Source organism: Tauraco erythrolophus, chromosome Z (assembly GCF_009769465.1).
Source record: "Tauraco erythrolophus isolate bTauEry1 chromosome Z, bTauEry1.pri, whole genome shotgun sequence".
Classification (NCBI taxonomy): domain Eukaryota; kingdom Metazoa; phylum Chordata; class Aves; order Musophagiformes; family Musophagidae; genus Tauraco; species Tauraco erythrolophus.
In genome coordinates, this window is record NC_141496.1 from 51,556,350 (window position 1) to 51,626,644 (window position 70,295).

The window sequence follows — 70,295 nt, forward strand, 5'->3', positions numbered from 1 at the left end:
ACTCCTCTCCCCCTCCCTTTCTCTCCCATGGACAGTGAGTGACCATGGCCTCTCTCCATTTTGCAGTGCATCACACCCTTTGGCAGCGCCAGCACCAGCGAGGGAGGGCGGCTCCTCATCCTCAGCTCTTCCCAACCCTCTGTCGAGCACTAACATGGCGACTAACACAGAGTGGAGCTGCCCCATTTGCCATCACACTCGAGATCACGTTGCTAACGCGATGCCCTGTGGCCACCAGTTCTGCCTGGGCTGCATCCTGCGTTGGGCAAAGATAAAACCACAGTGCCCTCTGTGCAGAAGACAGATGGAGACTGTCAGGTTTCCTATGTCGGAAGAAGATGACTGTCCGGACTATGTCATCAGAGTCCCTGTAGAGTTGCCAGATGACAGAAACCAGGAAGGCACAGCTCTTGGTCACCCAGCTGAAAACAGCCCCCACCCCGCAGTGGCATCCTCTCCATCTTTTCCGCAGGAGATGTTGTCCCCAGCTGAGCAGAGGGCTGCAGGGACAGATGCCAGGGCTGTGGGTGGCCTCCTGCCTGAGGTCTGGGCAGAACTTTTCAAAAGTGAACGGCATCTCCTCAATCCCGTGCTGCCTTGGCTGCGCCAGGAGCTGGGGGCAATATATGGGGCACGGTGGTGGGAGGTGAATAGTACAGAGAGCATCATCCTGCAATTCCTGTGTGTCTGTGGTCCAGATGTGGAGGTCATGGGCGAGGTGCTGCAGGATGACCTCGAGGAATACGCAGTACCAGTGGTGCGTGGCGTCATCGACATCATTGCGCGCCAGTGCAGCAAGGAGGCCCGGAGGCTGCTGCGCTCCCGTGCTGATCGGGAGGATGACAGCTGTGCAGCCAGCTCCAGCTCCAGCAGCTCCAGCTGCAGCAGCTCCCAGCTGGGGACTCTCACCTCCAACTTGGCCTCCTCTAGAAGCCCTTCAAGTGCTGACGTTGGGGAGAACAGTGGCATGTTGGAGGCTGCCCTCCACAGGGGTCCTGGACGCCCCCCATCTGTGCGTGTCCCTGCAGAGCAGGAGCAGCTCCAGGAGGAGCCGGGGGAGGTGGTGGCAGGACTCTCTGCCCAGGACTGCAGCCACAGACCCTCCACTCCCGGCCAGGACAGGGACCGCTCACGCAGGAGGCCCCAGCGCCCCCCAAAGCGGAGTTCCCCCGGCCCCCGGGACTCTTCCCCACCCTGCAAGAGGCCACCCCACCAGCAGCACTAGCAGGGCTTCAACTTCCATTAATTGAAAAAAAAGAAATAAATTCTGATTTCCCTGACACGGTCTCCCGGTGCTGCTTTCTCTCCTTTCTCCTGCTGCCTTTCCATGCCCCCCACGCCCCATTGTCAACCAAGGGTCCCCAGAGCCCCAGGGTCATGTGGGCAGCAGCTCCGATGCAGGAAATCCTGCTGCAGCCACAGCCATGGAAGAGCTTCTGAAGAGCAGGAAGAAGTTACTAAAGGCTGTTGAAGAAGGAAGGAAGATGTCTTGTCTGAATTCCCCCAGAGGAAATCCCACTCTCTCTGCTAGCATGGAAATCCCACTCTCTCCTGCTAATTACATTCCAAGACCATCCGCTAAAACTGGAGCACTGAGGATGTCCTGGAAAGCAGTATTTCTTGTTTAAATCTGTGGAGCATCATCATTCTCTGGATGGCCTGTCAGTGCTCATCTTCTGTTTGAATACGGCAGCTGATCTTCCTGCCTCCTCTTTTCGGTTTTCATTGTCTACACATGAACAATAGGAACATATCTTAGCTCTGAATTTTGTTCTGAAATAGAAAAGACAAAATCAAATGTTATCAATACCAAGTTTGCAATATTTTGAAGGTCAAGAGAAGAAATGAAGTGTCAGCAAGTATTGCAGTGGAAGAAACGGTGAAGAGGAGGAGAGTGGATGTTGGAGAAGAGACAACCGTTTACAAGATTGCTTCCTTTTTGTGACTTTTTGTAAACTTAGTTTTTAGTTCTTTGACTTAGGTTTAGAACTGAAGCTGAGTGTGTTCACCATATGAGTAAAGTAAAGCATGGATTGGAAATATTCTGATCATTCTTCCAGGGCTCTGGTTCAGTTCATCAGCAGTGTATGACTCTGGATCCAAATCCATCTGGTGTTTTAGAACACGTCTCAAAGAGGGAAGGGTCTGCTGAAACACAAAGGAAATCCATCTGCTTAGTACACGTAGGATTGACGTTAGAATATTGGCACTCGATTCAGAAGGAAGAGCGTGGAAGTGCTGCGGTCACATGGCTGTTAGATAGATTGCATTTTCAGCTCTCATCCAAATTCCTTCTAGGCCTGCGATTTTGACAGTGGGCTGTGTGGGGAGGATGGTTGGAGTTGAGTCTGGGCATCTTTCCATGTACCAAGTGCGCCAGTAGAAGTCAAAGAAAGAAAGAGAGTGGACCGAGAGACACTCAGCCTGTCACTGCAGATAATTTTCCTAACTTAGTTAGTGGTCTAAGATTAAACTGCAGAGATCTTGGGCCATCTAAAGTTTGGAATTTTAGGTGAACCTGAGCTTAGTGCAAGAGAAACAACATCTGGGAGTAGATCTGTTCTTCTATGATCTTCTCTCTATGACAAAGTTGGTTTACTCTCTCTTAAAGAAGCTCACCTGCTGATTTTGTTGTTTGTGGTCCTTCCTATTGCTGATAGCCTTCCTAATGGGAATTCCTGGCTTACCTCTTGCCTCTGGCACTTTTCACTTTTATCCCTTCCCTGTTACTATTTCCTATGACTATGTCTTAGCAGGGCTGATGTCGAGGGGCCTGTATTGTCCAGTGGCTCTTATTTCCCACAGCACCTCTGTTCCTGTTTTTCAAGTCTCTCTCTGTGCCATAGCTGCAGTTATTCTTTCGCTCTCTGACACAGAGTCAAGTCTGCTCAATGAATTACAGCCTTGTGTTAGGCCTGTGAGTATCCTGAGGAGGGAGGGGTAGAAAGATATTGGTGACCACAGTGCTCGTAGTAGCAGGGAAAAACTAAAATCACAGAACACGGGAGTAGACCTTGCCTCTTAGCTCTTCAAGCAAGCGAGCAAACAAAAATCTCCTGTACGGTAGAGTTTGACATGGTCTAGCAGCTCTTGGGTTCCTTTTCCTTTCAGAATGCCTCCAAAGAAAATTAGTTCAGTCCAGCATCCCTTACCGTGGGCTGTAATCAAGTGAGATCCTGTAAGTAAGGCTTGCCTGGTTTGTCTCGTTCGAATTGGTCATATCAAATCAAAAGCTGCAAGGATTACACTGGTGTTAGTTTTCCCTTAAAAATGGCGTTTGGTATTTTCCAGCATGTGAGATCAGGAATTAGAACCACCGTAAAGTGGTAGATCACCAGTGCTTTTGGCTGACACTCTCTTTCCCACGTAACGAATTCCCACCTGTAGAGCTGGGCTAGGTAGCGCTTTCAGAGCAGGAGTGTGAGATTGGAGTGTTTTCCCAAAAGCGGGGTTCGTTTGCCGGGTGTGAATTAAGCCAATCCACACGCTGAGCCGAGATACCACTTTATTACAAAGCTGTGCAGGTTTGGGTGCCTGTCCCAAGACAGCACACCCTTTCCAAAATGCAATGAATGTTTCTACAGTAATTTAAAATATTTACATATTCATAGAATCATAGAATCATGGAATGGTTAGGGTTGGAAGGGACCTCAAAGATCATCTAGTTCCAACCCCCCTGCCATGGGCAGGGAAATCCTCCACTACACCAGGCTGCCCAAAGCCTCATCCAACCTGGCCTTGAACACCTCCAGGGATGGGGCATCCAGAACTTCTCTGGGCAACCTGTTCCTGTACCTCACCACCCTCAATGTAAAGAATTTCTTTCTTATATCTGACCTAAATCTGCCCTCTTTCAGTTTAAATCCGTTGCCCCTTGTCCTATCACTACACAGCCTTGTAAAAAGTCCCTCTCCAGCTTTCCTGTAGGCCCCCTTTAGGTACTGGAAAGCTGCTATAAGATCACCCCGGAGCCTTCTCTTCTCCAGGCAAGTGGACCAAATGGCAAAGGAAGGAAACATGGAGTCAGGAGGAAGAGGTCTCTCAAAGTTCTAGAGGAGCTACTAATCCTGCAGCTGTGAGCAGATGCAGTCCTGGCTACGTCAGAGGCTGTGCCTCATTCTGGCAGTTCGAGTGATTCTACCTTAACCAGAAAGTATGCCAGTCCCTTTAAGCACTGAGAGTAGACCGTTTCGGCCCAAGTTTTTCTTTGATTCCTCTATTTTTTTTCAGTCTTCTTCTGTGTTATTTTTTGCTGAGGTTGGGTCTTCTGGTAGACAGAAGCTACCTTGTTATTGCAATTCTCGGAGAAGTATTTTAAGTGTAATGTGCTCTCTTTGTTCTTGTTTCGCCAGCATAATCTTTTTGCCGCTACAGCATCTTTTTGGTGGAAAGAACTGACCTGCAACTCCTAATAGTTGTGGAAAGGTAAACCCGTAGCATGAATGTCGGGTTGTGTTGTTGCTTTTGTAATGCAGCTTTTGACATTGCTTGTCTCAGCTATTAAATGCTTTAAAGGGAATTCTACTTTGTTTGCATTTTCAAATTAACATGCTGAAGACATTGGGTTAGAATGTCTTTATCTCTACAACCCGGAGTTTTTGGAAAAAGAGCAGCAAGCTTTCAGATGTTGATCCTTGTGTGTGATAAATGTGGAATTTGATATTTGAAATTCATTCTGTGAGAGTCTAATAAACCCAGCTTCGACTTGGAACTGCGTGTTATTTTAATCAGTCTTACCCTGGCAGAAAACACTCTTTCCCTCCAAGAAGAAGCAGAGGTTTCTAGTAGTCAATGGTCTTCTGAACCATGCTTCAGAGCACTGAAGAGATCAAAATCTCCCACCTTGGAGGTGCTCGAACGCTGTCTGGACGTGGTCCTGGGCAGCTGGCTGTAGGCGGCCCTGCTCGGGCAGGAGGTTGGGCCCAATGACCTCCAGAGGTCCTTTCCAACCTCTACCAGGGTGTGAATCCGTGACTATTTCCCGAGGGAGTTTCCTTCCCTTTTTACACTGTCTGTATCTCAACACACAAGCGTTTTCCCTTCTGCGTGTAAAAACAAATGAAAGTTCCCTGTTTTCATCTGACCGTAAACTGTACCTGTAAGCCAGAGTGAGGTAGGCGGACACACGATCAGGAGCTGGGGCAGACGGGTGCGTGTGAACACAGGAGGGTGGGCTGAGAGATGACGATAGACCTGAGTTACTGGCAAGAATCAGGAGAGGAAATCTGGCCAAGAATGAGACAGGCAGAGGTAAGGTAGGACAGACACCAGGAGGACAAACGCTCGATGACTCGTTAGTGGGCCGTACGATGGCGTCAGCGGTGAGGTCGGCAGAAGATGCACCCAAAGACATAGCAACTTCTCAAGGTGGGAAACGCCACTACAGAATGAGGGGCACTATCTGCAAGACGGGCGTCCAGTTTGGAAAACCATTCGAGGCCATAAGGAAACCGGTTCACTTCAGTGTAAAACGTGTTCTCAAATGCATTTAAAATGCAAACGAATAAATTTGTAATCGCAACTGGGAGAGGCATCCTGCAACTCGGAGAGCTGCCTCCAACGGAGAACGATCCCCCGGGCGGCTCCCGGGAGCAATCCCGCCTCTCCCGCGGCGCGGCACGCGCGGGCAGCGGAGAGACCCGCCGCGCGGCGGCAGCTCTCGCGACCGGCGCCGCCGGGAGCGTCCCGCGCGCTGCACCGGCGCGGAGCGGCCGGTGGCCGAGGGCCGCCGCTCCGGGGCCGCCCGACCCGACCCGACCCGCCGCCCCGCGCCGCGCAGCGGCGGCTCTCGGCGCGCGGGGCCGCGGCCGCCCCTCGGCTGCCCGGAGCTGCCCGCGGGGCGCGGCGCGGCAGTGGGCGCGGAACGGCGTGGCCGCCCCGACAGCTCCAGAGGCGAGTTCCCGCGGGGCCGGCGCCCCCTGCGGAGGAGCCGAGCTCCGGTCTCCGCCCGCAGAAAGCCCGGGCCTCTGCGCGGGCCGCGAGGGATGCGGCAGCCCAGGGAGAGCTCCCACGCACGCGTGCAGCCGTCTTGGGTGGACACTGGAGCAGACAGCTTCCTAAAACCAGAAAAATCTTCTTGGGTAGCTTCCCTGGAAGAGTCTGGGACTGCTACCTGGGTTATCGACTTCTAAAGCAGAGATCAAATGGCACTGGAACATGCTTTGGAGGAGTCTTGGTCGGATCCTGGAGCAAACGCCTTCCTCTAAAAGAAAAAAAATCCTCTCGGGTACCTTCAATGGAGGATTCTGGAGCTGCTACCCGGGATTCCAAGATCCTAAAGAAGAGTAAAAATCTTGGAAAGCTTCCCTGGAGGAGTCTGGGGCTGCTACCTAGGATATAGGGTTTTTAAAGTGTAGATCAAATGGCACTGGGAAATGCTTTGGAGGAGTGTTGGTCGGACTTTGGAGCAGACAGCTTCCTTTAAAGCTGAAATATCCTCTCGGGTAGCTTCCCTGGAGGAGTCTGGGGCTGCTCCCCAGGATACCAAGAGTGTAAAGAAAGGGTCAAAAACTGTATTATCTGCCTGGGAGGAGTCTTGGGCGGATACTGGAGCAGACAGTTTCCCAAATCTGAAAAATCAGATCGGGGATCTTCCCTGGTGGAGTCTGGGGCCGCTATGCAGGATACCAAGAGTCTACAGAAGAGGTCAAAAACTCTGGGATCTGCTTGGGAGAAGTCTTGGGTGGATACTGGAGAAGACAGCTTCCTAAAACCAGGAAAATCTTCTTGGTAGCTTCCCTAGAGGAGTCTGGGGCTGCTACCTGGGATATCAGGATTTTAAAGTGGACAGCAAATAACACTGGGAAATGTTTTGTAGGAGTCTCGACTGGATCCTGGAGCAGACAGCTTCCTTTAAAGCTGAAAAATCTTCTCGGGTAGCTTCCCTGGAGGAGTCTTGGGCTGCTACCTGGGACATCAGGTTTTTATAGTTATAAGTAACACTGATAAATGTTTTCAAGGAGTTTTGGTCGGATCCTGCAGCAGACAGCTTCCCTTAAGGCTTAAAAACGCTATCGGGTAGCTTCCCTGGAGAAGTCTGTGGATACTACCCAGGATAACAAGACTATAAAAAGAGGTTAAAAACTCTGGGATCTGCCTGGGAGAAGTCTCAGGTAGATACTGGAGCAGATAGCTTCCTTTAAAGCTGAAAAATCCACTTGGGGAGCTTCCCTGGAGGAGTCTCGGGCTGCTACCTGGGTTATCAGGTTTTTAAGCAGAAATCAAATGACACTGGGAAATGCTTTGGAGGAGTCTTGGTCAAATCCTGGAGGAGATAGCTTCCCCTAAAGCTGAAAAATCATATCGGTTAGATTCCCTGCAGGAGTCTGGGGTTGCTACCCTGGATAACAAGACTCTAAAGAAGAGGTCAAATACTCTGGGATCTGCCTGGGAGGAGTCTCGGGTGGATACTGGAGAAGACAGCTTCCTAAAACCAGAAAAATCTTCTTGGATAGCTTCCCTAGAGGAGTCTGGGGCTGCTACCTAGGATAAAATGTTTTTAAAGCAGAGAACAAATAACACTTGGAAATGCTTTGGAGGAGTCTCGGTCGGTTCCAGGAGCAGACAGCTTCCCTTAAAGCTGAAAAATCCTCTCGGGTAGCTTCCCTGGAGGAGTCTGGGGCTGTGACCCAAACTAATAAAAGTCTAAAGAAGAGGTCAAAAACTCTGGGTTATGCCTGGGAGAAGTCTTGGGTGGATACTGGAGCAGACAGCTTCCTAAAACCAGAAAACTCTTCTTGGTAAGCTTCCTTGGAGGAGTCTGCGTCTGCTACCCAGAATGCAAAGACTCTACAGAAAAGGTTAAAAGCCCTGGGATCCGCCTGGGAAGAGTCTCCCCTGGAGGAGTCTGGGGCTGCTACCTGGGATATCAGGTTTTTAAAGCAGAGATCAAGTGACACTGGGAAATGCTTTGGAGGAGTGTCGGTCAGATCCTGGAGCAGACAACGTGCTCTAAAGCTGAAAAATCCTATCGTGTAGCTTCCCTGGAGGAGACTGGGGCTGCTACCCAGGCATAGCAAGACAAAAGAAGAGATGAAACACCCTGGGATCTGCCTGGGAGGAGTCTCGGGTGAATATTGGAGCAGACAGCTCCCTAAAACCAGAAATATCTTCTTGGTTAGCTTCCTGGTGGAGTCTGGTGCTGCTACCTAGGATATGAGGTTTTTAAAGCAGAGATCAAATGACACTGGGAAATGCTTTGGAGGAGTCTCGGTCGGACTTTGTAGCAGACAGCTTCCTTTAAAGCTGAAATATCCTCTCGGGTAGCTTCCCTGGAGGAGTCTTGGGCTGCCATCTGGGATATCAGGTTTTTGAAGTTAACATCAATTAACACTGATCAATGTTTTTGAGGAGTTTTGGTCGGATCCTGCAGCAGACAGCTTCCCCTAAGGCTGAAAAATGCTATCGGGTAGCTTCCCTGGAGGAGTCTGGGACTGCGATGCTGGATACTAAGAGTCTAAAGAAGAGGTGAAAAACTCTGGCATCTGCCTGGGAGGAGTCTCAGATGGATACTGGAGCAGACAGCTTCCTAAAACCGGAAAAATCTTCTTGGTAGCTTCCCTGAAGGAGTTTGGGGCTGCTACCTAGGATATAAGGTTTTTAAAGCAGAGATCAAATGGCACTGGAAAATGCTTTGGAGGAGTGTTGGTCAGATCCTGATTCTGAAAGCTTCCTCTAAAGCTGAAAAATCCTCTCGGGTAGCTTCCCTGGAGGAGTCTGGGGCTGCTACCTGGGATATCAAGTTTTTAAAGCAGAGATTAAGTGACACTGGGAAATGATTTGGAGGAGTGTCGGTCAGATCCTAGAGCAGACAGCTTCCTTTAAATCTGTAAAAATCCTCTCGGGTAGCTTCCCTGGAGGAGTCTGAGGCTCTTACCCAGGATACCAAGACTCTAAAGAAGAGGTCAAAAACTCTGGGATCTGCCTGGGTGGAATCTCGAGTGGATAGTGGAGAAGACAGCTTCTTGCAACTAGAAAAATCTTCATGGGTACCATCCCTGGAGGAGTCTGGGGCTGCTACCTGGAACATCAGGTTTTTAAATCAGAGAACAAATGACACTGAGAAATCCTTTGGAGGAGTGTCGGTCAGATCCTGGAGCAGATGGCTTCATTTAAAGCTGAAAAATCCTCTCGGGGAGCTTCCCTGGAGAAGTCCGGGACTGCTACCTGGGTATCAGGTTTTTAAAGCAGAGATCAAGTGAAACTGAGAAATGCTTTGGAGGAATCTCGATTGAATCCTGGTGCAGACATATTCCTATAAATCTGAAAAATCCTCTTGGGTAGCTTCCCTGGAGGAGTCTTGGGCTGCTCCCTGGGATATCAGGTTTTTAAAGTGGACATGAAATAACACTTGGAAATGTTTTGGAGGAGTCTCTGTCGGATCCTGGAGCAGACAGCTTCCCTTAAGGATTAAAAATCCTATCTGGTAGTGTTGCTGCCGTCTCGGGGACGGAGAGAAGAACGACACAGAATTCAGGTGCAGGAGAAAGAGCCAACGCCAACAGCAGGAGCAGCAGCAGCAGTATCAGCAGCGGCAGCAGCAGCATCAGCAGCATCAGCCGTTTATTAATTACAAATCCATATATATATATAATATGGTTCACAAGGATGGTCAAGGCAATTGGTCGCTTGACCATAGAATCATAGAATCGTTAGGGCTGGAAGGGACCTTCAAAGGTCATCTAGTCCAACCCCCCTGCAAGGAACAGGGATATCTCCAACTAGATCAGGTTGCTCAGGGCCTCATCCAACCGGGCCTTGAACGTCTCCAGGGATGGAGCATCCACCACCTCTCTGGGCAACCTGTTCCAGTGTTCTACAACTCTCATGGTAAAAAATTTTTTCCTAATATCCAACCTGAATCTACCTCCCTCTATTTTAAAACCATTACTCCTTGTCCTATCACAACTGGCCCTCCTGAACAGCCTCTCCCCATCTTTCTTGTAGGCCCCCTTGAGGTACTGGAAGACCGCTATAAGGTCACCCCGGAGCCTCCTCTTCTCCAGGCTGAACAGCCCCAACTCTTTCAGCCTGTCCTCATAGGAAAGGTGCTCCAGCCCTCTTATCATCTTCGTGGCCCTCCTCTGGACCCTCTCCAACTGGTCCATGTCCTTCTTATGTTGGGGACTCCAGAACTGGACGCAATACTCCAAGTGAGGTCTCACGAGGGCAGAGTAGAGGGGGAGAATCACCTCCCTCGACCTGCTGGCCACGCTCCTCTTGATGCAGCCCAGGACGCGGTTGGCCTTCTGGGCCGCTAGAGCACATTGCCGGCTCATATTGAGCTTCTCGTCCACCAGCACTCCCAAGTCCTTCTCCTCAGGGCTGCTCACGATCCATTCTCCACCCACTCTGTGCCTGGTGTTGTAGCATTTAGCCAATCACTCTGACCATCCACCTCCCAGAGTGATTGGCTAAATGCTACAACACCCATTTCAAAACAACTTTCCCAGTGTGCCATAAACAAGACTGCATAACAAGCTACAGGTGCAAGATAAAGTCTTAGTTTACAAAAACCTCAAACTGTTTCTCAGCTAGCCTGCATGGGAAAAAGAACTTTCACAGGATGCTGCAGTAGCTGGAAAATTTCTGCTTCTAGCCTTTTTGTATCCACAATTCCCCTTTTTGTTTAAGACTAATTTAAAGTAGGCAGAGAGATTCTCCAGCAATGCCATAAGAGATACACATATAGCAAACCCAGTTATACGTCCAGTCATTAATTCTAAATAGCCTTAAGGGCTCTACATTCTGACTCCATAACATAAGAAACTTTTAAGTTCAGTCTCTGCTTGTAGAAGGACCGGGCTGATGGTCGATGTCTTGGTCATCATCAGGAGGATCATCAATCGAATGATCTGCATTCTGGCCGTCATTTGAAGGTTGCCTTGGAGGTTGCCTGTTCTGCTTCTGGTGCCGCAGGTCAGGGCGAACGCATCTTGCAGGTAGCCATCGTACCCCAGTATCTGTGGAAACGCAAGCATACCCACGACCCCAAGCAATAAGCTCACACGGGCCTTCCCACGTCTTAGTGAGTAGGTCCCGTACCCAGACTTTCGCTCGAGGCAGGTGCGTCTCGCCTGAAGACTGCAACGAAAGAACATGATTCAGAATAACAGGATTATTTGAATTTGGTGGCACTGTAAGATGATTAATTGTATATAATGCTTTTTCTAGTCGACTCTGTGGGGATCTCCATGCATTCCCCCTTTTTGTTTATCTAAAACACGCTTCAAAGTGCCATGAGCGCGTTCAACAATGGCTTGGCCAGTAGGAGAATGCGGAATACCCAAAGTATGATTTACACCCCATAGGTGTAAAAACTGCCGTGCCTTCTGTGAGACATAGGCCGGGCCATTATCGGTTTTCACAGAAAAAGGCACGCCCAAGACTGCGAAGGCGAGTTTCCAATGGGCAATGACATCGCGACCTTTCTCCCCAGTATGAGCAGACGCCCACATAGCTGAGGAGAAAGTGTCAATAGACACGTGCACATACTTAAACCTGCCAAATTCAGGAACATGCGTTACATCCGTCTGCCAAAGCTGCAGGGCCTTTAGGCCCCTGGGGTTTACCCCCGATGGCAGAGGTGCCGCAAGTCCGTGGCAGTCAGCGCAAGCGCTGACAATGTCCCGAGCCTCAGTGGGCGTTAAGTGGAACTGTTTCTGCAGGGTATGTGCACTTTGATGGAAGAAACTATGCGATGCTTTGGCTTGTGCAATTTTGTCAGGCTGAGGCGCTACCCACGCAGGGTTAGCTAGCATGTCAGCCCTGGCATTGCCTTCTGTTATAAAGCCTGGCAAGTTGGTGTGACTATGGATATGCAAAATGTAATACGGATGAACTCGAGCTTGAATTGCACACCACAAAGTTTTCAATAGTGAAAACAGAGCCGCATTATTCACTTCCTTCAAAAGTGAACAATCTAAGCGTTGGGTTATGTCTGCTACGTAAGCAGAATCAGTGACCAAATTCAAAGGTACCTGAGAGAACCGCTGAAAAGCCATGGCAACAGCCCTCAGTTCAACCAACTGGGCTGAGCCTGACTCGTGGCCTTCCAGCACCTGCCACTCAGATTCCTCCTTCCAGGTAACAATAGCTTTCCCGTTTTTCCCGGACCCGTCGGTGAAGACGGTGGGTCCTTGCACTGGCACCCGACTATTTTTTGGCCGCAAGGTAAAGCTTGTCGATTTTGCCAATTGCAGTAATTTATGGCTGGGCAGATGATAAGCAATCTGTCCCGAAAAGTTTTGCAGTGCACTTTGCAGAGGAGCACTGTTAGTAAGGCTCCACTCAAAGTGTTCCTGCTGTACTGGAAGAACAATTGTTCCAGGATCTGCTGCCATTAATTGCAAACACCTTTGGCAGCATTTGATTATCAGACAAACGATCAATTCAAACAATGTGGATGCTGTCTTTTTTGGCTGATGTGGTAAAAAGACCCATTCCAGAATATGCAAAGGATCGGGCCACTGTTTATTCCACTGGCCAATGATACCTGTAGGATGAAAATCTGGAGTGGTAATGAAAACAGTGATATCAATGGAGGGATCCACTCGATAAACCTGACGAGCAGAAACAGCCTGTTGAACCTCCTCCAGCGCTCGTCGCGCTTCAGGAGTCAATTTCTGAGCTGAATTCAACTCGGGATCCCCCTTTAAAATATTAAAAAGCGGGGAAAGTTGTGCTGTGGTTAGCCCTAGATAGGGACGTAACCAATTGATGATACCCAGCAATTTCTGAGCATCATTCAGGGTTTTAATAGAACCCGAGAATTGCACCTCTTGGTGTTGTATAGTTTGATCCAGAATTTTGACTCCTAAATATTTCCAAGGAGGATGCTTTTGAACTTTCTCCGGAGCCACCTGCAATCCATAAGAATGCAGAGCAGCGAGCAGCCGAGGCTGTATCCTCAGCAGCTCGTCCTGGGTGGATGCTGCCACCAGGATATCATCCATGTAATGGTAGCAGTATGCCTCAGGAAACTGCTCGCGGACTCCGGACAAAGCTTGAGCGACATACCATTGGCAGATAGTCGGGCTGTTCTTCATGCCCTGAGGTAGAACCTTCCATTGATACCTCTTCGCAGGTTCCGCATTGTTAACTGCAGGCACAGTAAAAGCAAATTTTGGCTTGTCATCAGGATGTAAAGGAATAGTGAAAAGCAATCCTTCAAATCAATGATCAGGATTTCCCACCCTGCTGGAATCATGGTGGGTGAGGGCATACCAGGCTGCAATGCCCCCATACTTTCCATCACTGCATTGATTTTCCGGAGATCCTGCAACAATCTCCATTTTCCTGATTTTTTCTTAATTACAAAAACAGGAGTGTTCCAGGGACTAGTGGAAGGCTCAAGGTGTCCCTGTTGTAATTGCTCCTGAACTAACTGATGAAGGGCGACTAGTTTCTCTTTTGGTAGGGGCCACTGGGGTTGCCAGATGGATTTGCTTACTAGCCACCGCAAAGGCAGCGTAGGATACTCTGCGCCCTTCAGCACAGTGGCCCCCATCAAAAATTTGTCCCAATCCGTACCCCCCAAGCCGCCAATACATCCCGCCCCCAGAGGTTAAGCGGAGCTGCAGTGACATAGGGCCAAATTGTAGCTGTTTGCCCCTCTGCATTTTTCACCACCACAGGTTGTTCGCTTAAATAGCTCTGTGTGATTCCCCCCAACCCTGCAATGGCTGACCCCACAGGGGCTAAAGGCCACGTAGGAGGCCACGCAGAGAAGGAGATGATTGTCACATCAGCGCCCGTGTCGATCAAACCTCGGAGCTGAATCTTGGACGGCTGGGCATTTGGCAGGATTAGGGTACATGTCATCTGCGGCTTTTGGCTGGAGATGTCTGCGGTCCAGAAGACCTGCGGAAGTCCCGTAGATCCAAAGCCGCCATCTCCATGACTTCGTTGTTCTGTCCTGGGCACACACGACTTGAAAGGCACAAGTTGAGCAATTTGAGTCTTTTCAGGAATAGTGACAGGGGGAGTGGGTGTGGAAACCATAGCACAAATCTGGCCTGTAAAGTTAGCATCAATAACTCCTGGGTGTACAAAGATCCCTTAAGAGGTGACACTAGATCTTCCCACCAGCAATGCACTCAGTCCCTGTCCTAGGGGCCCGAATGCATTCAAGGGAACCTTATAAACGTGACAGGATTCTAAGATGACTGTTGCTGCGGTGTGCACATCCACTCCGATTGATCCCTGGGTGCCAGCTCTAAGCTGGCTGAGTAGGCCTGTGTCGGTGCCATGCCCTGGAGAAGTATTTGTGTCTGAGCGCACATCCCCTTTGCGCTCCTGGTCGAGTTTCCCGAGCGTGTCAAGGGTCGACCATTGGCATGGTACATAGATTGACAGTATCTCGCAAAATGACCTGGCCTATCGCATCTCTCGCAGTGAGCAGCTTCCCTGTTCTCCTTCTTCTTCTTCTTTTGTCTAATCTGTTTCTGCTTGCTCTCAACCTTAGGTTGCCTTTTTAGTCCACGATCAGAATTTAATTGAATAGGCTGCAGAACTGCAGCCAGAGACTTAGGATTATCAGATCCCATTTTGGAACAGGCTTCAACCATGTCTGTTAGCGTGGGTTCCCCTGGCAAAGCATCTATGATCTTTCTACACTCATCATTGGCATTATCTCTTGCTAGTTGTCTGCACAACAGCTGCCGCAAGGTCTCATCTTCGACCTGCTTCTCGAGGGCGGCAGCAATCTTTTCCACGAAAGATAAAAAATGCTCTTTCTGCCCCTGAGTTATTTTCACATATCGTGTTTTAGGAGCAGCCATGTCCATGCCTTTTAATAGGGCTCCCATACCAATCTTCTGAGCCTGCTCAAGGACCTGAGGATGCCAGGTGGCTTGAAGATCAGGATCAGAAAAGGCATTAGCTCCCATAAGAGCATCTGCTGGAACTCCATGTCTAGGATCAGCTGGAGGTAGTTGCATATTCCCAGCCGCAGCTTTCTCAGCCATCTTTCTCCAATTGGCCTCAAAAACTGAATATTGTACAGGTTGAAATAATACCTGACCTAAATTGCCTAATATCAAATGGAGGCAGCAGGTCAGTATTCAGCACTCTAATAATCTGCATGACTTCAGGAGACCCTAGCCCATATTGTGCCACTTTGGATTGCAAATCTTGGACCACTCTCCAAGCGATAACATCATGTGTGTCAGACTGACCTGAGTTAGGAAGAGCTTTCTGTACAAGAAAGGCTTGGATGATACCCTCTGTGGGTTCACTACCACCTTGATCTACCTGCACAGCACTTTGAGGCACTATAATAACTCGCTCAGGTCCCTTTTCATCTTTAGGCATCCCAACTTTCTCTATTAAATCCCAGTCCCCAACCTCCAGAGCCCGCCTCTTGACCGATTCCCAAAACCGCTTTGAATTTTTTGGACGCACAGTCACACTACATTCGGGAAGCGCCCGTGGACGATTGTAGGTCAGCTGTGTTACTGGTTGCCGATGTCTGACCACCGCCACGGTTTCCCGCAGTGTAGTAAGCAAGTCCGCAATAACACTGCTTGCATCGTCGGGCCGCACGGATGAGGAAGGCTGGCAGGGCACAGGAGCCGGGCCAGCGGGCGGTGTAGCGGCGGAGGCTGTGGACGGTTGCGGAGCTACGCACGGCAATGCAGCCTGGGGGGCTGCGGCTTGCGGCGGCATCACTGTCCGTGCAGGCGCCGCCGCCGAGACTGCCGGCGCCGCACTCGGCGCCGCGTCCGGGGCCGCCGTCGGGGGGGGTGCTGGCGCCGCGCTCGGCGCCACTTCCGGGGCCGCCGTCGCGGTCGGGGGGGCTGCCGTCGGAGGGGGTGCCGGCGCCGCCCTCGGCGCCTGTCGCACCGCCTCCGTCAGCACCACTAGTTGCTGTAGTATTTCCCGCAAAAGCGTCGTACGCTGGTGTGCCGAGAGATCCGCCACCGGCCTCTGCGCTGTTTGCGCCGGGAAATGCGCGGATGCTGGCGCGGGACACAAAGGCGCCGGAGCCGACGCCGCCGTGATACCTCCTGCCCCTCCCGGTTGCGGTAGAACCCCGGCTGCCGTGCCTGGCTGCGGCAATGGCAGAGCCGTAGGAAGGACAGATCCCGCGGCAGTAACTGAAGCAGCCGGCTGCAGGGGCGGCCGTAGCGCGGAGGAGGGGGGGGGGGGCCGCTGGGGCGGAGGGTGGGGGACTCTCCAACGCTTTGCTTTGACCGGTTAGTTTTGCTAACTCTTCCACTGGTGAGGGGTACTCAGGCGGAACATAATCCCGCGGGGAGGGGTAGGACCTCCGCGCAGTCCCCGCGAGTCTCTCAGTGCCCGAGGGCAGCGGAGACGCGGCAGGTACGCTGCCTGTGCTGTACGGGGTCAGTGTTCCCTCAGATAACTCATCGTCCCCTTCAGAGCCTTCACCCGCAGATTCGTCAGAGCCCGGTAATTCTTTTCCTTCTCTTCCTGCTGTCCACTTCCGCATTATACCGTATAGGGACCACCACGTACATAGCAGGTCAAGTACGCTCTTATCTCCAAGCATGATCTCATGAAATAACTTATCCCCTAACAGTTCCCAAGCTTCTGGGTTAAGGACAGTGTTCGAATCAGCTACAAACTCACGTTCTGCTGCCCAGTTTAGCAATTCACAGAGAGCTTCATCACTTATGTCAGCTCCTGCGATCGTTATTACATTTTTGAAGGCAGAAAATATTGTGCTTTCTTTCACGGAGCTTTACCCCATCTTCTCAGTCTAGAGTTTTGTCCCCGGAGCCTCGGCGGAAGCACGTACCTTCTAAATTCTGTTGCAGTTGTATCACGTCGGGGTCACCAAATGTCGCAGCCGTCTCGGGGACGGAGAGAAGAACGACACAGAATTCAGGTGCAGGAGAAAGAGCCAACGCCAACAGCAGGAGCAGCAGCAGCAGTATCAGCAGCGGCAGCAGCAGCATCAGCAGCATCAGCCGTTTATTAATTACAAATCTATATATATATATAATATGGTTCACAAGGATGGTCAAGGCAATTGGTCGCTTGACCATCCACCTCCCAGAGTGATTGGCTAAATGCTACAACACCCATTTCAAAACAACTTTCCCAGTGTGCCATAAACAAGACTGCATAACAAGCTACAGGTGCAAGATAAAGTCTTAGTTTACAAAAACCTCAAACTGTTTCTCAGCTAGCCTGCATGGGAAAAAGAACTTTCACAGGACGCTGCAGTAGCTGGAAAATTTCTGCTTCTAGCCTTTTTGTATCCACATGGTAGCATCCCTGTAGGAGTCTGGGGTTGCTACCCAGGATACCAAAAGTGTAAAGAAGAGGTCAAAAACTCTGGGATCTGCCTGGGAGGAGTCTCGGGTGGATACTGGAGAAGACAGCTTCCTAAAACCAGAAAAAACTTTTTGGGTAGCTCCCTGGAAGAGTCTGGAACTGCTCTCTCAGATATCAGGTTTTAAATAAGAGAACAAATGGCACTTAGAGGTATTTTGGAGGAGTCACGGTGGGATCGTGGAGCAGACATCTTCCCCTAAAGCTGAAAAATCCTCTCGAGTAGCTTCCTTGGAAGAGTCTGGGGATGCTACCCAGGTTACCAAAACTCTATAGAAGAGGTCAAAATCTCTGGGATCTGCCTGGGAGGAGTCTCGGGTGGATACTAGATCAGAGAGTTTCCTGAAACCAGAAAAATCTTCTTGTGGAGCTTCCCTGGTGGAGTCTGCAGCTGCTACCTAGGATATAAGGTTTTTAAAGCAGAGATCAAATGGCACTGGGAAATGCTTTGGAGGAGTCTTGGTTGGATCCTGGAGCAGACATCTTCCTTTAAAGCTGAAAAATCCTCTCGGGTAGCTTCCCTGGAGGAGTCTGTGGCCGCTACCTGGGATATCAAGTTTTTAAAGCAGAGATCAGGCGACACTGGGAAATGCTTAGGAGGAGTCTCAGTTGCATCCTCAAGCAGACAGCTTCCCCTAAAACTGAAAAATCGTATCAGGTAGATTCCCTGGAGGAGTCTGGGTCCGCTACCCAGGATACCAAAAGTTTAAAGAAGAGGTCAAAAACTCTGGGATCTGCCTGGGAGGTGTCTCAGGTGGATACTGGAGCAGACAGCTTCCTAAACCCAGAAAAACCTTCTTGGGTAGCTTGCCTAGAGAAGTCTGGGGCTGCTAACTGGATATCCGGTTTTAAAAGGGGAGATCAAATGGCACTGGAAAATGCTTTGGAGGAGTCTCAGTCGGATCTGGGAGCAGACAGCTTCCTCTAAAGCTGAAAAATCCTCTCGGGTAGCTTCCCTGGAGGAGTCCAGGACTGCTACCTGGGATATCAGGTTTTTAAAGCAGAGATCAAGTAACACTGGGAAATGCTTTGCATGAGTCTCAGTTGCATCCTGGAGCAGACAGCTTCCTAAAACTAGAAAAATCTTCTTGGGTACCTTCCCCGGAAGAGTCTGTGGCTGCTACCCAGGGTACGAAGACTGTAAAGAATTTAGAGTTTAAAAACTGTGGCATATGCCTGAGAAGAGTCTCAGGTGAATACTGGAGCAGACAGTTTCCCCAAAGCCAAAAATTCCTTTCAGATACCTTCCCTGGAGGAGTGTGGGTTTACTACCCGGGATACCAGGACTCTAAAGAAGAGGTTAAAAATCTGAGATCTGCCTGGTAGGATTCTCAGATGGATACTGGAGCAGACAGCTTTTTAAAACCAGAAAAATCTGTTTGCGCTTTCACCGCTGTTCACATGCAGCTTCACCCACCTTTGCCTTTTGGTTGATCATGCTGCTCTTATCCTTATTTAAAATTGTTCTTGGTTGACAGTACTCCAAAAGACGTACGTGCTATTGCTCTGTCATGTCAGTACACTTATGCTCAGGTTCAAGGCAAGCTAATAGTAATTTTGTCCTGATGAGCACATTTCTAATTTGTAGGTGGTACAGGCCTCTGCTTTGGCTACAATGCTGACTCGCCAGCCAGTAGGGCAGTAGCTTGCAGCTGAGGGATTCCTTCCAAATCCAGAGAAGGACATTTGAAGTGCTTTCCTGGGTTACTGAAAGAGGCAAAGCACTTGGGTGATCAGCTGTATGGTCTGCAGGAGCAAGAATGACTCTAGAGGCCTCCTTGTTAGGGTTTTGTGACTCCATCTGGATGACTGTCGTAGGGGAAAATGAAAAATATTAGTTTACTGAATTTAACAAAGGTAGTGGTGCGCTTTTAGTTGGACACAATTAATCCATTTCAATGAATCAAACATTCGCAAGTGCATTTGAAATTGGCATTTCAGCATTGCATTTTGAAACAGAACGTTCCTTCCTCCATAGAATCATAGAATCATAGAATGGTTAGGGTTGGAAGGGACCTCAAAGATCATCTAGTAATGATGGGCAGGGAAACCCTCCACTACACCAGGTTGCCCAAAGCCTCATCCAACCTGGCCTTGAACACTTCCAGGGATGGGGCATCTACAACTTCTCTGGGCAACCTGTTCCAGTGCCTCACCACCCTCTGAGTGAAAAATGTCTTCCTTATATCTAATCTAAATCTCTCTTCTTTCAATTTAAAGCCATTGCCCCTTGTCCTATCACTACACACCCTTGTAGTGTAGTGAAAAGAAAACTCACCCAGAGAGGACTGAGATCTGAGAGAAACGGCCACACTGACACCAGGTCAGTGCAGAGGGAACGGGACGAGGTGTGCTGGAGCTGAGTTTCCCCTGCAACTGGTGGCAAGACGGCAAGCGGCCCCCTTGCAGCCAAAGGCGGTCCCGGTGGAGCAGAGACCCACTCGCAGCCCGTGGAGAACCCACGTCGAAGAAGACATGCCTGAGCCTGAGGACGGTATGCATCTAGAGTCCGTGGAATGATCCCCATCGGTGGGGAGGTGTTTTGTTTAAAGGAGATGCCTGAGCCTGAGGACAGTTGTGAAGCATGAGCACAGGTAGAGATGCATTTACGCATTTAAAGTCTGTATAGAGACGCATTTAGAGTCTGTATGACGACCCACGCCAGAGCGAGTGGCAATAGCTCCCTAAGAATCTGATACTGTGGTAAAGCCCACACCAGAGCAATCCGATGGGGAAGGATTGCATCCTGCAGGTAGGACTCACGCTGGAGAAGTTTGTGGATTTTCCTCGTGAGCAGGGGATCCACTGGAGCACGGGAAAATGGTGTAAGAACTCCTTCTCCTTAAAGAGAGGAGCGGCAGTAACAACATGGAATGAACGGACCTGCACTCCCCCATCCCTCTCCCCCTGCGCTGCTGGGGGGAGGAGGTAGAGCCGTGAAGAAAAGGGGGATGGGGAGGTGTTGTTTTTAAGATCCGGCCTTGTTTTCTCTTTATTCTCTCAAGTAACGGGTTTTGTTTCCCTTTGTCTTTTTTTTAAGCAACTGTTAATAAATTGTTTTGTTTTAAGAAAGCCGAGTCTGTTTTGCCTGGGACCATGGTTGGTGGGTGCTCCCTCTGTTCTTGTCTCGACCCTCAGTCCTTTTATTATAAAACCACTACAAGGTCCTTGAAGGCTAACCAACTGTCTTGGACCCCTTTACCTTCCAGTACTCTGTCCCATGGGATTTCTCCTATCAATTGTTTGAAAAGATCAAAGTTGGCCCTACTGAAGTCCAGGCTTCTGGTTCTGCTAGGTATTCTCTTCCTGCCACATGAGATCCTGAACTCCACCATTTCATCGTCACTACAACCAAGGCTACCCTCGACCTTCAGTGCTTCAACCAGACCCTCCTTATTAGTGAGAATAAGATCCAGCAGCGCTCCTCTCCTAGTAGGCTCATCCACCATTTGCATCAGGAAGTTATCATCAATGCACTGAAGGAACCTCCTGGACTGTGGGTGGCTGGCTGAGTAGGCATTCCAGCGGATATCAGGATAGTTGAAGTCCCCCATGACAACCAGAGTCTGCATTTGCGAGACCGCTGTCAGCTGCCTGTCAAAGGCCTCATCAACCTCCTCATCCTGATCCCGTGGTCTGTAATAGAAACCAATAACAGTATCACACATGCCAGATTGTCCTTTAATTCGCACCCACAAGCTCTCAACTTACTCCTGATCCGCCCCTGGACAGAACTCAATGCACCCTAGTTGCTCCCTCACGTAAAGAGCAACTCCACTACCTCGCCTTGCTGGCCTGTCTTTCCTGAAGATGACATAGCCATCCATGACCACACTCCAGTCATGCAAACTGTCCCACCAAGTCTCAGTAATTGCTACAAGACCATAACCCCCTGATCGAACACAGATTTCTAACTCCTCCTGTTTGTTCCCCACACTGCGTGCATTGGTGTGCAGGCATTTCAGAGAGCCAGCTGAGCACGCCGATGTCCCCCTAGGGGGGTGGGAGGCCTTATTCCCTGAGCCTAGTTATATCCCCCTCCCCCTTCAACTGAGTTTAAAGCCCTCTCGATGGACCCTGCCAGCTCATGAGCCAGAGTCCTTCTCCCCCTTTGAGACAGCTGAAATCCATCAGTTGCCATCAGACCTGATTCTGTGAAAACCTCCCCATGATCAAAGAAACCAAATTTCTGTAGGTGGCACCAGCCTCTGAGCCATCTGTTAATCAGGTGTGTTTTCCTGTTCCTTTCTGTGTTCTTTCTTTCCACTAAAGGGATTGAAGAAAACACTACCTGCGCTTCTGACCCTTCAACCAATCGCCCCAACGCCCTGAAGTCCCTTTTGATGGCTTTTGGACCTCTCTCTGTTACCTCCTCAGTTCCGACCTGCATGACCAGTAGTGGATAATATTCAGAGGGCTGTACCAGACCAGGGAGTTTCCTAGTGACGTCCCTGACCTGGGCCCCAGGGAGGCAGCAGACTTCCCTGTGGTTTGGGTGCGGTCAACATATTGGCCCCTCTGTTCCCTTCAGAAGGGAATCACCTAGATTCCCTTCCTAGATTCCCTTCTGTCCTGGTTTTAGCTGGGACGGAGTTAGCTCTTCTTTTTAACAGCTAGAAGAGCTCCATGTTTTGGTTGTACTCAGAGGCTCGCTCTGAGAAGAATGTTGATAGCGCAGTGATGTTTGTAGTTGGCACTGAGGTCTCAAGGACTTTTCAGCTTGCTGTGTTCTTGCCAGTGTGCAGGAGCGCAACAGGATAAGGGAGGAGCATAGCCGGGATGGGGAGTCCACCACTGTCCTTATGATTTGTACTTGGACTTAGGATCAAGGGCCAAACTGGCCAATTAGTATTTCATGTCATGCAGCGTCATGCCCAGTAGAAAAGTGAGGGTCAGCCGGAAAGAAGGGCTTTTTGCCCTTCTGGGACTCTCACTTTCGGACTCTCAGAGTGCTTTCTCTCTCTCTCGCTGTCTATTTCGGGCCTCCCGTTCATCCGGGATTGCGGTATCGGGAATTATCTGTTTCAGGATTGCAGCTTTGGGAAGAGACGGGCCTCGGTCAAGGGGTGGTGAGCAATTACACTGTACATCACTCGTTTGAATATATTTATCCTTGTACATATCTGTATATATAGATATTGGTAGTGGCAGTAGTAAATTGTTCTTGTCTCAACCCACGGGTCTCTTTTCTTTTTCCTCTTTCATTCTCTCCCTCATCCCTGGGGGTGGGGGAGGGTGAGTGAGCGACTGTGTAGGGTTTGGTTACCGGAGCGGTCTAACGCACGACACCTTCCTAGATTCCCTTCTTAGAAATCTCAAGATCAAAGTCGGAGCGAGCCCCCAGACATCCGGCCGACAGCTAAAGCCTCTCGGAATCTGCCCTTCGCACCAAAACAGCTCCTTTCTAGAATGTGTTCCTGTTGCTGTTTCCAATAAAAGTCCTCTGCAACAGCTGAGTAAAACAAATAGTATTTATTTGTATTAGGAATTATGCTTTTAAAACACAGTCTATAAAAGTCACTTCATAATCATAACACTTGATAATTTTCTATTTCAATTTAGATTTTTCTTGTCAATTGAAGTACTCGCTTCATCTCTTTCGCATCTCTACGTATCGTTCTCCTTGTCCATTCACTGCTGTGTCTTCTTGGCTCTGTTGTCACGAGAGATGTACAGAACGTTTAGTGCACGATCTATTAGAGTAAAACGATCTGCTCTTTCAGAAGGATTTTGAGAAGGAACCTCCCAGGGCGAGACACAAGATAGGGGTTCTAATCTCTGCTTTCAAGACCGCTGTAAAACGTATTAACAGTCCTGAGGGTATCTCGTGACTGTTTTGCAGCCAGAGCCCTTTTGTGAAGTTGGACCTCAGCTGGTCGTCATTCTGCTATTGCCGACGCCTCACCCGCGGTCCAGCAGAGAGACAAAGAGATCACACTGCTGTCGTCTCTGCTGGGCTGGGCCCAGTGCTACGAGCCAAAACCCGCTTCTTGTAGCCCCTCACTTGAAAGGCAGGTGCGTCTTTTGCTTTCGTATCAGTAATACTGTGACTAATTAGAAATCACAGGCTCGTTATACGGCCAAAATTACGTGTCTGCAAAGGAACAAAACGATTAACGGCTCTTTCGGAGTACTCGGCATCGCGTAGAATCCTGCGGGTTTTGGCAGGGGAAGTTTTAAGAGCACTTTTACATTTTCGAGGTGGGGAGAGACATGCCGCTTTTACTGAAGAGACTGAATTGTAAAAAGTTCTACCAAACAGTTACCTGAGTGGCTGTTTTCCACGTAGGGAACGTTTTTGCATGTGGGTTTCTTTCCCTCGAAGTCGGTGCATGGTAAGATCCTGAAGTGTGTTTGTCTAAAGAAAAAACATGTACACTGTTTCTCAATTTCAGCGACGATTTCAGGACAGACTCTCTTACTCTGATGTGAAAGTTCTTATGACAAAAGTGCAGATCACATTTTTTAAATGCTCTATCCTTTTTCAAGTTGGAAATTTGAGAAGATGTATTCCTCATGTTAGGAAGGTTCTCGCTGTAATCTCTATACCAATCTGTCCACCTTTAATCAAAGCAAACGTTCACAGCAAGAAGAAGAAACCCACCACTATTCTTCCCCGAGACGAAGTGTTAATGTTAGGATTCATTTCACTGAACCTTACTCATCTGAAAGCAGGGGTTACGCTGTGTGAAGGAGGTTCCTTTTATTGGAAATGGAGGCAGGGAGGCACCTCAGGATGGAGATTCAAACTGGCTTAAGAGAGATGAGTGAAACTGGCAAGAGGAAATGGCTTTCTCAATTTAGGACTATTTAACTTATTTACCAGTAAAATTCTCAATAAAGTGACAGATGAAAAAACACAATGATGCAGATTAGCTGCGTAACAGAAAGTAGAAAGGGAACAAAATTTGCAATAAATCAAATAATCATAGATCCATCATAATCAAAACTCCAGTGAAAACCCAGTTGTGTAAAAATACCCTGCAAAGCAAGGGCATTCTTTCGTCCCCTGCTAGGAGGAAAAAAATTGAACGGGAAAGTTTCTTTGAGAGGAAGCGGAAATTCTACCGCAAAAGTATTTCTGCTTCTAGTGCTATGAATAGTTAAGAGGAAGAGGAGAAATTAAAGGTGGACTATTCTGAGGTTTACTAAATATTTCCACAGAATAAATGTCATAAAAGATACTGTAAATAGTGGGGGTCAGTATATTTGTGCACTACAGCACATCGTTGCGTTCATCCCTCTTTGTTTGGCACAGAAAAGAATTCCTGCTAGGAAGGTGGCTGAGTTCTTGTTGATGAATGTTCTGTCTGCCTAATTATAAAGCTTCCTAAAGCTTTATGTTTCTGACTATGGATCCTGCCGCAATCTCCTGGTGAAAAGGCTGCTGAATCAAAATTACTCTTGCCCATATTTAGGCATAAATAACTTAATAGTCACCTGCAGGGACAAAATGGAAGGCAGTGCAATACAGACAGGCGAATTGGAGTCCTTTTAAGAATCCTGTGTAAGCAGGAACCCACCTGTAGGTCCGTTGAACATTGGCTCTTGTTTGACAGGGGCGGAACGGTAGACCACATATGCTGATCTTCGTGATTCTGAAGGGTTGAAATTAGTCTTTCTTCCAGTTTCATCATCTTTACCTTGACTCTTTTGTTTGTAACTGGATTTTACTTTGGGTTTGTAAGTGTGAATTCCTAAAGAAAAAAAACCACCAGCTTAAACACCACTGTTGTGCTATTACTCAAAAATCCACATATTACAGGACTGGAGGCTGGAAGACAGGACTAAAAACTTGTTCTTTCTGCATAGTCCATTCCAAATATGATTGTCCGTATTTGACACTAAAAAAGAAATTACCTCGCTGATTGTAAGTCATGTAACTGTTTAGTAAATAAGAATGAGTAAGCCAACTGTTTTCTCAAAATGCCTTTTGAGAAAATACCTACAGTCAAAACTCCAGTGATATCCTGGCTGTGGAAAAGTGTTACACAAAGCAAGGGTGTTCTTTCGTCCCCTGCTGGGAGGAAAATGTTGAGCAAGAATGAGCTCTTGAGAGGAAACTGAAATCCTACTGCAAAAGCGCTTCTACTGCTACTGGCTGACAATAGTTAGAGTGAATTCGTAAGTTCAAGGTGGAATATTCCGAGGTTTGTTAAATATTTCCACAGAAAGAATGACAGAAAAGCTGCTGTAAGTAGTGAGGATCAGTATATCTGTGCACAGCAGTGCGTCCTTGCGTTCATTCCTCTTTGTGGGGCAGAGAAAGGAACTCCTGCTAGGAAGGTGGCTGTGTTCTTGTTGATGAATGTTCTATCTGCCTAATTATAAAGCTTCCTAAAGCTTTACGTTTCTGACTGTGGATCCTGCTGCAATCTCCTGGTGAAAATGATGCTGGATCAAAATTACTCTTGCCCATATTTAGGCATAAATAACTTAATAGTCACCTGCAGGGACAAAATGGAAAGCAGTGCAATACAGACAGGTGAATGGAGTCCTTTTAAGAATCCTGTGTAAGCAGGAACCCACCCGTAGGTCCGTTGAACATTGGCTCTTGTTTGACAGTGGTGGAACGGTAGACCACATATGCTGATCTTCGTGGTTCTGAAGGGCTGAAATTAGTCTTTCTTCCAGTTTCTCTCACGTAAGGAATAGAAGAAGCAGTTTCGTCATCCATCCTTTCACCTCTTTGTTGGTAACTTGGTTTTATTTTGGGGTTTGAAGTGTGACTTCCTGAAAGTGAAAAAAAACCAAACCAAAATGTTGTACCATTACGTACAAATTTGGGGTGTTGCAGTAGATTGGGGGCTATACACCAAGATTAAACAAATGTTCCTTCTGGATAGCCCAATGAAAATCTATTCAGTTATTTTATTTTCCAGAAGATGTTCAGCAATGAGATGCCAACTTTAAAGTCTATTACCTCCATTTGCAAAGGATCTACTATCTGTTCTGGGAATCCTCTCTGTTGGTTCTCTCTTTCCTGAACCTTCTCCTTCTCTTTTTGTATTATTCAGTGGTGTAGGAGTTGTACTCGCATCACCTGGAAAGGCAACAGGAAGACTGTTTCAGCTGCTTGTGCGTAAGCACGGTGAATGGCACTGCTGTTCCCTTCCTCCCCCCTCTAGGAGACAGGGATTGGTTTAGTGCCATTTCCTTTCACCTCTCATTTTTTCTTGTTTCTCTTTTGTTAGTTATGTGGATCCTGTCTAGCGTGACAGATGTACAACTCTCATGCTCTCTCAGAAAATACCGTCATACACAAGATGAAGACGACTGTGGCTCCAGAGGAAAGAACCAGCTCCAAATTACCTGCTCCTTCTTGAGCTTCTCACTTTTCATGAATGATATTTAGGAAATAACAGGAAGTACCTAGGTGGTGCTAAATCCTCTAGTAGCTTAATGAATAAAAGTGAATAAGCCCAAACTGTTTCCTCCAAATACCTTTGCCTGTTACGGTATTAGGTGAATTTCTTGGCTCCTCAGAAAGCCGTCTCTTTTCCTTTACTTGTTTACAGCCATGGATCTTTGCCACCTGCGTGTGCTTTGTTTCTGAGGGATTAAGAGAGCACATAATTTACTTTGAAAAAGCATGTAACATTTTCTTCTGCAACAATGCTGTGGCGTTTTGAAAACCCAGTCTCCCCCTTCACATCCAGGTCTTCTTGGGTGAAACGTGGTTTTACGTGTTAATTGCTCTTTCAGTATCATTCCCTGAAAGGAAACCAAAAGTGGCTGTATTTCCTCTGGCAGAGGAACTTTTGAAAGCACACTCAGTTTACAGGGTAGTTTAAAGCCAAAACCTCTCCTTTTTTTCTTTTTTCTCCAAAACCGCAAAGGAATAACCAGGTGACAATTCACCTCCAGTAGCCTGATGGATACATTTTCTATGCTACCGAATAGATTCTAGAATGCCTCTGGGAAAAGGAGGAAGCCTATCCATCGAGGTACTTAGGTGCAGGTGTTTTCATGTGCTGGATGGGACTAGATGTTAAGTACACCTGATCAAGTGTTAACGCTCTTTCCTTGGCCATGTTTTTACTGGTTCTGTTCAGGCCCAAGCTCTGTGAGACAGCACCTACCTTCAGATCTGTTTTACTGGGTGGAAAGTGCACAGCGTGTCTCACCATCAGGCACGTGGGCGTGAAAGATTTTGGTAACTCAGGGACTGATGCTGCTCACATTGAACCTAACAGGATGCAAACTGGCTAAAAGAAGCAGAACTGGACCGTAACATACAACAATGCTGGGGTCTTGCTGTGAAAGAAATCACGCTGTTAATGGGAAATGGCACTTCAGGTTGCTTTTATGCAAAATATAGAACGTCCGCCGCGCTTGCAGAGGAACAGAAATAATCTCATTGGAAAATTAGGAAACAGATCATAAGGCAGTACCTTTCCCAGGGGAACAGTCCGACGCATTTGGTTCTTTTTCCCGAGGCAGGGCCTCGCTTCTTTTCTCTTCAACAGAGGTGTTCCTCTGTGCCACAGAACAGTCAGCTCCTATAGGAAAGGAGTCACAAAGTTATCTATACTCAGGAGCACCCTGAGAAATGTGAACAATGCAGAGAGTCTGCTCTTGTAATTACATTTTTACGGAAATAAAGACATAATTACATTTTTACATACGTGTGTACCTAATTACAGTTGGAACGGAAATGAATACGAAAATGCCAAGCATACAGTAAAACCAAACAGCTGGTTCCTTAAAGCTCACAACAAATTTGATCAACACCTCATTTAAAAAGCTTGAAATACTTGTGGGCTTAACTGTAGAATTGTGTCTCAGTGGTAACTGTTACCACCAGTAAAGGCCACCTAAAGGAAAGATCTGTTTTGTCCATAAATGCCATAGTAAAAGAAGTAGCACATAAGATGCAGTCAGACTGTGCAGTGCCGTTCTGGAGCTAGAAGACGCGTGCCAGTTTGCCCAAAGCTAGAGCAAGCATCCCTAGCCTGGTCCTGCATTATTTTGCATTGCCGGACTACGGGGGGGAAAGCATACTACAGCAATGATGATTATTTTTACCATCAATAAGTATTGATGAAGAAGAAGGGCTGAATAGCTGTAAGTAAATTCAAGGGCAGCGGGGCATTCTCTAACCTTACTGACAGGATTCGGTACTGGACTCCATGGGGCAAAACACCGTGTCTTCATTAAGATCACCTGTGTTCGTGCAGAGGGACCAGCTCCCATTATACGAGATGCAGGACTGCAGCTTTCTTACAGTCCTGTCCGACAGCCAAAAACTACAAAGCCCGTTCAATGCAACATAGGGGTGGTCTCAGAAAGAGGACAGTTTTGGAAAGCATTTTAGCTTGGACGCGTTTCTACACTTGCTTTTTTGTCACTCCAGAGAACCATTGCTTTTCCAAAATTAAGCAGGGAAACAATCAGTTGGAATCAGCGTAGAGGAGACTTTCTTTTCTCAGTAAAATGTGAAAACATGCAGACTCCTAAGCCGTGGTTTTGAGCACTGAGGCAAGAGCCTTATTCTAGAGAATAAGTATCAAATACAAAATGGTGAAGCTAAATGCGTGCGTATTCAGTTATTCTGTTTATGCTCTTTGGAATGCGCGGTACTTCATTGTCAGTAGGTGAAAAAGGAGGAGAGGAGAGGAGAGGAGAGGAGAGGAGGGGAAGGGAAGGGAGGGGAGGGGAGGGGAGAGGAGAGGGGAGGGGAGGGGAGGGGAGGAGGGGAGAGGGGAGAGGGGAGAGGGGAGGGGAGGGCACAGGGGAGGGGAGGGGAGGGGAGGGGGAGGGGAGGGGAGGGGAGGGGAGGGGAGGGGGAGAGAGGAGAGGAGAGGAGAGGAGAGGCAATTTATGTCGTAGTTTCTCTCTGTAACAGTGATTCACCACGTGATGTGTAGCAATGAGAAACCAATGCTCAAGTATGTTACCTGCATTTTCAAAGGATCTACCATCTGTTCTGGGAATACTCTCTGCTGGTTGTCTCCTTCCTGAACCTTCTCCTTCTCTTTTTGTAGGAATTGTATTCCCATCACCTGGAAAGGCAGCAGAAAGACTGTTGTAGCCTCTTGTCGGTAAGCACAGTGTGTGACGTGCATATATGGGGGGAAAATGAATGAAGTCTTTTTCTGCTCTTGGAAACATTCTCTCTTTTATCGTCACTAGATGAAAAAAGAGGAGAGGAGAGGCAACCTACGTAATAGTTTCTCTCTGTATCAGTGATTCACCACGTGATGTGTAGCAATGAGAAACCAATGCTCAAGTATGTTACCTGCATTTTCAAAGGATCTACCATCGGTTCTGGGAATACTCGCTGTTGGTTGTCTCCTTCCTGAACCTTCTGCTTCTCTTTTTGTAGGGATTGTCTTCTGATCACCTGGGAAGGCAACAGAAAGACTGTTTTAGTCGCTTGTCGGTAAGCACAGTGTGCTATTTTACCTACGTAACAGTTTCTCTCTCTAACAGTGATTTTGATAGTGGCAAACATGGTCCAAGAAGATGACAAGTACTTGCCTTTCTGCATGTCTCGCACAGTACCTTCCAAGGTTAACGGCTTCTTTTCCTGAAGTGAAGCCACAGGTCTTGTTGATTGGCATTCAGGAGGGTGCTGAATCCTGTAATACTCTCCTAAATATAGTCCCAGAAGGAAAAAAAAAAGAAACCCAAAGCTGACTATAGAGGCAGCATTGCTGTTTAGGAAAGAGTGACTGAATTCATATTTACCAGATTTGTAGCATATTTCCTTTATCGCTCTTTCCTCTTCCAGATCTTCAGGAGTCTCGTACACACAGTTAGAAACAGCTGGAGGAAATATTTTTCAAAGCTGACAAGGCATGTATACAAAGACCTTAAGCAATTCTTAAGAGTCAAATACCATAATGAATTTCATTTTGGTCACAGGTGGTTTTTTTTCTGACTGCAGCCTCTGTTTCTGCACGGAAGAATGATTCCTTAATACTAGATATTTCCAAGTGCAATGGAATTGCAGTTACAACACCTGTGAAGAAGCTACTGTTTGTTGATTTGAAATGGTTCCAAATAGTCAAAAAGTCTTCAGTACTCATTTTCAAAATAATCAAAATATACAGCTAGGCATTTCCCAGGCGCTGGAAAATGCTGCCTCACTCAAATCTGGTGACTACCACTTCTCATATTTTGAAGATTAGCTGGAAACTATTTCAAAAACCTGTCAACAAGCCTTCTCTAAAAACAGCATGGTTATTACAGTCAGTGGGTTGTGAAGTACATTGCAAGAGTGGAAAATGCCCACTCTGCTTCCTTGTAAAAGAAAGAAAGAAAATGTTTACAGTTCTCCTCATCTTCATTGTCCTCCTCGTCCTCTTCGCTGTTGAGATTTATAACCACTGGTGGATGAATTGGTAGTATGATATTCTTTCGTTTTCCATGTGAGTTTAGATGCTGGGATGGATATAAGCTCCCTCCTTGCACTCCCTGTTGTAATGGGGCATCTGCAGAAAAGAAGCTTACGTTTAGTTTACTGGGAGGGAAGTAGATTGTCAAATGCAGCTTCAGACCAGCAGGTATAGTTTTGAAGTCGTTGTCCTGTTGAAGGAATCGTTAAATAGAGACATTGTGTCTTTTGGGCAAAATCTTCTGTGGAGGTTGGCAAAAGAGCACCTCCCAGCTACGGAACGTATGAAAAAACACAGGTACGGGCTCCTCGGAATGGACAGATGAGGCACTGCTGAATAAAGCCTTTTGAACAGAGGAACATTTGGATCATTCTACGCCATCTAAAAAAGGCTGGATAGCTCTTCCAGCTGGTAGGTAGAATAGTTTGAGTCAGTAACCTTCTTTCTTCCAATCCCTTTTAAGGCATTGACAACATAGGGAAACATGTGGTTAGTCAATACCTGGGCTGAAGTGAGTACATGAGGTTACAACCCCACCAGGGAAAGTATTTTCAGCATGATGGATAACAGGCAGGCCCCATGGCATCCCTTGTGAAGAATTTAGCAGTGTTAAGCACAGGACTACCCATTTTTAGTTCGTAGACTTTTGTTTTCTATCACAGCTTTCTGAATCTGAACTCTCTTTCCTAAGTACAAAACATAGATGTTGAGAAAGAACAGGAAGTTCAGGAATATAATTTACACTTAATTAGGAGAAAATCAGAACAGATGTTCTTTTCCTTAGGAATGTCTATCTGCCCCTGATGTTTGCATCAAAACTATGTCAGTACTGGGACAGCATTTTCTGTGAGCCAGGAAATGCAACTGACTGAAAAGAAAAACAGGGAAAACTGGTGGGTCTGTTTGCATTGTTCGAGCTGAGCACTTTGCAACTAGAGATGCAATCAGGATTCTCTGCGTCCTCTTAAAAATACTGCAGTTGGGTATGTTTCCCAGTTTAAAAGCAGTAAGATGAAACATGGTCATTTTCTTTGATTCCAGTTGTTGTTGCAGGGAGGACGTTTTCGTGAGTTTACTTACTCTAACAAACAAATTGTTAAGAAAATATTTTTACTCACTGTTACTAGGTGGCAAAAAAAGTCCATTGATCGTGCGTGGCTTGCTGTGATGGTACATGCAGGCGATCTTCAAGCAGCCAGAGGGTCGGCTTTCCCAGAAACAGGGGATCTTGGTGTACTTTCGCTGCAGGAGGAAACAGTTTTCAGGTATTGTAAAGGGAACCCAAAAAGGACTAAATGGATTAGTACGCAGTACGCTCCCGCGAACATATGGCTAAGATTCTGCAGGACCACGCTCTGCTGTTTTAGAACATTTCAAGTGATCTTGAAAGTTCTCTTAAGCTCAGTGGAGCTTTCATGATGGGAAGCTGTTCCGAGGTGAGAATAGGAGTAAAGCAGTCTACTTCCTGTCCTGCAAACTTTTCACAATGTGCTGGGAAGACAGAAAATCTAGGAGACACTTAATTGTCACGAGGCTGAGTTTCCTTGCCTGCATGGTGGGCTAATCAGGTCGATCTCCGAGGAAATCTGCTGTGCAGGTGCAAATCTTACACTTGCTCTCTCTTACTGTTGAAGGACGTGGGTCTATGGGGGAATAAGGAGTAAGATAGAAAACCCACAAAGACTCCCAACAAACACTGCAGACCTAAGAGTTTGGGAATCGATGGTTGGAGGCCACTCTCCTTACACTGCTCACAGCATCTCGCAGCTCTTTTTAGAGATGAAAAATAAAAGCCTAACGGGAAAAAAGAATACCTACGTGGATTTATTGAATTATTGCTGCTTTTCTCATAGATAAAGTCACACTGCTGCTCTCCTCCTATTGATCAGTGTGTCGCCAGCTAAACTGTCTGCACACTATTGCAGAGAGAGCACTTGCACAACGACAGTCACTTTTGTTAGTCATACTTCAAATTATTTTTCAGTATCGCTGTCTTAATGCAGGTCACAGATTTGAGCATCATCTCCGATTTTGCGATTCACTTATCCTTATGAGCTGAGGTATCTTCCTCAAGCACACAACAAACTCATCATTCCAGAGAGGCAAGCTCTCAGGACCGTTACCCTGAACAAACCAAGTCAGGTTTATATCCTGGATATGAGCTACATCCCAGCTGAGAGCTGCAAATGCCAGGTTGCAGGTCGTTTCTTAAGGAGTTTCCGTGCAACATTTTAAAGGAAAGCAAAGGCAGGCTTGAAGACATTGGACTACTTGAAGGTCATTTTCACCCAGTTCCAGACATTAACAGCCGGGTCTCGGAGCAGCATCTCCAAAACGTGCCACTGTTGGACTGTAGCCAGTACAACTGGGCAGTGCCCTGAGACATGCTGGTGTCTGCAGCCAGAGCCAACCTCCCAGGCATTAACGCCTAAATCCCCGAGGCTGGAAGCGGTGCTTCTAGCAATGGCGAAGAGCACTACACCCGCCCCTGGATTTTTACGAGGTGGAAGAGAAATATTTCACTGAAGGGATAAACCCCTTTTGCAGGACTTTGTTTCAAAGAAGTGATTTTGCAGAAATTCAGGTAGTTGCCGTAAGCAGAAATGCTAAACATGGCCTATTTTTTCAGAATCAATATAATGTTGATTCGATAAGAAAGGTGAGCGATGAGTGATCTCTAGGTGCCATTTTAATTGCTGTGGTCCTTGAGTATCTGAGCCCAGTTCACGGGAGAAATTGTCCGTAGCCTAGGTGATCATTAGATCTTCTCACCACTTCTGAAGATCAGATGTTTGACCTACAGAAGCGGCCATGACCCAGCCAGAGTCACCGACCAACTACTGCCTTTACATAATAATCCTCCCTTTCAACAGGGGTATATGGAGGAAATCAAGGATACAAACCACTCTCAAATCTACAGCATTTACCTGTGCATAGGGGGAACAAGAATGGAGATGGTGGTGGTTCCCCACTGCTGCCATGTTTGCCTCCTCTGCTGCTCCTCTGCTCTCCGAATGCTGGCAAAACATACATGAAACCATTAGAGCTGTCAACATTCAGACAAATTGTAATCTTATCCTGAACGTGGTAGTTTTCTTTCGAAATCTGCACCTTAAGAAACCTAGCTCTGCTGCTTTTTTGCAAGACAGCTCCAACTTACGCCTGAACGCAGGAGGTGCTCCCTTCCCCAGCCTTCTTCAACTGACAAGTGCGGTTGCCAGGCGGTATAGAATGTTACAGTTGCCAGGCTTCCAGGGGCTCCTGGTTCCATGAGCATCATGGCGCCTCGTGACCTGTCCAGTTTAACATCCTCAATTTTATCTCCAGTGCTTCGGAGTAAAGTACAGAAAATCGGACCGTTTCAAAGAGTCTCGCATGCCGGTGTTTCTTCAACGTGAGAGGGAGCAAACCCATTTGGCGGGGCTGAAATAGCACCCAACTTCTTGCTGTACGAACTGTGGTCTTGCAAACAAGTCTTTGACACCACAAAGACCAACCTGATTCTTTGACTACTTTTAACTAAAATCCCTGTGCCCAATGTTCGTTCTTCTTACTGCACCCCTTTCTTTGGATGGGGAACCTTGCTGCTTCCCGTTCATACGCTGTTAGCTGCTCACTGCTGACATTGTTGGGGTTAATTGCTTGTTCTTGCTGCCCTGGTGTCCACTGCCTCATCTAAGAACAGTGTACACTCATGTCCCTAATTAACACTCCTGTTCTCATTCAGGTCGTAGGCTGCCTGGGAACAAAAAATATCTATGGGAGGAAATGAAGTTTCTGTCCTGGAAAACGTATCCTCTTACCCCCAGGACATGGGGACAAATTTACAACACAGAGGGACACAGGTCGCTTGGAGATGAACACTTCAGAGCGCCGTTAGGTGCAAACCTGGGACCTTAGGAGTGAAACAGAAAAGGAAGCGTGGAAAAGAAAAACAGCCACGATCTCTTTTAAAAGAGAAAGATGCCGCTGCTTAAAGAGTATTAAGGATCCAGATGAAGCCAAAGAGAAGGGAGGTAGATCTATGGCAGAATTCAAGAAGGAGGAGCGGTGGTTCATAGCACCACCAGCAGAGCGTGTGTCTGGTGGTTCTTTGGACAAAAAACCAACAAACCACTCTGGAAGCACTGATCACCAGAGCGCACCTGTACTGTACACCACTGGTCTGCACATGGGAAGGGTGATGGGAAAAGGGTGAGATGAAAAGCAGGTGCCAGTGACTCCCCAGGCACAAACGGTACGAGGTAGCCAGAGGAAAGAGCATGCAGAGTGCCCAGAGCTGTCCAGACAGGGGCTCTTGTTAGCTGCAGAGCTGTGCCTAACTGAGGCGCAGAAGGAGGTACGGTCAGGAAGAATTAATTCTGTGTTAGGTTGGCATGGCAAGGGTTTTGTAGCAGGGGGGCTACAGGGAGACCTGCTGCTGGCCAAGCCCAGCTCGTCAGCGACGCTGGTAGCACCTCTGCGACAATATATTTCAGAGGGGGAAAATACTGCTGGGCAGTAGCAGCAGGGAGAGAGGAGTGAGAACATGTGGTAGAAACAACTCTCCATATCCCATCGCGCACTATGGGCGCGCGGTGGCACAGGCGTAGCTGGGGCTGGGCGCTGAGCGGGCAGCCGGGGCGGTGCGGCGGCCGTGCGCGGTGCAGCGGGAGGTGCCGTGTCTGTTCGTGACCGGGGTGAAGGAGGAGCCATCGGCCAAGTGGGAGCGCCAGGTGCCCACTGTAGTCCCCGCGGCGGTACTGGGGCCGGGCCCAGGAGGAGTTGCTGGGCCACGGTCAGTGGCGCCGCACGGCGGGGCAGAGCTCAGGGCAGGCGGCAGCAGCACCGACCGCGTGGGACCCGCCCGGCCGGCCCGGCCACGGGGAGAGCAGCACCCAAGTGCTCGAGGTTTGGCTGCAGCTCGTGAGCCGGGGGCGCGGTGGAGGTTTCGCTGGGGCTGCCCGGGTACATGCGGGACGGGTCGGTCGTTGGGTGCCGTTTCAGCTCCGTCCCACTCTTTTCCTGCCAGGGGCATCCCGGTGTTCAGCCGGATGTCGTTTTCTTTTTCTAAGCGTAGGGAACAGTCATGGCAAGGGGTGAGGTCGCTCCAACATGACAGCACTGGAGCTCGTGTCAAACTATCCTGCATCCTCCCGTGAGCCTTGTAGGGGAAAATGCGCTTGTCTATCTTTTTTCTTTTTTTTTCCTTTTTTTTTTTCACTCAATGGATTATCAGGCTGGGACAGAAGAATTGGTTTGAGGCTGTAGGACGTGGAATAGTTTCCAAGGGGAAAGTAATGGAGCCCAATGAAAGTAATTTCATCCCGAGATGTAAAAGGCAGTGTCGGGAGAGATTGGGGTGGCATTCACCTGTCTAGCTGTAGATCTCCAGCTTCTGCCTCCCAATTTTAGTAGCAGCAACTACTGCTGTCTGTCGGCTGCATATTGAACACGAATCCATCTGGGTGACTTTCTCCTGTTGGCGTTTGACTTGTGGTCAGAAGATCTGAAATGATTGCCAAACTGTCAGTAACTCAGTTGTTCAGCTCTTAGTACCAACACCATCTCGGTAGTGGTCATCTAAGAGCACCTCCCAACTTTGTTGTTCCATTCCTTCATATAGAAAAAGCCAACAGAGGATTAGATCTGGAAGTGGCATATTTTTTTTTTTTGTTTTTCAGAGTGCAAGCAAGGATACTGCAGGGATTATGACTGGTAGGGAATGGTTTTCCACTACCCTGAAAATTTTCATGTAATCTTCCTAAAATCTTAATATGTGCTGTATGTTGTGGTTACAGATCTGAGGACTTAAATATCAAACAGCCACATCATGTAACAAAAGCATGTGGAAGGTTCTCATTTTATGAATTCCAAATTGTATTTTGTGACTTTTGCAAGAGAAGGACTTGCGTTGTGTTTTGCTTGCAGAAAGAGACAGTGACCAGCTTCCAAGTCCAAGTTGAGTGGGGAGAGAGGAGGCAGGGGTGCTGATTATACAGGAAAATGTGTGAATGCACACACAACTGATGACATGTTTGCAGGGAAACTGTTACAGAAGTCCTTCTCGAAATTTGGACTAGTTGTGGCTGGATAATTGTTTCAGAGCCCCGGATCACTCATTTCTTTGCCTTTTTTTAAGTGGAAGAGTGTTTAGTTGTGTGATGGGTTGATGTAAAGAGGTTCTGGTGGCAGGAGAGGGGATTTGCTCCATGTGGCTTTCCCTGGTTTTGGAACTGGGTCACACCCGATTCTGGCCACCAGATTGGACTCCCATCCCCCTTGGGGTTGAGCCAATCGGCGCCTCTGCGAATTGCCCTATTTAAGTTGGGACGAAGGAACCGGAAAAGGTGCTTTGCCCAGGAGTGAGGAGAAAAGGGCGGAGGGCACTGCCTCCGCTTTCAGGCTCCCAGCTGGGCGGCTGCCCGCACTGGGCTGGCGCCACCCACTGAGGATGGCCGCGTCAGAGCCGGCTGGGGAACTCGGGGAGCGTCCCGCTCCCGGGGTGCCCGCTGGGCAAAGTTCACCCAGAGAGGACTGAGATCTGAGAGAAACGGCCACACCGACACCAGGTCAGTGCAGATGGAACGGGATGAGGTGTTCTGGAGCTGAGTTTCCCCTGCAACTGGTGGCGAGATGACAGGCAGCCCCCCTGCAGCCAGGACAGACTCAGTGGAGCAGAGACGCACTCGCAGCCTGTGGAGAAGCCCACGTCAGAGAATAGATGCCTGAACCTAAGGACAGTCGTGAAGCATGGGACACACAACAAAGGTAGAGACACATCTAAAGTCCATGGGATGACCCACGCAGAAGCAAGTGGCAACAGCTCCCTAAGAATACGAGACTGTGGTAAAGCCTGCACTGGGGCAATCCGATGGGGAAGGATTCTGTGGAGAAGAATTCTCACTCTGGAGAAGTCTGTGGGTTTTCCTTGTGAGTAGGGGATCCACTGGAGCAAGGGAAAAAGGGTGTAAGGACTCCTCCTGCTTTGAGAAAAGGAGGGACTGTAACAACATGGGATGAACTGACCTGTACCCCCTCATTCTCTGTCCCCTTCGCCGCTGGGGGAGAAGGCAGAGCCGGGAAGAAAAGGAAAAGGGGGAGAGGTGTTGTTTTTAAGATCTGGCTTTGTTTCTTTTTATCCCCTCAAGTAACTGTTTTTGTTTGTCTTTATCCTTTTAAGTAATTGTTAATAAAATTAATTGCTTTATTCCGAAGCCGAGTCTGTTTTGCCCAGGACCGTGGTTGGTGGGTGCTCCTTCTCTGTTCTTGTCTCGACCCTCAGTCCTTTTTTTATAATTTTTCTCCTCTCCACTTCACTGGGGAAGGAGTGAGAGAGCAGCTGTGTGGAGTTTAGTTGCCAGATCGGCCTAAACCATGACAGGTTGGCAGCGCTGATGCTGAGTGTTTAACAGCAGGATGCTTTTGACATCTTGCGTTCCACTGGTCTCTGTGTTGCACTAACGTGGTGCAGTTGACTTTCAGCTCTGATCCGCAAGCTCGGAGCAGCTAGTCACGATGAAGTTCCGCTGCCGTCGTAAGACGGAAAGGCACATCTCAAAATTTTCTAGTGTTGGACTGGAACCCTTCTAGTCTTTATGCGTGGTACAGTGGAAGGCAAAGTCATCTCCAAATACTAATGCAGAACGGAAAAGAGGGAGAGAGTTTGCCAACAGATTGCCTTTGTTCTTTTGTCTTAGAGCATTTTCCAAAGTGTCACATCTTGAAGAAACCATGGTGTATTTTGGTAGTACCAGCGATCAGCGATATAAGGTGTAATACGGGCCTTGCAGAGGCCAGCTGTGAGGAGCAAGCATCCCTGGGGGAACAAGGCAGTAACGAAGCCATGAGGAGGGTTCGGGGCTTGGACCTAGATGATCTTTAAGGTCCCTTCCAGCCCAAACCATTCTATGATTTTATGATTTTATGATTTTATGATTTTATGATTTTATGTACGAGCAAGGCTGGATTGAAAATGCAACAAACAGGCTGAAAAAAGGTGTAAACAATTCATGTAGCTTAGAACTTACTTTGAAGTACTGTTAGTTTCAACCAGTGGGGGAATCTGTCGTGCAGCGAGTATGTGAACACAGCACTGCAGCCTTTAGGGCCTCGCTGCATGAAATGTTGAACAGCCTCAGTTTCTTTTGCTCGCTCTTTGGGGCCCTAATGAGAGAGACAAGCAGGCAGAAGGGAATTAAGTACTAAAACAGGGGCTGTATCTGTGATCTAGGAAACACTGGTGTATTTTGATTACTTTTGTGGATCTTGGTGCCTTTGAATCTGTAAAAGGGGAATGTTACGTAAGGAGTCGATCACACAAAGCACTGATCCCTTGCTGTTCCTCTGATCTCATTGGAGAGTAGTTAACACCTACAAGAACTGTTAGTATCTCGTTGAGCCATGTATTTAATGTACAATGATGAGGTGTTGCTCAGGACCTGTGACTTGTCGGGTTGAGCAAGTGATGACTGCAGAGAAGACCGCTTGTAATTTCTCTACAGCAAGCTGCAGCGAAAAGGGAAGAGAGAATGTAATGAGGCTGCAGTTCCACGACAATCCTGAATCCACCAAGCATGGCCCTCATGGCCAGGGCCTTCTCCTCCTGCGTTTCTTTGTCTTTCCCTTGAGCTGGGCCTGACCCTGAACCCGACCCTCTGCTGCCAATATTGGCATGTTAAGATGCTAGAAAACGATTTTCTCTTGGCTTTGGCTTGTTGGCTTGGCATTCCAGGGTGGGAAGGTGGGTTAGATTGCACTGGAAGGTGCCAGTTCTTTATGATCCCTGTCGGAAAGGCACTTGGTTTCTATAAAGCACCTCTGAAGATGCTGGTTGTTTGAGGTCCCACTAAAAAGTAAAGGACAGTGTAGATCATCATATGACCCTTCAGATGCTGGGAACCCCAAGTTATGCAGCATGTAACAGACCTCCGAGCACGGCCCAGCACACCCCGCAGGTCTTGTCCATGGAAAAGTGACCCCATTTGGGTCGTTTGAGCTCTTAGAGGATTTTCCTAAAGAAGCCAACTCTCTTCCTCATTTCTACTGTCAAACAAAAAGGATGTTCCCCTGAGAACTGCTTCCTGCTGCAGTGTTAGGTAAAGGTGTCCTGGTTTTAGCTGGGACAGAGTTAGCTCTTCATTTTAGCAGCTAGAAGAGCTCCGTGTTTTGGTTGTACTCAGAAGCTTGCTCTGAGAAGAATGTTGATAGCAAGCTGATGTTTGTAGATGGCACTGAGGTCTCAAGGAATTTTCAGCTGCCGTGTTCTTGCCAGTGTGCAGGAGCACAACAGGATAAGGGAGGAGCATAGCCGGGACAAGGGGTCCATGACTCTCCTTACAATTTGTGCTTGAATTTAAGATCGAGGGCCAAACTGGCCAACAAGTATTCCATGTCATGCAGCGTCATGCCCAGTATAAAAGTGAGGGTCAGACGGAAAGAAGGGCTTTTTGCCCTTCTGGGACTCTCACTTTCGGACTCTCAGAGTGCTTTCTCTCTCTCTCGCTGTCTATTTCGGGCCTTCCATTCATCCGGCATTGGGGTATTGGGATTTATCTGTTTCAGGATTGCAGCTTTGGAACGAGATGGGCCTCGATCAAGGGGAGGTGAGCAATTACACCGTACATCACTTGTTTGCATATATTTATCCTTGTACATATCTGTATATATATATATTGGTAGCAGCAGTAGTAAATTGTTCTTGTCTCAACCCACGGGTCTCTTTTCTTTTTCTTCTTTCATTCTCTCCCTCATCCCTGGGGGTGGGGGAGGGTGAGTGAGTGACTGTGTAGGGTTTGGTTACTGGAGCGGCCTAACCCATGACTAAAGGCGAGGCCAGGCAGGAAGCCTTCTATAACAGGACACAATATCCCTCTGAATTAAGATGTTAAATTGCCTCAGGCAGACAGCATACAAAATCTTGCCGCAAGTCTGAAGGGCTCTCCTCCAAAAGCAATTATCTTCTAAGAATGACCAAAGGTAAGTCAAAGCAAAAATGGAAAAATGCCTGAGACTAAGATACAGCATCATGTATATGTAACAGTTTAGTCTGAGGTTTCTTTCTTCAGAAAGCAGTGTTAAAATATCCCTCTTGCCAGTCCTCCTCTCACTCTTTACCCAGTCTTTTACTCTTGACCATACAATGTGTGGAAAAGCCTATTTTGGTGAACTCTGAGAGTTTTGTTGTGAAGTGCGTTTAGTTCTCAACACAGTTCTGCTGCCCTGCTAAAATGGCAAAATCTCAAGATCAAAGTCGGAGCGAGCCCCCAGACATCCGGCCAACAGCTAAAGCCTCTCGGAATCTGCCCTTCGCACCAAAACAGCTCCTTTCTAGAATGTGTTCCTGTCGCTGTTTCCAATAAAAGTCCTCTGCAACGGCTGAGTAAAACAAATAGTATTTATTCGTATTAGGAATTATGCTTTTAAAACACAGTCTATAAAAGTCATTTCATAATCATATCACTTGATAATTTTCTATTTCAATTTAGATTTTCTTGTCAATTGAAGTACTCGCTTCATCTCTTTCGCATCTCTACGTATCGTTCTCCTTGTCCATTCACTGCTGTGTCTTCTTGGCTCTGTTGTCAAGAGAGATGTACAGAACGTTTAGTGCACGATCTATTAGAGTAAAACGATCTGCTCTTTCGGAAGGATTTTGAGAAGGAACCTCCCAGGGCGAGACACAAGGTAGAGGTTCTAATCTCTGCTTTCAAGACTGCTGTAAAACATATTAACAGTCCTGAGGGTGTCTCGTGACCGTTTTGCAGCTGGAGCCCTTCTGTGAAGTTGGACCTCAGCTGGTAATACAGTCTCCTATTTTATCCTTGCTTCTGACAGCACTAAATACAAGTCAGTAGGAAGGGTTTGTGCTAGACAATTGATTTTGCATCTGAGTGTGCTGCCTGACGACTAAGCATTTTGTGTAAAAGCTGGTTAAAAATCATCATTATTATGAAAACTCTGGTTTTCTGTTCATTCCAACTTAATTCCATGAACTCAAATCGGTAATTCCACAAGATTCCTAAATTTTCCTAGTTTACTCACCACACGTAAGTCTTACCGTAGTTTTCCGTTTGGGTCCAAAATCTCCTGTTTGTCTCAAGCTGGTTCTTTTCTTTGGAGCATTTCCCACCATATGGCTCTGGTACAGCTGAAAAGAAAGGCAGTGCAAATGGTCACAGTCGTTCTTATGACAAAAGTGCAGATCACTTTTTTTAAATGCTCTATCCTTTTTCAAGCTGGAAATTTGATATGATGTATTCCTCACGTTAGGAAGGTTCTCGCTGTAATCTCTATACCAATCTGTCCACCTTTAATCAAAGGAAACATTCCCAGCAAGAAGAAAACACCCACCACTATTCTTCCCCGAGACGAAGTGTTAATGTTAGGATTCATTTCACTGAACCTTACTCATCTGAAAGCAGGGGTTACGCTGTGTGAAGGAGGTTCCTTTTATTGGAAATGGAGGCAGGGAGGCACCTCAGGATGGAGATTCAAACTGGCTTAAGAGAGATGAGTGAAACTGGCAAGAGGAAATGGCTTTCTCAATTTAGGACTATTTAACTTATTTACCAGTAAAATTCTCAATAAAGTGACAGATGAAAAAACACAATGATGCAGATTAGCTGTGTAACAGAAAGTAGAAAGGGAACAAAATTTGCAATAAATCAAATAATCATAGATCCATCATAATCAAAACTCCAGTGAAAACCCAGTTGTGTAAAAATATCCTGCAAAGCAAGGGCATTCTTTTGTCCCCTGCTAGGAGGAAAAAAATTGAACGAGGAAGTTTCTTTGAGAGGAAGCGGAAATTCTACCGCAAAAGTATTTCTGCTTCTAGTGCTATGAGTAGTTGAGGAAGAGGAGAAATTAAAGGTGGACTATTCTGAGGTTTATTAAATATTTCCACAGAATAAATGTCATAAAAGATGCTGTAAATAGTGGGGGTCAGTATATTTGTGCACTACAGCACATCGTTGCGTTCATCCCCTTTGCGTTCAGCAGCAGTTTCCTCATCCTTACTTGGACCCTTTTGTTGGTAAGTTTGTTTTAAGTAAGTTGGTAGGTTTGTTGTAAGTTTGAGGTGTGAATTCCTAAAAGTGAAAAAAAAAAAAACCAGCTTAAACAACACCGTTGTGCTATTACCCAAAAATTGCCATATTAGGAGACTGGAGGCTGGAAGACAGGACTAAAAACTTGTTCTTTCTGTGTAGTCTATTCCAAATATGGTTTGTCCATATTTTACACTAGAATAGAAATTACCTAGGTGGTAGTAAGTCATGGAACTGTCTAGTAAATAAAAATGAATAAGCCAACTCTTCTCTCCAAATACCTTTGCCTGTTATGGTATTAGGTGAATTTCTTGGCTCTTCAGAAATCCGTTTCTTTTCCTTTACTTCTTTACAGCCATGGTTCTTTACCAGCTCCGTGTTGTTTGTTTCTAAGGGATTAAAAGAACACATATTTACGTTTTAAAAGCATGCAAAAGATTAAAATTAATAATAATAGTATTTCTACAGCCTATGTATTGAGTGCTATACTTTTGGTATAGGTATTTTGGGGCAGTGGTTTGGCTTCCCTTTCTTTCCAGAGGGTTATTACTGCATATCCTGCTTTTCTTTCTCCACAATACATAAAACTGCTACTGTCTGTGTATAGTTCTACGTCCACCTTTTTCAATGGTGTATGTATCTTTTAAATCGTGTCTGCTGGCATAAACTTGTTCAATTGTGGCCAGGCAGTGATGTTGTAATTGTTCTTGTTCAGCTATAGGCAATAAAGTGGCTGGATTTAGAGTGGATATTTCACCCAAAGTCACATCTTCTTCATCTGTTAGGATGGCTTGGTATTTTGCCAACTGGTTTGGAGAAATCCAGTGGTGTCCTTTATCATTTAGGATGGCCATCAGTGCCTGAGGGACTAATACAGTTATAGGTTGTCCCAAAGTGAGCTTTCGGTTTTCTTGGATTAGCAAAGCTGTAGCAGCCAAGCCTGCAAGCATTCTGGCCATTGCTTGTCCACTTCATCTGTTTGTTTAGAAAAACATGCTACTGGTCTTTTCCCAATCTCTGGATCAAAATTCCCAAGGCCATGTTCATGCCCACAGAGTTAGAAAGGTTTTATCATATCAGGTAGCCCTAAGGCTGAGGCATCTGTTAAGCATTTCTTTATAATTTCAAAGCTTTTTTGGCATTCATGAGTCCATTCCAGTAGTTCCCCTGCCCCTCAGTCATGACTGCTTCGTATAGGGGTTTGGCCCTCAGTCCAAAATTTGGCATCCAGATGCGACAGAATCCTGCTGTACCTAAAAATCCTCTTCACTGTTTATTTTATAATTTTGGTTCAGCAATCCTACAAATATCTTCCTTTCTTTCTATTCCAAATTCTCTTGTCCTTTAGATGTTTTAAAACCCCAATATTGAACTGCTTCCTTTGGTATCTGGGCCTTTTTCCAAGAGACTCTGTATGCTCTTAAGCCCAAGTAATTCAATAAGCTAACTGTTGCCTGCAAACAGTCTTTCTCAGAGTTAGCTCCTATTAGTATGTCATCAACATTTTGCATTATGATCACTGTGCCATTGCTCCAGTTCTTTTGCCAATGTTACCAAAGAAAGTGGGGCTCTTCTTGAGTCCTTGAGGAAATTTTGTCCAACACAACTCTACTTCTCTTCCTGTCGAAGAGTTTTCCCATTCAGAAGAGAAGATTGTTTGGCTGTGTTGGTCTATTGAAATACTGAAGAAAGCACCTTTAAAGTCCAAACCAGTAAAGTAAGCATTTGTTTCAGGCACTGAGACTAACAGGGTGTGAGTATTTGGTACAGCAGGGTGCATGTGCACAGTTAGTTCGTTTGTTGCTCTTAAATCTTGTACTAATCTATATTCTTGAGAGTGAGGCTTCCTTATGGCAAAGTAGGTGTGTTAAATTCAGCTTGACATTCTCCGAGCAATCCATACTGTGTAAAAGTATTTATCAAGGGTTCCAATCCTTTACGTGCTTCCAGTCTAATCGGACATTGATTTACTTTTACAGGGCTGGCTCCTGATTTAAATTCTGTCCTGATCAGAGTCACGTTCTTTGCTTTCCCTGGCTTCTTCGAGACCCATACCAAAGGAATTATCGCATGCAGTACTGCATCTGGGATGTAGTTCTTAGATCCTTCTGCAGTTTTATCTGTTAGTAAACAGATTTGGGCCTTCCATGCAGTCTCTGGAGGGATGTGCAGCTGTACAGAATTCTCAGAGAAAATATTTGAGCATTCGATTTACAAATCAGATCTTGCTGGAACAGTGGGAGGGGACACTCTGGCATATATAGAAATTCATGAGTTAATTTAGTATTCCCACTCGTGCACTCCATAGGTTGCAAAAATGGCCATAAGGCTTTTCTCCTCATTGCTCCAGCAATTGGTACAGAAGTTTTGCTCAATGGTCCTTTGCAGCTTGTTACTACAGAACAGATTGCTCCACTATCTATTGAAAAATCTATTGTTTCATTCCACAGGTTTACTGGAACAGGGGAATCTGCTGGGGAAGCTCTGATAATTTCCCCTGGTCCCTACACTCTGTCTCAGAATCTTCCAAGACCATCCTATTACTGCTTTCACTTTCTTTTCCTCCATCTCTTCCAGGGCACTCCTTCTTCCCCATGTCCTTCTTGTCTACAAGAGGGCACGCTGGTTAAGTCCCAAAGGGAGGACCCCTTCTTTGTCCCATTCCTCTTCCTTTTCCTCTCTCTCTCTTCCTCTGAGGACTCCCCTGTCCACCACAGCTGCTGCCAAAAGAGAAGCCTGTCATTTTGGCGTGTTCCTTCTTTTCCTCTGTTACCCAACAATAAAGGGGTTAAAGTTTTGTGTAACAGTTTCGTGAAGGGTTCAGTGGGCAGTAGGTGATTTACACGTACCTAAAAAAACTAACAAGACGTCCATCCTTGAAGCTGTCAGCAGTGATTAAAACAGACACTCTTTATCAAGAACTGTCTGCCCTTGGAGGGAACATCCCAGAAACAGCAGAAACTGCAGAAACTTTGTTATCATGTTTTTCTAAACTGTGAACATGCAGTGACTGGGGGGAAAAGGGAATTCCGGCAGGGGGAGATCGCAACCACCGACTCATGGACCCTAATTACACCCCAGACCCAAAAGAAAGGGGCGGAGGAGGAAAACTGAGCATGTGAAGTAATTCACATGAAAAGCAAGAGAAAATTAACCAATTGTTTAAGAATATGTAAATATGTTATGAATTATGCATGATTGTAGTATATAACTAATTTTCTGTCGAGAAGCCGGTGCGCACGCTAGGAGGAGAAATCCCACGTGCACCCAGCGCTGCAATAAAGAATACCTGCTTTCTAAAACTCTAAAATGAGTCTTGGAAAGTTCAGTTTCCTTTTCAGGTATCAGATTTGGCGACCCAGATGCGAGTCTCTGTTCAGCTGCAGGACCCGCTGAGAACAGGACTCCCTCAGGTGCCCCTGGGGATTTCCCCAGAGGGACTCCTCACCTCAATCGGATCATTGTGGGAACAGACAAGGACCATCTTCCATCTTAGAAAAGGCATTCTTTCTGATTCTTTTGGGTTGGGGACCGGTCCATTAAGGTAGCTCTCTGTAAGCCGTACGCAAGATAGCGTATACCGGGCAGCTAGTGCCTTAAAGGTATACTTTGGTTACAGTTGTGGGTTCCAGTCCCACCAAAGGTGCCTTAAAAACACTTAAGTGACTACAATTGTGGGTTCCAGTCCCACTGGAAACCATCTGGAAGCTGAAATATTAATGATTGAATTCTATGTGTTTGTTTGTGTGATTTTAAGAGTTGTATTAATTGTTTGTATGGTTGGGGTTTTTTTTCGTGGTTGTAGTTGTAAAACTTGTTTTTGTTCTCTGTATGTGTGTGACTGAGACGTACTTTTAGTACGAAGTGAGTGCGGAGTCTTGATCTGTGGTTCTGTCCTCCCGCGAGGGAAACAGCTGGAGATAGATGAAGCGATAGAAAATAAGAGTGAACATGTTATTTTAATGATAATTGGTTATATATAGGAGGTGTAATTTTAATACTAGTTGTTTGTTTGGTAACAACAGGATTGGGATAATAATAATCCAGCAAATAATGGATAACAAACAGAGCGGGGATATTTTAAAAAATAGTCCGTTAGGATGTGTCTTAGCACATTGGAAAGATATTGGGGGTCCCCCGGGAGGAAATGTAAATAAGAAAACTTTTGTTAAATACTGTAACCAGTGGTGGCCATTATATAAATTGGAAGAGGGGGAAAAATGGCCAAATAATGGAAGTTTGAATTATAATACTCTATTGCAATTGATGCTGTTTCTCAGAAGAAATGAAAAATGGGATGAGGTGTTATATGCTGATATGTTTTTCACTTTAAGAGATCATCCTGAGTGGCAAAAGGAATGCAGTATAAATTTAGCCCCTAAAGACCCCTTTGTTTGGGCACTAGAGAAAGATAAAAAGAAGGAACAAGGAAAGCTGAAACGATGTTGTTCAGCATGTAGTATTGGAGAAAGGTGTTTGAAAACAAAAGATCGGGAAGGTGAGGAAAGGATTGAAGATTATATATCACCACCTCCTGCATTACCCATGGGGTTTCCTGATGGGAACAATGGGAACAGTAACTCAGGAGGGGGAGCAGTGGGGGGATCACCATCAACATCACGCCCTGCATCAACACTAACATCATCCCCTGCATCAACACCACCAACATCACGTCCTGCATCAGCGCCACCACCAACACCTCCTGCAGCAGTGGGGGAATCAACTCCGATTACTGCCCGAACGCGTAGTAAAACAGGACCAATTCTCCAGGCACCACTTAGAGAAGCTATGGAGCCAGCAGCACCGATGACAATTAAAGTCCCTTTTTATATAGGAGATTTGGACACCTGGAGGGAAGAGGTTAAAAATTATAGAGATGATCCATTAGGAATTACCAAAAGATTTGAATTCATAGTTAAAAATCAAAACCCAGACTGGAAAGATACAGATATACTGTTAGATGCAATGACTGAAACTGAGAAACTGTTAATTCTAAAAACAGCCCGAACTCAAGTGCAGGCTGAAATTACAGCTGGAACGCTGGCAGGGGGAGTCAATCAGTATGTTCCCCTGATTGACCCACACTGGGATCCGAATGATAATACAGACCATGGCACATTAAAGCAATATCAAAATTGGATAAAATTTGGATTAGAAAACACGATCCCAAAGGCTGTAAATTGGTCAGCACTTTATGCTGTAAAGCAAGGGCAAACCGAAACCCCCACGGAATTCTTAGACAGGTTATGATTGGCAATGTGTAAATATACTAATTTAGACCCCTCATCTGAAATAGGGCAGCAACAATTGGTATCGTTGTTTTTGGGCCAGTCATCAGACGATATTAGAAGAAAACTCCAAAAATTAAAGAGCCTGAAGTGCGGAATTTAGAAAAATTAATTGAAGAAGCATGGAGGGTGTACAGGAACAGAGAAAGCAATGAAAGGAGAAAATTAAGTAGAGCGTTAGCCACAGCAACAATCTCAGCATTACAACAACAAAGTGCAGGACCTGGAGGCAGAGGCAGAGGTAGAGGCAGAGGAGGGCCTCCCTGGGGATCTTGAGGGAGTTTCCAAACAACATTACAATCAAATCAGTGTGCGGAACAAGGCACGCATGGAACGGGCTCCAATCTTTTTCATAACTTTCCTTGAGCAGCTGAGCTCCTGTGCTGCCACCCTGCTTCCTGGCAATTCAGAGGTGAACTAGCTTATCCTATGGATAAGAAGTGAGTTTACATTAGAACCTAAAATTGTAATCACTGTTAAGTTGTGGATTGTGCAGGTGAGGTTGGATTTGAATTCCTGGATTACTGGCTCTACCACCTAATTATGGATCAAGACTAAGAGGAAAATAGACTCCTTTCATCCTGGGTGTGGAAAGCAGAAGGAAGCACACAAGGAGGCGTACTGTTTCTGTGCAGATTAGCAGGGATGGTTAAGGCTGCTTCCTCCTAGTGAGGAGAGTTCACCACTGAGTGCAGCTGCTGTGTCATATCAGGGTCGGGTTATATGGCAAATCTTAGGCAATTCTCTCTTCAGGGAGAGAGCTGCTGGGATAACCTGCCTTTGGGACAGGGAAGAGCAAACGGGTAGTTCCGGACACATCTCCTCGTTCCTTTCTTTTTTTCCATGTCATTAATGAAGAGTAATGTTCTCTGGGCTGGGAGCTCGTACCTTTCTGTTAAATACAGCACTCCCTTCGGACAGGGCAAGGGGCCGAGCGTGCTTAGCTCTTTTGCAGTTTTTTGGGGTATGCCCAGCATCCTTGTGAATTGGATCCCTTACTCTAGAGGGTGGCAGCAGGAAGTGCTGCCTCTCTAGGAGAAACAGACAATCACGTCTGTTCACCGGGCATGTGCTCAGCTATTAACAGGCTTGTGTTTTTGCTGAGTAACAGGAGGGATGGCGGTGGAGGAGGTGGCGGCTGAGGCTTTCCTTGAGAAATGGATGTGCTTTATTCTTTTCTGCAGATCCGATGCTGCCAGGAGTTGCAGTGCCATCTTCTGGCTTTCCTCAAGTAGAGCGGGGCACGCTCTGTGCTGTCACCCTCTTGGGAAACAGGTACGGAGGATGCTTTTATTCATGTATTTTCTAAGAAACTAAACATGGAATAAAGCTAATTTTTACAGGAAGACTGAGGGGTTTGAGGAGATAAAAGCAGAATTGTTCTCGTGTATTTGAGGCACCATGGACCTAAACAATGTACAAAGTACAGCAGAAAAAAAATCCACTCAAGTTTCTAGGTTAGGGTATGTTTGAGCTCAGGTGGACAGCTGTGCAAATTGGTTCTTTTGGACCTATGGGGGCACAACTGGTAGATTTATTCTGAAACAGAGTAATTTTTTTAACGAAAGACTGTATTCTACACAGTTGTCTTTTTGTCTATGAGGAAACTCAAGAGAGAGAGAGCAGTGCTAAAGCTGCTCAGTGGCACAGATTGTCTTTGACCAAGTAGCACAGTGTACTTGTGCTGTCATGCTGTAATACTCTTCTTTTCCCAGAGCTCCAGTAGCAGTTGCCGTTGCCACTATGTCCACTGTGGAGATGCTGGCTGCTGGAATGAAGGGGAAGGGCTTTGCTGTGTTGCATACTTACATGGATCACCTCTGGTAGGTGTATTGCCAGGCGTTTGGTAAAATGTGTCACAAGTCTCATGTGTTTACTAAAATCAAAATCGATGCCCCAGTAAAATTAATCTGTCAGTTCAATATACTGGGTTGTTTGGGTACAGTTTAGATATGATCATTATTAATGCTTCAGCTGCATATTGTTGATCACCATGCTTTTCTGACAGAAGCAGGTGTCTGTCCTGACATCTATCCGTTATATAAATATTGGAAATAGACGTATAAAATTATTCACTTGATTCAGTTCCTTCAGCCTGAGAGTAATTATCATAGAAATGAAGCTAGAACATACATGTTACTCTGATTTTAGAAAAATCTTGTTCTATAAAAAGCGGAATTTGAATCATTTTTGCTTAAAAACAGTCACTCGTGCCAGTCTCAACCAAATAAGTCAGTTGCTCTGCTTTTGGATTCAACTAGTCTGCTCAGTTTTAAATGAAGATTCATGGGGGGAACATACAGAGTTTATGGAGGAAGATGAATTAAAAATAAGTTTTATAGTTCTGAGAATGTGGAAAAAGTTCCATGCAACTACCAGTGTGTTTTATCAGGGTGACACTTGTTCATTGTCCTATGGGTTTCAAAGCAGTAAACAGAAAGCTATGTTATGCTTTTTCTTCCTTTTATAGGGAACATGGTGACAAATCTTATCCTCCTACCTTAGCTCCCTTGATAACAGATTCTGCTGAAAAGGAGAGTGCTGAGGATGAGGAAGAAACAGAGGGGAAAGAGCCTGTCATCCGCTTCTCCACTGACCCACTGCAGCACGTGGACGTTGGTCTGAAGCCTGAAGGAGCGAGACAGTTATGCAATACTGACGGGAACAGAGGAACTCCATGAGAACAGAGCTGCAGAAACAGCTGAAGGTGTCAACACAGAGGTTCAGCAGGAAGCTGAAGACAATAGGACTCCACAAGGTATTTTTGCATACCAAACTCTGCCCCTTTGGTTTGCCGAAGCCCATAGCCACCATCTAGGAGGACAGCTCACTGTGAGAATGGGGTAGAGAGAATTCTGTGTCACCTGAAAGAGCCCGAAAGAGCTGAGTGCTGTGTTCTGACAGCCAGACTACTCACGGCTTACTTGTCCTTTTCTTTCCTGCAGAGCAAATGGATGCATCATTTAATCAGTGCTTTTTTCATGCCTTAAAATGCAAAGTAAAGAAGTCGGATCTCCCTCTGCTCACCAGCATGTTTCTATGCAGCCATATGTTCTCATGCTGGTATGTGGTAAGAAGGTTGACTTTGGATTTGCATGCTGGGGTTTTGGCTTTAAAACTGTGGAGGTCAAGTGTGATTTTTAGGATTAAGTTTTTGACTCAAAATTCAGTCCTTTTCTAAGCTTATCCAAGATTATGCTCACTTCTTACATCTAATGCTTTGATATAAGGATTGTCTAGACCAGGATACGCACTTGGTAGCTAACTTGAGTTGGCTGACATTTGTTTCAAGATTGCTTAGTCACTTAAATGGCGGTTGGCCTACTCACAGGACCATCAGCACTAATTTCACTCATCATGTTCTATTCATTAGTTGAAGTAATTCTTTCTCTCCGTGATTTGCGTTAAGAAACTTCTAGCATAAGTAGCAAGATTTAAGAAGAAACAAAGGGTGACTTATAACTTAAAAACTTTTAAAAAATCCATTTATAGCCCTGCTGGACAGCAACTGGACATAAAGAAATCAAGCTATAAGAAGGTGAGATTTTTCTGTCTATTTTTGAATTAATTTAAATAAAGAATGGAAGGAGAGAAAAAGTTTGAAGTCAAAATTGTTCAAGTGTTAGTAAAACAGACAAACAGAAACACCTAGAAGCTGTTCTTCAAAGCCAAGTTCTTTTTCTTAGCTCTGCCCCTGTGGAATCCAGGGAGAAAAGTAATTGTCCTGAAAGTGTGAGCATTGATCTGCTTTGAATGCAGCTAATGCTGTCTGCCACTGTAACTGTGAAAGGTTCTGATCTTGTTGGACAGTGCAGTTACTTACAAGAAGAGGCCATTCCTTTTCTAAAGCTGTTAACGAAGAAAAATGAAGAGGAAGGAGCCGATATTGTCCCTGTTGTGTAGATGACAAGCAAAGGCAAAGTGCATTGCCAAAGACCTCACAGTAGTCTGTGTGAGATGTGCTGTGATTTGGCCAAGAAAGTCAGAGAGCAAACAGTTGGCAGACTGACAAAAGGAGCCCTCGCTCACTCTGGTTTAGATTCAGGTAGAGGCACTCACTGCTCTTTAGCGTTGCTGTGTTTAGAGAAGCAAAGGTGTGGGGTTTTTTTAAAGAAGTTTTTCTGAGGTAGTAAGTAACTTTGAGGCATTCAGAAACACGTGAACGGGAATTTAAAATGCTTGACTCCACATTCTGATTGTTGCTTCCTTCAGTTCTCTAAATTCCTGCAATGTATGCAGCACCAGAAGATCTTGCAAGGGAAGAAGCTGAACAAAGGTGTGGAGAGCATCGTGGAAGTGGACTGAAAACATCCAGAGTATGTATAATATTGTAGTCTTTAAAGGAGTTAGTAGTCTGTGAGAAGGGAGTAGAATCTGCTACTTCCAGCTCCTATACCCTGCTTGAATTCCTGTTCCGAATAGCTGTAGCAGCCCTCATTTCCTAACCTTAATAGGCTATCAGGGATTTTATACCCTGCTCCTGTTGCTTTTGGTTCCCGCTCTCGTAAAGTTCTTCCAGGTAAACTGTATTCTAAGCAATAGCTCCAATAAAAAGATGACACTGCTGCCAAATAAATGCTCCTGAATCTACAGTCTCAGAATGTCATACAGAATCAAATCAAGCACTTAGCAATTTTTTTTTTTCCATTTTTGGCATTATAACGTTGGCTTCTGATTTTGCAATCTTTTCCGTTGCGCATATTGATTTGCACAAATACTCTTACCCTTTCAGTTACTTGTTACCTGATTCCTCTATCAGTGTTTCCATTATCTTCCTAAAGATTAATAGTTGCCTCACATCAAGAACATCCTCCTTGTACCTTCTGCGTATTGACACATTAACGCGCTCTCAGAATTTCCCAGTGGGCCTGAGGCTTCCTGTTACATAACATCTCCTTCGCAACTAACAGAGTGGAGAATATTTCTGTAGACAGAAGCATATCCTCTCTTCTGCATTTGGGAAGAAGCAGAATTACTTTGACTTTTTGCCTTAGCTTTTCTCTCGTTATACTTGGCCTCATCATTAGGAGGCAGGCACACTTACACTCAGTTTGTTGATTCCCTTCCCTTTGAGCACAGAATCTGCAGCTGTGGTCAGTGAAAGGAGACTGCAGCTCCTGCACTGATAAGGTTTGGTTCTCACCCGTCTTTTCCAGAGCTGTTTTTTATCAGTGACCACTAAAGAATCATTTCAGCTTTTAAATGTCTGTACATTTGTGGAGAGTACAGTTGTGGGTTGTTTTTTTTTTAATTTAATTCTAGTGATTCTGTGGAATGGAGCTGCAGCCTTTGAATTATGGCAGTTGTCTCTAATTACGAGAGTCAAATGTGATTAGAATACCTGGAGAGATTTCTTTCTACCCAAACATGTAGGGCTTTACTCAGAGTGAAAAGTGTGTAATACCACCTGAGTTAAGGTACTTATTTATTTATACCTTTGAAATGTTTGCAAGGACAAATTTATTAATTGCAGCTAACGCTTCAAAATACTGTTCTTTAATTATGTCCTTTAACCCACAGACACAGGCCCTCGCTGCAAGGGAATGCATTTGGAGGAACTGACATACTATGCAACAGACCAGAAAGCTTTTTGCATGACTTTGCTAGGTTTTAGTTTCTCAGTGAAATGGAAGTGGTAAGGTTCAATCCCTTTCACACACAACAAATAATTCTTGTTTCAGCGTTAAAGCATTTGCAGTACCTGAAGGATTTTCTTCAGCCTCTGCTGCCCAAGACAGCAAGAGTGAAGACAAGGACAAGTATACTGTGCTCCTGAAATCATTCCACTTTATGGAATCAGCAAAAATGATCCCACTCTTTCAGGAATCTGGACACAGGTAAGCACTAGAAAAGTACAACAAAACCATTGTTACGTGAAGAGACAGACTAGCAAACCTATGCTGCTGTCATTTTGTTAGCCCTCCTGAGGAGTGCCCTGCAATGCTCTCAGGAAAGGCGATGGGAGTCAAGAATATATTCATTGCTTCACAAAGGAAAGAAAGATAAGAGGCTGTGACAACTGCATTCAGCAAGTACTCACATCACTTCTCCCACAGCTAAGGAGGTGATAGCTCAAGTGTGAAAACTAATACATTTTACTTGGATTGTCTTAATTTGCCATTGGATAAGGCATATTCTGCCCACCCACCGCATGGTTTACCAAAAAGAGGGTGCCCAGACAATTTAAAGAACTCACTTGCCTCCTTGTGCCCCAGTCTTGTCTGTTTCGCTGTAGTTTAGATAGCACTCTGTAAGAGTGCATCTTCAGCCGAGCACTTGTGTGCAAGTTATCCACAGTCCTCTGAAATTAGGGGTGCCTCCCTAAATTTGGGGTCATCCTCCCAAGCTAGGCTCCCAGAACCAAGGGTTTTAGAGTCTCTGTAACTACTGCCATGAGCCTTTTATCTGGTAAACAGCAGCTGAGGTGTAACAAGAAATCACTCCCTAGCAGACGCATTTCAGTATTGAGCTGTTGCTACCAAGTGTGGTCAGGGTCGTTGCCATCTTCTGTCTTAGCAACAGAACCCAACACCTAACTGCTTAAAGTAGTAAGTTAAAAAGTTTTCCTTCTTTTTAGAAAAGGCAGCATCCTCTCAAGCAGTGAGGTGAGAAACATCATCCTTAACTACATGATAACTAACGAGCCGGTTGATGAAACAAACAAAAAGTAAGTAGGCATGGAAGTTGTCCTACCCTTCTTCCACAGGAGGTGCTGAAGCTAGAGGAAAAAAGTGAACTTCTTTGCTTCTAATGCATGTTTTTGTTTTGTAGCCTCATGAAGATGGATGCCATTCTGTGCGACTGCCTGTTAGATAAATTGGAACAAGATGAAACCTCAAACCTTAAATGGGACGGCCTCTTGAGCAGGTGACTGTCTTCCCAATGTAGTGTTTCAGTATTACACAGATACAATGCATGCAACTCAAAGCCACGTGTTATTGGAGCTACCAAAGTTGTAACTTCCTACTGGTAGTACAACAAAAAAATATCCAAGAGCTTCGCCTCAAGAATCTCTTGTTCTTCACCAATTAACAAACATCTAACATTAACTGTTGTTGGTGGGTTTTTTTTGTTTACCTGCTAACCATTTATCAGGGAAAGCTTCTAAACAAGCAGTGCCTGGTTCTGTGTGTAATCTGTACGTACATATTTATAAAGCCATCCTTTGCAATAGATAGCAGAACATGCCATTTTTAGGCAATGGGAGCCATCCTGCTCTTTATGTGCAGCACAGCTGTGGCATTTATGACCTAAACTCACCTTTAAGAACCAAGAGGCCTGAGTGTCTGACACAAGACCATTGTTCCCATATACTGAAAAGCTTTGCCTAATTGTCCCTCATGTCTTACTTGCCTTCAGCTTCTTCATCACACAATGCTGCTGAGGGGCCTCCAGCAGCACCCTTTATTTCTGAAGCCACGTTTGCTCATGGGACAGTAACACACTTTATGCTGAATTTTAGGCTGAAGTTGCTTCACTGATCTGTGAACAATACAACTGAACAGTAGCATGAAGGCAAAATTGAAAGTTTTCCTCTGCAAGAGCCAGTTTATAGAATTTTACCAGTAACAATCTAAGCGGTAACTTTGGCGAGTCAGCAGACTAGCTTTCCTTTTAGTCAGTCCGTTTTTTTAAATAACAGCCAGGATGCAAATCTTTCCATGAGATCCTCATGCATTATCTTCTTAAGATACCAGTTCTTCTCACACATACCATCTTGGCTTTCGTGCAGTCTCAGAAACCTGTGAGAGGCTGCAGTGGAAAAGCACAGTCAGCATCAGCCATGCTGTACTGTACAGACTAACTGGATGTATAAACTTTGTTCAGGTGCCTTGAATGGCTGCAGCCCTTACACCAGGTGACATTTTTTAGACAAGAACCTGTTGTGAGGAAAGGCAACATTGAGCCGATCGACATAACCATAGCACAGAGATCATCAAATAAGAAGGTAAGAAGAGAACTGAAATTTTTGGGGTTTGAGCAGCAGCCCAGACTCTGAGAGCAGCTTTGGCAGCTCATTTTTCTGGGATGAATGGGACATGACTTGCTAATACTTAGAGCAGTGACGTTTGCAATAATTATTAAAACCTGTAGGTGACAATTATCAAGAACCTTGAGCTGTACAGTCTAGACCCACAGTGTGTGGCCAACATTCTGCAACAAAAAGTACAAGCCAGTGCCACCATCACCCCTGTACCAGCAACAAAAGACATAGTTCGGGTCCAGATCCAAGGCAACCAAATCCATCATCTGGGTAAGGTGCTGCTCGGTAAGTCTGTTCTGGAACTGGGCTGGGACTGGTTACAAGAAGATACAGATTTTAATTCTTGAACATTTACCTGAAGTGAACTCTTGGTTCTGTTGCAGAAGAATACCAGCTACCTCAGAAATACATTCAAGGCCTTGAGAAGGCTCCAAAGCTTGGCTGGAGGAAGTAGTAGAAAATTCTACTGTAACAATTACTCCGATCTCATTATTTATAGAAGTGTTCGGCCAACAAATTGAGGATAATATACAGGCCCTATTCATTCAAAAATGAGTCCTGGATGTTTGCGAGGTCTAGGATTCACCCAAATAATAATATTGCTCCAGCTGTTCATTTTTCATAAAAATAAAAAGCTGAATAAAACCCCTAGTGTTATCATTTTCCATATATTTGTCTAGAATTTCCTAGTGGTGCACTGGTTTTCTGGCTACTGTGGCTTTGGGCTAGTTCAGCATTCTGGCTTTGTGACTTTTAGCAAAAGCACGGTATAGAACGCCCGCCGAAGTGTAAGCTGAGGACATTCCAACGTGTCCTGGAACAGCGCAGCGTCTTGTGCCATAGACTCTCTCTGTCCGAAGTAAAACCCATTTGGTTTTAGATTTTATGCTTTTAAACATTTCCAGGTATTAGTATCAGACATTTCGGCAATGAGAATGAACTCTATTAGCTGGAATTTTATGGTTTATATTAATATATAAATACATTTTGATGTATGACGGTCCACGACACTCCCCTCCTCTTTCATGTTTGTCCTCCCTTTTTCCTGCTGTTTTCAGTTGAGGCTTTCCTGTGCCATCTTCCCGTAAACCCGCACTTGATAAATGCAGGTGTACTCTGGTCATCCCCAGTTGCTCTTCACAACAAGTTTGATGTAGGAAAAGGCTCTGGGAAACGGAGTGTTCTGTGAAGAAAAGAGGGACAAGGAAATGGCAGTGACAAAGGAGTCACCGTCTCCCCTCTCGCCAGCCCTGCTCCTGCTCAGGAACAAGCTCCTGAGAGTGGGTGGGGGTGGCTGTGCAAATCCGGGGCTCGCTGCTGGTGCCGCAGCTGCTGGGGAGGCTGGGATCGTGGGAGGGAGGAAGGCACCGGTCATCCTCTGCATGCCTGCCCGGCTGGGGCTATGTCCCTTCCCTCTGCCCCTTCCCTCTGCTGCTTGCTCTGTGCCAACAGAGAGGCCGGGCAGGTGCTCCTACGTGTGGGGCAGCTGGGGTGCGACCCCACCAAGCTCCCACTGTCTGCTCTGCTGCTTTCCTCCTGGCAGGCGGGAGACAAGGTGCATGCTACGCTGGGAGCAGAGGACACTGTCCAGCCTGCCAGCGGGCCACGGCATGGAGCGACGGTGCTGCCTGACCAGGCGTCCCTGTTTCTCCATGGCACAAAGACGTTGCTTGGATGGAGTGGCCACGCGTGCAGCTGACTCTGCTGAAGGCAGTGGGTGCAGCCAGGGATCTCTTGGGATGATGCTTCCACAGGCCTGACCCTGTCCTTGCTGTCCTTTCGCTACCACCAGTGCGTGCTCCTCAGCTCTCCCAACCCCGCCAGGGCTCTCTCGGTTGTGGAAAAAACCATTCACACTATTCCTGCCATGGACTTGCAGGCAAACCTGTTTTGCTCCCTGGCATCTTGCCCCCGTGCGTGGACTGTACCTTCAGAGGGAAGATCTGAAGAGCCTCTGCTTCCACGTTGTACGTGAATGTCCCAAGGAGAGTCTCCTCTTCTCCATCTGCGTCCACTCCCTCGGAGGCAAAGCACAAGGAGAGCAGCTCAGGCACATCCCGACAAAGAGACACATGTGCTGGAACAGCCCTGTCCCCTACCCACCCTCTCCTGGGGCTCTAGCCCTAGTGGAGAACTGGTTCAGGTGGAGCTCAGTCTCCACCTTGAGTTCTGGTCAAGAACCCTGAGGTGCTTGGCCAGAACAAGCCTTAAGAGGGATGAAACCTCTAGAGCCCTTGAAGTGTCCCACGAGGGCACTGCAGTGCTCAGCAGCAAGCAGGACACGAACCTCGGAGGATGCACAAAAGCAACGAGACCCTGTCATGGCTTTCCCCCAGGGCCAGATCCCCGCCAGACGCACTCAGTAGAGACTTACAAAGACAGTCATGTCTCTGGGGACACTGTCGACAGTCCCAGATGGAAGTGCTTCTTTGGTGATGTGCTGCACAGCGATGGCAGTCAGATGGACTCGTGCTAGCAACATGATGACCACCTGGCCCTGATGCCCTCGTAAAGGCCAGCAGCTTCCTGGGTAAAAGTCCGGCTGCAACCAGAATGGGAGAGCAGTGAAGGGTTAGAGAGTGCCAGGGCAGCGCAAGTGCCTCTGTAGCTCGCCACGTTGGTGCCGGCGTGTCTGCGGGGTCTGCTTCAGCTCGGGAATGAGGCACACGTGAGGAAATGAGCAGAAGCAGGAGGCCTTCTCTTGCCTGCCTGACAAAGCGGGTCTCAGTCTTACGGAGCAGAGGAGAATCCTGGTTATGAACTCATCCTCGTCAGTGCCTGGCAGAAACATGTCTCTGCCCAGGGGCTCCGCAGGGCACCTCCCACCTCCCGTCTCCCACCCCGAAAAGGCGCTCTGAGGGATGCGTGTGGAAACGGGGCCACCAGGGAGAAAGTCTTGCACCCAGCTGTGGCAGGGGACTGTGGGCAAGATGCAGCAGCTCAGCTCAGCTCAGCTCAGCTCCGTCCCTCTCCTGAGGGGAACCACTGGTTTCTAGCAAGCCCAGACCGGTGATAGAGCTTTGGTTTCATGAACCTGAGCGACACCGTGGCCTTGAGCAGCACCACTGGACCGAGGGGAGAGCCCCTGAGCTCGGTTCCCAGCTTTGCAGGACAGAAGGAAACCTTCCCTGCTGATTTCTGCTACGATACCTGCAAAATAGTCTCAGGAGGGTTCAGAAGACCTAAGAGCCATAAAACCCTGCACCGCCAATTCCCTTTGCCATCGTAGGTGTTGGAAGTTCTCCGCATGTCGATGCCGGCACCTATAAGGAAGGGAGAGCAGATGACTGCAAGAGGCCACAGACCAGGAGGACTCGATGCTCAGACACTGTTTCTGATCCCGCTGGCCACCTCCACCACTGTCTGTCCTGTCCTCATCACTGTGCTGGTGGGGTTGCCCAGTTGCACAGGGGAACGGCAGCAGCCACATGCCTAGTGACCGCTTCTCTCACAGTGCCAAGAGGAGCAGGTCTGAGGGTCCTGGGAGACAGCAGGCACCCCCATGAATGACAGCAGACCAAAGCTGAGGGCTGGCTGTGTGGGCAGCAAAGGACAGCCCGGCCATTCCTTTTTCCAATGCAGCAGAGAGGAAGAGAGCCCCTCCATCAGCACGGGAACACATGCAGGGGCAGCGCCAGAGGCACCAGTGCGGAGGAGAGGGCAGGACTGGGAGGGAGTCTGAGAGAGCCCCTCTGCCACAGCCTTGCTCCTGGGCCCCGGGAAGCATTTACGCTCCCCCACTTTGAAGAGCAGCGCCTGCAGTACAGGCTGCTTTGGGGAGTGCTGCAGACAAGGAGACTGGGCTGCTTGTGTCCATACTAGAGCTTTGCAGGGCCCAGTCATACACCTTGTAGTAGTCGTCTAAAGCCATGTCGCGTGCTGCCCGGTTCGTTTCCTCAGCTTCCTGGAAACACCACAAATGGACACAGGAAAGGATCACATCAGCGGGCAGTTCAGCGTGGCTACCAGTGCCCAGGTGTTGGAGTTTGTTTATAGCCAGGGAGTGTGGATCTTTGAAGAGACTGCACGAAGAAAACCATGTGTAAATAAAGACTGGAGCTCAAGAGATAGGCCTCAAGGGCAGAATGCCCTTGATGTAAAGGATAAGAAAACTATGCTGTATGATAAGGGAGTAGTGTTTGCTTAGGGCAGAGCTTCGCTAGGCGGGTGTTTGTTTGAAATAGTCTGTTAAACATGACAAGCGTATGTATCATTCAATAATGGTGTAGAAAAGGTGTGGTCTCAGGATGACTGACAAAAGTTGTCTATATAAGCAATAAGAACTGCGCAATAAATGAGATTCCTGCAGCTAACTCATATTGAGTTGTCTCTGGGGTCTTCAAATCCCGCTTCCGCATCCGGGGAGCCAAAGGGTCAGTGTCAGACAGATGAGGCAAGCCTTGTGCACAGAGCTGCAAGACTCCTGCTGACATGAGCCCCGAGGGCTGAGGAACAGTATCTGTGGCCATGGCCACAGCCCAGTCCGAGCGGGGTGGATGAGGGTCCCCACCCTCTTCCCAACCCTCCATGCTCTCCAGCTCGGCTGCGCAACAGGCTCAGGCCCTGCAAGCGATGGTGGGCCCTGAGAGAGGGCCTGGGTCGCACCACTGCCTCAGGGGCCGGCCAGAGCAGCCAGAGGTGCCGGTGTGGCAAGGGCAGGCTGCCAGCAGTTCTCCTCTGCCTGGCACAGCCCGGATAAACTGGGGCCAGAGAGGGGCCAGTGTTGCGCGGAAGCTCACCCAGCAAGCCCCTGAGGCAAAGGCTGGGGTGCTGCGGTCAGCAGTCCCACCCCACCAACAACCTCAAGGAATTCTGCCCAGCCTGATACTCTCCATGTCACACCGCTGACATGCCCTCCATTGCATTCCTGTGCTCTTGCTCTCTCCGTGCAGGTGCCCTCCGAGCAGAGAGGCAATGCACAGCCTTCCTCCAGCTGCACGGACATACACGAGGATGACCCAGATACGTCTCCGAGTCAAGTGCCGCCCTGGCGAGGACTGTGCTGGCCCGGCCACCAGGCCAGGCTGGCAGCACTGCACGCGGGGGGGGCGCTGGCCGTGCCCCGGCCACCCCTCCCTGGGGAAAGCCCGCGGTGGCGAGGGGCAGGCAGGAGCTTGCCCGCTACCCACCCAGCCCCTCACCTACATCTCTCTCCGTCCCCCACAGGCATCGCTGCTCTCCCGCAGGCCCTGACCCGGCAGGGACGGCCCTCCCGCTTCAGGAGGGTGCTTGGGGCTCTGCACAGGGCTTTCCAGTTTTCCTGCATCACGGGACAGCAAAAGCAGGAGCACCCCGCTGCCAGCGACAGGCAGGTCCCCGGAAATGGCGACCGGCCCTGAGCCTGCGCAGCGCCCCAAGGGGCGGCACGGGGAGGTGCGAGAGGTTTGAGTTTGCTCATGCTTAAGGAACAGAACAAGATGAGCATCCTTGAAGCTGCTGGGAGTGATTAGAAGAGAGACTCTTTATCAAAGAACTCTCTGCCCTTGAAGGGAACATCCCAGAGAAAGGATAAACTTTGTTATCATCTTTTTCTGAATTGTGAACATGTCCAGCAGTGACTTGGGGAAAACGTAATTCCGGCAGGGAGAGATTGCCACCACCGGCTCATGGACCACCTGCCCTAAACATACCCCAGACCCAAAAGAAAGGGGCAGAGGAAGAGAACTGAGCATGTGAAGTGATTTACATGTAAATCGAGAGAAAATTAACCAGTTGTTGAAGAGAGTAACAATGACTACGTGAACTCATTCGTAGCGTATAACGAAGTTTCAGTCCAGGGGTTAGGTGTCCGTGCCAGGAGGAGACATCCCCTGTGCACCTGGCGCCGCAATAAAGCAATGCTGCTTTCTACCACTGCAAACCGTGTCAGAGAGTTTCTGTCTGTGTTTTTGGTGTCAATTTTGGTGACCCAACTGGGATCCTGCTCTTGAGACTTGACGGATCTACGGGATCGAGAGGTCTCCAGCGAGCACCGAAGGATTTTTGGGGAGATCCTCTGATGCCCTGGTCCAGTAGGTCTGGGTGCACAGTCTCCGGGTATATTAATATACTGTAAGGCATTACTTTCAGGGTAGGAACCCCTCCGAAATTCGTGACTTGAGTGCCGCAGGAGAAGGGTTCTATTTGGAGCTCTGCGGTTGTGGAAAGTGAAAGTTTTATATGCTACTACGGGGACACCCGGAGTATAAGAACATAACAGGGTTAATTGATCAGGAGGTATTGCATTTGGTTTGCTGCAGCTTTTTGGTAGTGCATGGCCTGATCAGCGTAAAACGCAAGTAAAACCCTTGCTTTTGCTGCACGTCCTGGGGTCCCCGGCAGCTGTTCGTCCACCCCTGCCAGTAGGATCCCTCACACTCTTATCTCTGGAGGAAAGATAAGAAGAAGATCAGCCCGGGAGCGACCTTCCAGAGACGGCTAGGGGAAGGGCTGGTCCCCACGCAGCCCGTGGCGATGCCCGGGAGCACCCCTGCCGTGTCCAATGGCTTCTGCGCCACATGGGCCACTGAGTCCCGGCGGCCGCTCTGGAGATGCCCATGCCCACGACTGTGTCCGCGGGCCGCCCCTGTGCTTCTCTGCACGGCACTGGAGCATCCAGGCCTGTGTGGGAGCAGTGCTGGGGACAAACTGGACTGGAAGGGGGAAGGAGATAACATTGGGCTGGATCAAGACAAGCTGAGAGCACCTGAAGAGCAGCAGGAAGGAATTCCAGCCACTCCAGCCAGGAAGTCAGATTCATCAGCTGAACTTAACTTAAATGCATCTATGCAAACACACGTAGCATGGGGAATAAACAAGAGAAGTTAGAGATGTATGAACACCTGCAGGCTTCTGATCTTGTTGACATCACGGAGACGTGGTGGGATGAATCCTATGACTGGAGTGTTGGAATGGAAGGGTACAGACTTCTTAGCAAGGACAGCCAGGGGACACAAGGAGGAGAATTACCTGAAAGGAAGTTGTAGGGAGATGGGGATTGGTCTCTTCTCCCACGTTATGAATGACAGGATGAGAGGGAATGGCCTCAAGTTGCGCCAGGGAATATTTAGGTTAGATATCAGGAAAAATTTCTTTACAGAGAGGGTTGTGAAGTGTTGGAACAGGTTGCCCAGGGAAGTGGTGGAGTCCTCATCCCTGGAGGTGTTCAAAAACCGTGTAGATTTGGTGTTGAGCAATATGGTTTAGGGATGCTGACATCATCAGGCGTTCCTCCTCAGGGGTCAGTAATAAGGCCAGCACTGTTTAAGGTCTTTGTCAATGTCATGGATGGTTCCCCTTCTGCAAGGGGAAGGGAAAAGCCCATGACACCTGCAGCTGGGGCATTGGGAAAGGCCAGCACCTCCTGCAAGGTGTCTCGTTTGCTGGCAGTGCCCTCTGCGTCTTCTGTCAGGGGCAAAGAAATGACCAACAGCACCACAGCCAGTGGCCATCGACAGCTTCTCCCATCTGCTCGGGGCATCCGTGGTGACCGGGACAAAGCCAAGAGCGTGGAGAGATGGAGGCCTGGCCCGTCTAGCCCCACAGCCTATGATGCAGCTGTGCTGGACACAGATGAGTTCGTTGTGAGTGACGTCCTCGTCAAGGCTACACTGGTGATCCTGAAAAAGCTAAGATAACATTCAGACAGACACCCCCCCCCGCCACTGGAGAGCCAGAGATACCGGGCTCATTCACTAAAGCAGCAGGAGCTCTGCTTGAAAAATATCAGTTTGTACTGAATGTGAATGAAACTACCTACTCAGCCAGCACTGATTGAGATATTTAAGCAGGTGGAGTTGTTTCATCTCCTGTGATGTGCCCAGAGATTTCCCTCTAGGAGATATTCCTGAGCAGACAGTAAACGAGAGGTAGGGAACCTCTCCTGTTGCTTAACTCCCCTCCCAATCTCTCCCACTGCAGTTTCAAGCTGTCGTTCACTTGGTCACTTCACGCTACTTGTAGAAGAACCCAAGGAGGCAGACAATATCCTGCTGTGAGCCTGGCTGGAGTGATTTACAGCTCCCGGCAAACCACAGGCAAAGCGACATTGGGAGTACAGTGAGAAGAAGAACAGACAGACCTGCCCTTGCTGAGGTGGGCCAGCTAGTGGCTCACATCAGCACAGGGAAGATTACTGCAGCTTGATGACAGAATAGATTTGCTCTGCATTTTTGATTCTTTGCCTGAAGTTTTGCTTGTGCACATATCTTTCCATTTCCTTGTGAAGGCACCATCCTGCCCTGCACGGCCCAGGGGCTGCCTGCCCACGTGCACTGCCTGCGGACACCTGGTTCTGGGCCCTGGGCTCTGTCAGAGTTCTCCTGCCCAGCCCCATGGAGCTCCTCCTGCCCAGCACCATGGAGCTCCTCCTGCCCGGTCCCATGGGGCTGCAAATGTCCATGTCCACAGGGCAGCTCCTACCCAACTCTCTGGGGCTGCTCTTTTCCAGCTCCATGGACCATCTTTTGCCTGGTCCCATGTCCTTGTCTTTGGCCCTCTCCGAATCTTCCCTGCCACCTCCACTCCAAGGCATGGGGAACACACTGTGAGCTCCAGCAGCCCCTGCTCCTCCATCCTGGCAGCAGGGAAGGTTGGCTGTCTGGGGGAGGTCCCACCGCAGGCCTCCCTTGCCCCTCGCCTCTGCTTTGGCACTGCCCACAGCTGCTTCCAGTGCTGCTCGGTGATGTCGTATTCCTGCATGGCATCGATGAACTTGAGACTAAGCTGTGGCATGTCTGGGGACATGTCTGGGAGGCCAAAGGGGAGCAGCTACATGTCCATGGGGCTCTGTGCCCTGTCCCCACTGTCCTTGGGAAGCTGCTCCTGCTCTGCCCGTGAGCTGCTTCTCTGCGTCTCCATGAGGCTGCTGCTCTTCACTCTCGTGAGGTTCTTGCTGCTCAGCTCCCCAGGGCTATTCCTGCCTGACTCCGTGGGCCTGCTCCTTTCCAGCTCCATGAAGCTGCTTGTGTGTGGCCCCATGTTGTTTTCATTGTCCATATCTCCATCCGCTGCCTCCTCCATGGCCTTGTCAATCCATGGCAGCTCTGCTCCTTGCCACTGGTGCAGTCCATGTCCGCAGCAGCTCTAATTGATGCTCAGTCACCCGCTGGATGGCACGGACAGCACTGCTGAAATCCAAGACAAGCTCCTCCTTGACTGTGGCTGGAGGGCTGCTGGGGGGCAGGTCATAGAATCATAGAATCATAGAATGGTTAGGGTTGGAAGGGACCTTCAAAGGTCATCTAGTCCAACCCCCCGGTTGACTAGGTCCACATCCCCGGAGCTCTGCGCCCGGTCCCAGCCATCTCTGGCCACCCATTCCTGCTCTGTTCATACTGGCAGTTCCAGTGAGGGGTCCTGACCAAGGGATGGCCCTGTGTCCCCTGCCAACATCTCAACAGCCTTGGGGGACGCTCTTGTCTCAAGTGGTTGAGTGCTGCCAGCTTGGCCATCGCACTGGGGCAGGGCTCCAGGAAGGAGTAGAGGGAGGACTGGGAGGAGGGGCTGCTCAACAGCAGGGAGCCCAGAGAATCCATGGAGGCCAGAGGGGCTACTCTGGACAGGTGCTCTGGGCTCCACATCTCTGCTCCAGCCCTGTAGAGGAGGAGAAGAAAGAAACGCTGCTTCACCTCAGACCCTCTGGAGGGACTTCTGGGCAGCTTCCCCCCCTCGACTGGTGGGCAGCATTGCCCAGCATGAACACAAGCAGGGCACAGGAGGAGGGTCTCGGGCAGGATCTGGGAGTCTTCTGCTGCACTCACCACATCTCCACGGTTGGCATGGACTTCTCCACTCCTTTGTCCACTAGTGGAGAACCTGCCGAGAGAGGAGACAGAGTGAGCGGCTGGTAGCCCCCAGCACAGCCCTGGGTCAGGGCTGCTGGTGGCTGTCAGCCGTTTGCGGGGTGCTTGGTGCTGGGGCCACTCACCGCTCTGCTCCTCTGACCGGGCTCTCGCCATTCTCTTCGAACTCTTCTTCTTCCAGCACCCCTGCAGGACCCCCATGAGCTGGGTGAGATGGGAGCAGCTCCCATGCCCAGCCCATAGCCCCTCATGCTGTTCCACACCGTGCCGCTGCAGTGCAGTGCGCTGCGATGCAACAGTCACCTACCTGGAGCCGCCTGGCCCGCAGCATCGTGGAGATGATGCTGAGCTGCAGCACGAGCATCAGGAGTGGGAGCACCTCACCCGTTATCATGGTTTAGCCTAGCTGGCTGAGCTACCACGCTGCCTGCCGCTTGCTCATCTCCTCCCCCCGGTGGGATGGCAGGAGAAAATCAGATCGAGAGGGGCGAGACCAGTAGGTTGGGATAAGGATAATTTAATAGAACAATATCAGGAAAAGGAAGGAACAGGGTAAACAACTACAAACGTACAAATGCCTAAACAAAATGAAACAAACCGCCACGCGAAACAGGACGCATGCCCGCTCCCGATCACCGAAGCAAAACCCCTCCCCTGGCTGCTCCCCCAGTATACACTCAGAGCATGCCAGGACATGGTATTGAGTAGCCATTGGCCAGGCTGGGTCAGCTGCCTGAAGGGTGTTCCTTTCAGCTTCCCTCGAAAAAAGAAAGTTAACTCTTTCCCAGCCCAACCCAGGACATTATCCACCCCTTATTCTATACCATCTGCGTCAGGCTCAGAACATAGTTCAATTAATCCCCTTAATTTATGGGCCATCCCTCTAACGCGTCTGTCGAGTTCATTTAGTCCATGATTTCGGAGCCCATTTGTCCAAACAGTCTGCCAGGTAAGGCGAGGTGGTGTACGGTGTTAGGCTGCTGCACACTGCATCTGGAGCTCGTGGCTAGTGTGTCCGGCACAATCCATGACTGAGGGTCGGAGATGTCAGTCTCAGGAAAGTCGCTGGACACCAATTGCCAAAACTCGTTCTAGCTCCAAACCACTCATGCGCTCTGGACAGGGGGCGTGGAAATCAATTTACTGCTGCGCACGCTGACCCAGAATCAAACAGACCAGGGCAGCAGGCTGCGTGGATCACAAGGGCGAAACTTTCTGGCTTTACATTTCCCAAAATCGTAAGAAGAAAAAAAAGATGAAATTTATGTCGATGTTTTTCCCAATTTACTGCCTAACCCTTCTTTTAATTTTGTGATTATGTGGGTATTATGTTTGTCGTTGTCACTGTCCATGTAGGCCATCCCCGCAACCTGCTCCCGACGTTACACCAAATGTTGTTACTAGTCAATGTTGGTTAGATGTTAAGGTTGTTAAACTGTTGTTTTGATGTTAATTAGATGTTAAAAATGTTAAGTCTCTGTTCCGAAGTTGAAAATTGTTGTTAGCTATTATTGTTCATTGGCTCAGTGTTAATCAGATATCAAAATTGTTAAGTCTCTCTTGCGATGTTGAAAATCGTTGTTACACGCCATCTCTTTTCTTCTTTCTTTCTCTACCTCTATCACTTGCGCCACCACGGAGAGCCATCTCTGAAGAAACACCAGTCACGACATCCGTCTGAACATCGTGGGGAAGGAAGACCACTGGCTGTGCCAAAGATCTCCTGCCCTCCGACAGACCTGAGAGTGGAAACGGCTCCAGGAAACACAGCATGTGCCCAGACCCTGGGGTCCAAAAACAGAGGGGCCCGGAGACCACCGAAGACTCCCGGAGACCCCGAGTCACAGCACTGGGCATGCACTCCACTGCCGGGTGGTGGGTGGGGCCAAGCAGGACAGGAGACTTTGCATCCACCTGCTCAAGGAGTCGGACTGTTGGGATGCCGCAACTCCGTGGTGGCAGCTCTCCTCCAACTCTTCCCTTCTCTGCATCTTTCTTTTCTCTCTTTCCAATAAAGTTGTTTGGCGCTTGACTCTGTTCCTGGGAATGTGAACAAAAAAGGAACCACGCTCAGGTCTATGACCAGTGTGTGGCCTTAACGTAATACAATTTAATTCACTGGCTATTTTCTCCCAGAATCAAATCCCCCTGGGGTACACATCGGACTTCTCCATCCTTCTGCATCACCCACCAAGTGCACCCAGGTCCTTGGGCAAAAGTCATCCCACGAATGGATGACTTTGCCCGAGGCAGGACTAACCCAGACCGCCTTCCCCAACATATTCTTTACACGCACTACTGTGTATCAAGAATAGTGTGACCAGCAGGAGCAGGGAAGTGATCCTGCCCCTGTACTCGGCACTGGTGAGGCCACACCTGGAATATTGTGTCCAGTTTTGGGCCCCTCGCTTTAAGAGAGATATTGAGCTCCTGGAGCGAGTCCAAAGAAGGGCGACTAAACTGGTCAAGGGGCTGGAAAATAAAACTTATGAAGAGAGGCTGAGGGAGTTGGGGCTGTTTAGCCTGGAGAAGAGGAGGCTGAGGGGAGACCTGATTACGGCCTATAAATACTTGAGAAAAGATGGTGGGGAGGTAGGGGAAGGACTCTTTACATTAGTGTTGGGTGATAGAACAAGAGGAAATGGGCATAAGCTTAGTCAGGGGAGATTCAGGTTGGATGTTAGGAAGTATTTCTTCTCTGAAAGGGTTGTCAGCCACTGGAATAGGCTGCCCAGGGAGGTGGTTGAGTCCCCATCCCTGGATGTGTTTAAGAATAGGGTGGATGATCTACTTGAGGATATGGTTTAATGGGGATTAGGAAAGGTTGGACTCGATGATCTCTAAGGTCTTTTCCAACCTAGAAATCTATGAATCTATGAATCTACAGGGACCTTGTCCCCATCTACAACACATGGGAGTTTTGATTGGGCAGGACCGGGTCAACTGGCAGAACCTCTAGTGTTAACCAGCCAAGTGGCCTTTGCTAAATGACTATCCCAGTGTTTGAAAGTTCCACCACCCATTGCTTTTAGTGTTGTTTTTAGCAGCTCACTGTACTGCTCAATTTTCCCAGAGGCCAGTGCATGATAGGGGATGTGATATACCCACTCGATGCCATGTTCTTTGGCCCAAGTGTCTATAAGATTATTGCGGAAGTGAGTCCCATTGTCTGACTCAGTTCTTTCTGGGGTGCCATGTCACAGCACCATGTCTCACACTCGTGAATAACCTGTGCAATAGTGTCCATGGTTAAATCCACCCCTCGGTCGTAAGCCCATTGGTATGTTGCATCCCTTCCTTGATGGCCTGAGGTATCATGGGCCCAACGAGCTAAAAATTTTTCACCTTTATGCTGCCAGTCCAAATCCACCTGAGCAACTTTAATCCTAGCAGCCTGATCCGCCTCTTAGTTGTTTTGGTGTTCTTCAGTTGCTCGACTCTTTGGTACGTGAGCATCCACGTGACGTACCTTCACAACTAGTTTTTCTACCCGTGCAGCAACGTCTTTCCACAACGGGGCAGCCCAGATGGGTTTGCCTCTGTATTGCCAGTTGCTCTGCTTCCACTGCTGTATCCACCCCACAGAGTATTTGCCACCATCCATGAGTCTGTACAGAGGTACTGCATTGGCCACTTTTCTTGCTCGGCAGTATCTAAGGCCGGTTGGATGGCTTTCACCTCTGCAAACTGACTTGATTTGCCTTCTCCCTCAGCAGCTTCTGCAACTCGTCGCATAGGGCTCCACACAGCTGCTTTCCACTTTTGATGTTTCCCTACAATGCGGCATGACCCATCCGTGAACAGAGCACACCGCTTTTCACTCTCTGAGAGTTTATTATATGGTGGGGCCTCTTCAGCACGTAGCAATTTCTCCCCTGGTAACATTTCAAAATCTTTACCTTCCAGCCAGTTTGTGATCACTGCCAAGATTCCCGGGCAACTGGGGTTTCCTGTTCGGGTCCTTTGTGTGATCTGTGCAACCCACTTAACTCCATGTAGCATCGGTTGCATGATGTGTGGAGGGGATCCTTCCTCTGAACACCCAACCCAGCACTGGCAGCTGGTGTGCCAGGAGGAGCAGTGTTTCAGTACCAACCACTTCAGAAGCAGCTCGGACTCCTTCATATGGTGCCAGTATCTCTTTTCAGTGGGACTGTAGCGGGCTTCGGGTCCTCTGTATCCTCGACTCCAAAACCCAAGTGGTCGACCTCGAGTCTCCCCTGGTGCTTTCTGCCAAACGCTCCAAGCAGGGCCATTCTCCCTGGCTGCAGTGTAGAGTACATTTTTTACATCTTGTCCTGTCCGGACTGGGCCCAGGGCTACTGCATGAACTGTTTCTTTTTTAATTTGTTCAAAGGCTTGTTGTTGCTCAGGTCTCCATTTAAAATCATTTTTCTTCCGAGTCACCTGGTAAAGAGGGCTCACAATTAGGCTGTAACTTGGAATGTGCATTCTCCAAAAACCCGCAACACCTAGGAAGGCTTGCGTTTCTTTCTTAGTAGTTGGTGAAGACATAGCTGCTATTTTGTTGATCACTTCCACTGGAATGTGGCGACGCCCATCTTGCC

General features: G+C 47.7%; 3 protein-coding genes and 1 pseudogene across 3 annotated transcripts; 2 read left to right on the top strand and 2 right to left on the bottom strand.

Moving 5' to 3' along the window:
- Window positions 1-154: 154 nt before the first annotated feature.
- LOC147526402 (uncharacterized) lies at window positions 155-1,225 on the top strand. The gene has a single exon (XM_086628740.1). It carries the CDS (start codon window positions 155-157, stop codon window positions 1,223-1,225), a length of 1,071 nt encoding a protein of 356 aa, XP_086484866.1.
- Window positions 1,226-13,817: 12,592 nt separating this feature from the next.
- Window positions 13,818-33,579, bottom strand: LOC147526403 (uncharacterized protein C12orf50 homolog). The gene is made up of 8 exons (XM_086629862.1): window positions 33,572-33,579; window positions 31,763-31,935; window positions 30,579-30,740; window positions 29,995-30,072; window positions 29,785-29,898; window positions 29,202-29,306; window positions 15,655-15,897; window positions 13,818-13,915 (listed from the first exon to the last, which is right to left on the bottom strand). The coding sequence occupies exons 1-8, from the start codon at window positions 33,577-33,579 to the stop codon at window positions 13,818-13,820; spliced, it is 981 nt and encodes a 326-aa protein (XP_086485988.1).
- Window positions 33,580-40,591: 7,012 nt separating this feature from the next.
- LOC147526404 (eukaryotic translation initiation factor 2D-like) lies at window positions 40,592-56,399 on the top strand (annotated as a pseudogene).
- A 1,402-nt stretch (window positions 56,400-57,801) lies between these two features.
- On the bottom strand, window positions 57,802-59,816 carry LOC147526405 (SUN domain-containing protein 5-like). The gene is made up of 4 exons (XM_086629863.1): window positions 59,765-59,816; window positions 59,096-59,208; window positions 58,320-58,487; window positions 57,802-57,963 (listed from the first exon to the last, which is right to left on the bottom strand). Exons 1-4 carry the CDS (start codon window positions 59,814-59,816, stop codon window positions 57,802-57,804), a joined length of 495 nt encoding a protein of 164 aa, XP_086485989.1.
- Between the last annotated feature and the right edge of the window lie 10,479 nt (window positions 59,817-70,295).

Coding starts and splice junctions, on each gene's coding strand:
- LOC147526402 (XM_086628740.1), top strand. CDS start 155: ATGGCGACTAACACAGAGTGGAGCTGCCCCATTTGCCATCACACTCGA.
- LOC147526403 (XM_086629862.1), bottom strand. Junction 30,741..31,762: donor TTTTTTGCCACCTAGTAACA/GTGAGTAAAAAT, acceptor TCTTTTCTGCAG/ATGCCCCATTACAACAGGGA. Junction 13,916..15,654: donor GGACAGTGATGCCGCCGCAA/GCCGCAGCCCCC, acceptor GTGTGTGCCCAG/GACAGAACAACGAAGTCATG.
- LOC147526405 (XM_086629863.1), bottom strand. CDS start 59,816: ATGGCTTTAGACGACTACTACAAGGTGTATGACTGGGCCCTGCAAAGC. Junction 59,209..59,764: donor CTGGGCCCTGCAAAGCTCTA/GTATGGACACAA, acceptor CCTTCCTTATAG/GTGCCGGCATCGACATGCGG. Junction 57,964..58,319: donor CCAGAGACATGACTGTCTTT/GTAAGTCTCTAC, acceptor TTTGCCTCCGAG/GGAGTGGACGCAGATGGAGA.